This window comes from Dreissena polymorpha, chromosome 11 (genome assembly GCF_020536995.1).
Source record: "Dreissena polymorpha isolate Duluth1 chromosome 11, UMN_Dpol_1.0, whole genome shotgun sequence".
In the NCBI taxonomy this organism is placed as follows: domain Eukaryota; kingdom Metazoa; phylum Mollusca; class Bivalvia; order Myida; family Dreissenidae; genus Dreissena; species Dreissena polymorpha.
The window spans coordinates 34,379,890-34,451,978 of NC_068365.1; the positions used below are offsets into that span (position 1 = coordinate 34,379,890).

The following is a 72,089-nucleotide window of genomic DNA, read 5'->3' on the forward strand; positions in this document are numbered from 1 at the left end:
ACAATCCAAATTTTACTAGAACAATGGCAAATAAATACACAGGACTCATTTGAACAAAGCATTCTGATAATACAATTATACTAACTTTATAAATGAACCCACAACATTCAATAAACTGTCAGTGACAAAGCCGACATCTTTTCATGAAGAAATCCTGCTGCCCAACTGAATAAGGCGGCAAACTTAATCCAAGAGCAGATAACGAAACATTAAACTCAAACCGTACAAGAAAAAAAACAAATAAGCATGTAGCGTTACCATTCAAAACATCTACCTCAACCGTTTATACTTGTTTGAACATCGCCTATTTATTCTGGAAGTTTCATCATTACTCATGACAACAGGGAACCTAGCCCTCGGGTGGATGTCCGATGCCGTAGAACACTGCTGTGACCATGACGTAACTTTCAGATTCGGTTAATTATTTTTATATTTTTCTTTTTTCTGTACTGTATTTGGTTATGTTTAACATTTTTTAACTGGTTTTATTCACTTTATTATTTTAACTTAAAGATGTATTGCTATCTTTACGTGTTTTAATGTTTATGCAATTATGTTATATGAAATATTATGTGGCATTACCTCGTTTAAGCAAAGTTACAATAAACATTTATGTGTATATATGTGTTAAGTGTTTGGAATCGTGAAGAGTCAATTCGTTTAATTTAACATATAGTTGGTTTGTTCTTATTGAATGTGTATAATTGTAGATTGTTCCAACTTCGCTTCACAATAATAATACTAATACATAAAAAATCATGATTATACAATACTTTTATTGTTTACGGATGAATGTTCAGCAAAGGGACCACAAATTGAGTGTTGTTTCTGTTCGTTTGGCTCCATATTCACGAATCCGGACGACGGAGCAAAGAAACATACAAGACATAGCATTGAACATATGTGCATTTTTGTTTTCTGCTTGAATGGCTTAAACGAGTACCAGAAATTATGCGCACGCGAAAGACAGATCTGTGCGGTAAGTATTTGTCAGGATAATTTGCATATGTTTCACATGTTAGAAAATATGGATTACGTAGTAGCTCGTAGCAAATGTTCAAAAACTAAACATGTAATGTGGTATGTTATACTACTTTGATCTTATTTTAATATTATTATGTCCCCATTCGAAGAAGAGGGGGTGTATTGTTTTGCACATGTCGGTCGGTCCGTCGGTCGGTCGGTCCGTCCAGCAGATGGTTTCCGGATGATAACTCAAGAACGCTTAGGCCTAGGATCAAGAAACTTCATAGGTACATTTGTCATGACTGTCAGATGATCCCTATTGATTTTCATGTCACTAGGTCAAAGGTCAAGGTAACAGTGACTCGAAATAGTAAAATGGTTTCCAGATGATAACTCAAGAATGCTTAGGCCTAGGATCATGAAACTTCATAGGTACATTGGTCATGACTGGCAAATGACCCCTATTGATTTTCAGGTCACTAGGTCAAAGGTCAAGGTCACAGTGACTGAAATAGTTAAATGGTTTCCGGATGATAACTCAAGAATGCTTACGCCTAGGATCATGAAACTTCATGGGTACATTGATCATGTTTGAAAATAGTGTGTTAGGCTAGTTTACTACATGTTTCGATCGATATCAAAGTATTATACCTTTTGTTTGCATTTCCTATTTCTTTTTCAGATCAAGGAAATCAACGTAATATTTATCGAGAAATTTCTGAGTATGGCAAACAGTATAAGAGACTATTGTCTCAGTTTGAGACTAAATATCACCTACCCTTCAGTCTACCTCTGACGGCTGAAATGGGGAGTGAGAGCGCTCGATTAAGATCGCTTTTGAAGATCAACCACGTGTATCTACAAACGCTCAACATTCCTGCTCTTTATCAAGCTGGATTCTACTATGCATGTACAAAGAAAGTAAGTATAACATATAATAACTAATACTATAACTATAACTATAATATAATATAATAATAATAATTCGTTATTATCAGTTACATGCATGTATGTTTAATTATTTTTAATATCGTTGTATTCAAATTGGACAAGTTCAGTCAAATTATAGTGTGACCTGAGTTAGATAGAACGAGTCAACTCCATCAACGGTGAATAAGGATAATGGTATTGCAATATAATCATTCTATTTTATTAAATGTCATAACAAAATGGTTTTGTTGTAGATGAAAGTATATCTTACTTGAGTTAATACTATACTTTACATTTAAAAGCATTGTATTAGTAGAATGATTGACTCGAATATATACGTTTCAATTTTGTTAATTGTGTATGTCGTTTTACATTTACATGACATGTCATGCTTTTACAAGCCTTCATTATAAATGAGTGACCTGGATTTACACAATAAGTCGTCAAATGTATGTGTCTTCCTCTAACATGTAATAAGGGATCATATTGACTTGTTTAAACTTACATGTTTCGGGTTAATAAAACACTGCCGTGAGATTTAATTTGGTACCGAACTAGTATCTGTTTCCACATCTTGTATACTATTTTAGGAATGTATGTCCATCCCATCATTTGAACTTACGACGATTCCGCTTTTTGACAGAGCACCTAGACAGCATTTGGTGCTACTACTGTTACACAACGGTTCGTAATTGGAAGTAACAGTATCGCAATGACGACATGTTCATAGAACATGCTCTTGAGAACCCCCCTGTCTTCACCTCGTGTAAACCAAAGGTCTGCCATTTGTTAAAGCGGTTAGTGTGGATGACAGGATATGTGTCAAGTTGATAGTTTGTGCAGTTCCATACATTGTTATATGAGTGTTATCATTATTTATGTTTACCTGATATTGTTCATTACTTTTCCTCAAATCTCTATGTATTGATATCATTAATGATTTTAGAAACAACAAATACATGTTGCTTTATACTACGAATTCGGTGAGGTGTTATTTGTGATCAAATACACGTAAGAACATGTAACAAAAGGTTTGATATGTTCGATGTTAAAATAACGTTTAACACTGTTTATTAGGTTTCATAAATCTGTGCAACTTTTGTTTAGATTAGACAGGAGCGAAGTAGGAGCAAACATCTCAGTCAACTGCTTTATTCATGTATGATGATATCAATTTCAAATGCTTTTGCTTTATGTTTTAAAAGCACTTTGTGTGTGGTTTAAAATACTTTCTCGCAGCTTACAGGCTTATGGAAGGGAATGTCCGGCAGTTCATTCATATTACGTCATGACGATTTCATAATTCTTAATAAAAATTTGTATTGCTTATGGCAACTAAATTTCAATTGCATTTTGTTATATGACAAATGTTTTTTGAATATTCTATGTGTTACCAACATACTGCAACTTCCGTGCGCCTTTGTGCTTCTTTGCATCATTTGGTTGCATATATTAGAAACACCATTGCATATGTAGTTTCTTTAGAATTGTAAATCAAAATATTCTCTTCCGTGTTAATGAAAATGCATCATTTACTACCATCTTTATTGAAGTTTATATCGCTTAATCGTAAGTAGATTACAACTTCAATAGTAATAAAATTAGCATGGCACTCGTAATTACACTAGCTAGCTAATTAACAAGACGCAAGCGATGAGCACTAAGCATGTTGAAAGGCATGAAACAACTTGAAGTTAATCAAATGGGACATGACAATTTGTAATATGCAATTCAAACATTACGGAGAACAAGACAAACTCGGGATTATTAAACTCCAAACTATTTCTTGACAATAAAACCACTGACTATTTTTGTCGAAAAAGCCCTACCTCTGCGTGCCAGTTAAACGCCAGAAGCAGGCTTGCTTTGTGTGCACAATCCAATGGATGCACATTTGTATGTCAGTACTTTCGTCCATCCGTCTGTGCTTGTCAGTCACAAAATTTAAACATAGATGAGCGATTTGGAATCACTAATTGATATTGTGTTGACTTTACGTAGTAAAATGGTTTCTGAGATTGTTTTAGACATGAACATGAAGTGTTAACTGCATCATGACGGTGTGCGCACTGATTGTAGAAACTAACTGGAAACTAACCTTCAATCACCGCAGATCAAGCGCACGTTTGAAACTTTCAAGCAAACCGCAGTGGCAATGATTCATGCGATGGTCGTTATTCTATCATTCATGCCTTACTTTTTATTAAACACAATTTCTTGACCAACACTTACATATGGAAACATAAACGCCAGTGTTACCGAAACAAAGTCAGCCAAGAACCTTAATTGCTACCAACAATGATATGAACATGTGTTTATGCTCCTCAATGAAACATGTATAGTATGCAGTGGTTTTTACACACTATTCTTTCCACGGTAACCCAGGTTTAATGTTATGATTCAAATTATATTAAGAGTACAGTCAAGACAGGATCATTGCAAGCAACGGGAAACAACTGTAAAGAGTTGCATAGGTACTAAGCTACTTCACTTTTCCTTTTCCATAATATAAAGTTTAGACCAAAATGATTCCAATGGCTAAAGAAATCAATTTGTACCAACAAGACATTAAAATATCACGGTACTTTTTTTCTCGGCATTGGAAAGCTAAATACGCGTCAATTCGTTATAATCTAAATATAGTTCTATAAAATCATACAAATATGCTTTACACATGTGTTGGAGGCGCCCGCGTGTTTAATATTCAATATTTGCTCTTCACATTAAGCGTTTACGTGCAACTTAGTGGGCTCAGTGTTTTGCTGAATATTAATGAATATTTTATTATAGAGCACACATTTCAATAATGTTATAATTTTAACTCTAACACTGTCGGTTGGAAGAACCATTCATCAAACATTAATAAGGTGATATATACCGTATCATAAATATAATTTAACTGCCTAGTTATATAAACAAATATTGCCGTTACATTGATATGGTGATACACAAATGTACATAAATATTAATGTAACTACCTAGTTATATAAACAAGAGGCCCTCAACGGCCCCAAAACGCTCATCTGAGATAACAAGATATTATTGGGACAAATCTTATGACCAAGTTTCATGAAGATCGGAAAATAAATTTGGCTTCTAGAGTGTTAACAAGGTTTTACTAAAGCCATATAAGGAAAAATGCCCCGCCCCCTGGCAGCCATGTTTTTCAACCAACCGGCATCATTTTTGAACTCTTCCAAGATATTATCGGGACGAATCTTCTGACAGAGTTTCATGAAGATCGGACAGTAAATGTGGCCTCTAGAGTTTTAACAAGATTTTACTAAAGCCATATAAAAACAAGGGACAAAATTGTCACAAAACCAGGTTTTCATTGTGGATAAAAAATCTGATAAAGGGAGAAAACTCAAACTGAACTTTTGAAATGAACAAAACAAAATTACCCCCCTTTGTAAGTTTGTTTTAAAAAAATCTATTTTTAGTCGTGGTGACCTTGACATTGGAGATATTGACGTGATTCTTTCGTGCGACACACCGTCCCATGATGGTGAACAAATGTGCCAAATGATTTTTAAATCTCACAATGAATGACATAGTTATGGCCAGGACAAGCTCATTTATGGCCATTTTTGACCTTTGAACTCAAAGTTTGACCTTGACCTTGGAGATATCGACGTAATTATTTCGCGCGACACACCGTCCAATGATGGTGAACAAATGTGCCAAATGATTTTAAAATCTGACAATGAACAACATAGTTATGGCCCGGACAATCTAATAACCAGTTTTTTCCTTCGGAAAACCTGGTTAAAAATGCCCCGCCTCTTGGAAGCCATGTTTTTCAAGCAAACATAATTATTTTCGAACTCATCCAAGATATCATTGAGACCAATCTTCTGACCAAATTTAATGAAGAGTGGACACTAAATGTGGCCTCTAGAGTGTTAACAAATTTTACTATAGTCATATATATTCATATACGGAAAAGTGCCCCACCCCTTTTACGCAATGTTTTTCAAGCAAAGGTTACCCTTTTCAAACTCATCCAAGATATCATTGGGACAAATCTTATGGCCAAGTTTCATGAAGATCGGAAAATAAATGTGGCCTCTAGAGTGTTAACAAGGTTTTACTATAGCCATATAAGGAAAAATGCCCCGCCCCCTGGCGGCCATGTTTTTCAACCAACCGGCATCATTTTCGAACTAGTCCAAGTTATTAATTATTATTATGAATCTTCTGACCAAGTTTCATGAAGATTGGACAATAACTGTGGCCTCTAGAGTGTTAACAAGATTTTACTATAGCCATATATAGCCATATACGGAAAAATGCCCCGCCCCTTGGCAGCCATAATTTTTCAAGCAAAGGTTACCATTTTTGAACTCATCCAATATATCATTAAAACAAATCTTCTGAGCAAGTTTCATGAAGATCGGAAAATAAATGTGGCCTCTAGAGTGTTAACAAGGTTTTACTTTAGCCATATAAGGAAAAATGCCCCGCCCCTGACGGCCATGTTTTTCAACCAACTGGCATCATTTTCGAACTCTGCCAAGATATTATCGGGACGAATCTTATGACCGAGTTTCATGAAGATCGGACAGTAAATGTGGCCTCTAGAGTTTAAACAAGATTTTACTAAAGCCATAAAAAAATGCCCCGCCTCTTGGAAGCCATGTTTTTCAAGCAAACATAATTATTTTCGAACTCATCCAAGATATCATTCAGACCAATCTTCTGAACAAATTTAATGAAGATTGGACACTAAATGTGGCCTCTAGAGTGTTAACAAATTTTACTATAGCCATTTATAGCCATATACGGAAAAATGCCCCACCCCTTTGCAGCAATGTTTTTCAAGCAAAGGTTACCCTTTTCAAACTCATCCAAGATATCATTGGGACAAATCTTATGACCAAGTTTCATGAAGATCGGAAAATAAATGTGGCCTCTAGAGTATTAACAAGGTTTTACCATAGCCATATAAGGAAAAATTCCCCGCCCCCTGGCGGCCATGTTTTTCAACCAACCGGCATCATTTTCGAACTAGTCCAAGATATTTTTGGGATGAATCTTCTAACCAAGTTTCATGAAGATTGGACAATAAATGTGGCCTTAAGAGTGTTAACAAGATTTTACTATAGCCATATATAGCCATATACGGAAAAATGCCCCGCCCCTTGGCAGCCATAATTTTTCAAGCAAAGGTTACCATTTTTGAACGCATCCAAGAGAGCATTAAAACAAATCTTCTGAGCAAGTTTCATGAAGATCGGAAAATAAATGTGGCCTCTAGAGTGTTAACAAGGTTTTACAATAGCCATATAAGGAAAAATGCCCCGCCCCCTGGCGGCCATGTTTTTCAACTAACCGGTATCATTTTCGAAAAAGTCCAAGATATTTTTGGGATGAATCTTCTGACCAAGTTTCATGAAGATTGGACAATAAATGTGGCCTCTAGAGCGTTAACAAGATTTTACTATAGCCATATATAGCCATATACGGAAAAATGCCCCGCCCCTTGGCAGCCATAATTTTTCAAGCAAAGGTTACCATTTTTGAACTCATCCAAGAGATCATTAAAACAAATCTTCTGAGCAAGTTTCATGAAGATCGAAAAATAAATGTGGCCTCTAGAGTGTTAACAAGGTTTTACTACAGCCATATAAGGAAAAATGCCCCGCCCCCTGGCGGCCATGTTTTTTCATCTATCATGACCATTTTCGAACTCGTCCGAGATATCCATAAAATCGTAATATGGAGTAAATTTTATGAAGATAAGGCAAAAAATGTGAGTGTTCACAAGCTTTTTTTACTATATAAATATAAGGAAAATGACCCCCCCCCTGGCGGCCAGGTTTTTTTACCGATCCGAACCATTTTCGAACACAACCGTCATATCCAGAAAACACATATTCTGACTGAATTTCATGATGATTGGACCAAAAATGTGACTTCTAGAGTGTTCTCATGTTTTCACTATATGCATATAGAAAAAAAGCCCCGCGCCCTGGCGGCCATGTTTTTTCACCGATCTGGACCATTTTCGAACTCGTCCGAGATATCAATGAAAGCAATGTTTTGACCAAGTTTCATGATGATTGGGCAAAAATTGTTACTACTAGAGTGTTTTAAAGGTTTCTCTATAGCCATATAAGGACTACTGCCCCGCCCCCTGGCGGCCATGTTTTTCAACGGACCGGAACCATTTTTTAACTCAACCAACATATCATTTAGACAAACATTTTGACAAACATACATGAAAATTGGGCATCAAATGTGACTTCTAGTGTGTTCAAAAGGTTTTCCTTTGTTTGACCTAGTGAACTAGTTTTTTACCCAGCATGACCCAGTTTCGAACTCAGTCTAGGTATCAATGGGACAAATGTTCTGACCAAGTTTCATGAAGATCAGGCAATAAATGTGGCCTCTAGAGTGTTCACAAGGCAAAATGTTGACAACGCACGACGGACGACGGACGACGAACAAAAGGCGATCACAAAAGCTCACCATAAGCACGTTGTGCTCAGGTGAGCTAAAAATATTGCCGTTAAAGTATAAACCCAATCGTTTTATATTTATGACGCAATAGAACAACACAGTATTTCCCTTTATTTGACCCGACAGACGACATCTGAAGTGTTTTAATAAAAATGTTGGATTCCCAAGTAATGATCTCGTATGACTCAAAATTGTGTCATAATATTGGAATCCCAGTTAGCTTTGAACGAATTTAACGAATAAACACATAGTGTTTGCAATGTAAAACAATGCGGATAACGTTGTCAATGGCATCACAATACGGGTAATTCTGCACACAAAGTGCATTCACGTGCAAATATATTTTTAGGAGGAGTTGATAGTGCTGATATTTTTCTGTACTGAATAACTTATCCTGAACAAATTATATTGACCAACGTAAGACAAATGACACAACAGACACACCAAAAATAGAGAAATCTTTAGCTACATGCCCTGGTCTGTCCCAACATGACCAACGACTTTTGATCTAATGTCAAAGGGAAAGAAACTGCACTCAGATAGTGAACAGTTTAGTTAATTGAAATTTATTCATATGAAACAAAAAGTAAACGCATCACATAACACGAACATGTGTTTTATTTAGAGTTTATCCTGTGAAATATATAGTGTTTTCAATTAAATAAAACAGACATAATAAAAAATGTACGTAACATCATAATTATGATAATTTCTGCGCGTAAACGTACGAATTATAGCGATAATTAGATTTTGCAAATTTTGTTTCTATTTTCAATATTGTATCCCTAATATACAAAGCGAAGCTCGAGTATGGTATTAAATTACTGATGGTGTATATCCCATATTTAAAGTTATCTCATTTACGTAATAGGCGTCACACTAGGGCAATTGTGGTTAAACCACAAATCGTTTCGCCAGGTAAGGTCGTTTCATCTAGTTGTGCAGCGCAGTTGAAGTTGCAAGTGCATTTTGCACCTTTTTTCATATCGATTTGTAACCCTCGGCGAATGCGTTTTTAAACATTCTATTGCAAGTCCAACAATGTTAAACGCCACTCTCTTTGGTTTTGACAATTTTGCAGACTTAAACAACAACAGGATTAAATTCAAAAAGGAACAAACACAATCCTGCTGATATATTAAAAATATTAATTTTTAGCAGTTTAAAAGTAACCTATTAAACGTACTGATGTATAAAATGTGTAAAAAGTCAACTGTATTTAACTAAGTATAACACACAGCTTGCATTTAACAGGAACTAAGGACAATTAATTTTAACAAAATGTACATAATTAGTATAAAAATGCACTTTTCACCCACAATCTAATCTCAAGTACCTATTTGGAACAATATAAAGCCAAAAAGGGCAGGGCTAACTCTGCAATTCACCAAATTAAGCCAACGACTGCAAGTTGAAACATTTTGTTTAAGAAATTCATATTTGGCTGCATCATTTTCTTCAATAAAACCCATTTATCATAAAATAGCAAAAGTTACAAGATTGTATAATATATATTGATGCAAATTTGGCTAAAGAAAGGAAAGCCTTGACGGGCATTGTTCACAGATTGTCAAAATGACACTATATGGCGAAGACTGATGATGGAAATACAGTTTAGTTTATGAATAGTGAAATTTGATAAAACAAATTGAAATTGATAAAACTATAATATGTTTCACACTCGAAACTAGTGTTACAAATTCGAAACGATTGAATATGTTGGAATAGCTTGTTTCTGTTAATTCCGTTAAAATTTGTAGAGTAGCTAGTCTCTGATAATTCCTTTAAATTGTGTAACAACAGTACACGTACATCACTTATATAAATAAACTATCAAAAGCAGACTTTGAATAGCAGTCCGGATTGCCGAGTGGTAACAGCAATAACTGTTTAATCAATATAATGACATACAATGGTTCGAGTCCCGATAACGGCAAACGTCGTTCTTTATACTTAACTATTTTAAATTCTATTCATGTTATTATATTAACTTAACGCCTTAATATTTAAGAATATACATATAATGAAACAAAGGCAGTCTTATTTTGAGGATGACACAATAAAAGTCATAATTTAAAGTGTATAAGGTAAGCTTAAAATTGTAAACCTTATGAGTTGTAACTATTAACACAATTAGCAGTCATATAGTAAGTTAGCTAATCATCATAATGTTCTTTGGCCATGGCTGATGTCATCGTCGAAGGCTTGGTGCACCCTCCCTCATGGCAGCCACTGGCTTTCGAAGCAATGCTTTTATGAAAAACTCCATGTAACTGTTTGTGTTCAGAAAGACTTGCTTGACGGCTTCTGAAAAAGTACAAGTTTAGTTTTATTATTATATGATCATTTAAATGCATGTGCTTAAATATCGCAAGATTTTTAATTTATAAAAACATGATATTCGCTTACTTTTTCATGGACAAGTATACTTGATAACTTTTCAAATATACAGTGCTATTTAATTTTGATGATCTGTTTTAAAACCTCAAATATCATGGCAGTTTAATTCTTATAGTCACCGGAATAACACATTTTTTAAATTATCTGCATAAAGTATTGCACTACTGCTAACTAGTACTTTATGCTGTTATGAAAGTGTACTTTTTACGCAATACAAATAGCATGCTAACAACCAAAGATAACACTTCAGAAATAGTATGTAACCTGGAACTATCCTGTGTGGTCTGTCAGAAGACAACCTTGCCGATTCCCCACGGCACTAGAAATGTGGGTTGGCTGTTGAGGGCTGGGTCTTGTCAACAATAGTGGTGAATCTTTCAATGAAACAAGGAAACACAAGTATTCTTAATTCGTACAAATAAATTTAAACTGTATACACATCCAATGTAAGTTAGTGTACAAGTAACAAAACAGCAAAGTATGAACGCGCGGTTAAAACTACCTCGCGAATATATATTACGAATCGATACTTCAAATTCTTCATGTACCATCACGTTATTTACGAACAAATCTACATGTGCGTAAAAAATTAAAGTTAATTATATATTATAATCAAGAAATACTAACTTGAACTTTAATGAAGATCTCCGTAACAAAACGCAAGACGGAATGTTCGTGTTCGAACGCCTCATTTAACTTGTTTAATTTATGTTTTATGGTACGAATGTATGTATTTTGTAATATTTAATTAAACACGTTGCCTGTAAAATGACTTTTTTTGTTAGTTACATATATCGGGCGGCGAACCGGATTAACATCGGATAGACATCGTGCCGATTTGCCGATATACCGTTTTGCTACCGATATCTATCCGATAGTGGTGTGCTGGCTGGGAAGTTTGCCTCCGGCACGGGGGACGCGGGCTCAATACCCGACAGAGTCGCGCAATTCATTTCAAGTTTTGTAATGGCTCGGGAGATTAAAGGGAGGTAAAGGCTATTCAAACGTAAGCATTACAAAATATTGCTCAGTAACTCCATATAGGAAACTACAAATTAACAAAACATATAGTAAAGTGTTCAAACAATTTTACATATCTATGTGTGTATAATGCAAATCGCCAATAAAGCATTTCATTTTGTCATTTTTTTTAATCGGCAAGATGTTACTTTTACATATTAAATTATTAACCCATACAATTATTTCAGCTATTCGTGTACTTTTACATCTTATGAAATATAATTTCTTCACGCGTTGACTTTAAAAGTGCTTTTTTGTATTGAAAAAACAAACAAACACGCAATTCATTTTTAACGTCAGCATCTCAAACGTCAAAACTGCAAGCATCACACGGTGGCTAGACATTTTCGGCGGTCAACTATCAACAAATACTTAATTAATTACCTTATATATCATATATAGATAGTTCCATTGAAAAAAGAACTGTTCACCACTGCTTATTAATTTTGAAGCATTCATTATTTTAAAAAGGATATATATGCTTGAATTTTGTACCCGGAAAAAAGTCTTTCATTTTTGAACTTCCATTACATGACGGCTAGACATTTTCAAAGAAATAATAACATAATTTAAGTACGTTCAATTTACAAAGGAACCATCGGTTTCAGCTGTTCAAGAACTTTTAAAACATTTGATATGATTAATCAGCAAATAACTTATCCGATTGAACATACTTCTAATATACCAATTAAATATAAAACAAAAAATCTTACCTTTTTTCTTACATGCGCCTTCCTCAACAAATTTAATCTCCGTTACCGTTGTTTTGCATATCACGTCAACGGGAAATGACGTTACGTCAGTAACGTCTATTTTTCCGAGTAAAAAGTGTTAACAAACGGACGCTGTTTCGATGTAGATATTTGTTACGCCTTACACGCATTTTTTTCTGCGTCATTTCTAAAAAACATCTCTTTATTAACCCGACAGTTTCTTTTTCGCATTTTATAATAACATTTTCAATTAGGTTTGTTTAAACTCTTTCCATCGTTTAAAAAATCATGGATTTGTCTTAAAAAATTTGCATACTGTGGGAGATTTTATAATAACCCTCCCCGCTTTTATACATATGTATATATATATATATATATATATATATATATATAAATAGATAGATATATATATATATATATAGATATATATATATATATATATATAGATATATATATATATATATATATATATATATATATATATATATATATATATATATATATATATATATATATATATATATATATATGGTATATAACTGTGAATGAACCTTTTTTATGGGGGGGATGGGGATTTCACAGTACGTCTGCTTCATTCTGCATCGTAGCTAGGCGCCCACGCCGAAGTCTCCAATAGGAATATGTATGTCTGTTTGAATGTATGTGTATCTGTTTGTTCTTTCACATATCTTTCTCCGTATATATATATATATATATATATATATATATATATATATATATATATATATATATATGGAGAAATATGCTGTCCAAACAGTACTAATTACATATATATGTAATTCTGATATATATCTCTCTCTCTGTCTCTCTGTCTCTCTGTCTCTCTGTCTCTGTCTCTCTCTCTATCTGCCTGTCTGTCTCTCTCTCTCTGTCTCTCTGTCTCTCTGTCTCTGTCTCTCTTTCTCTCTCTCTCCCTCTCTCTCTCTCTCTCTCTCTCTCTCTCTCATCTCTCTCTCTCTCTCTCTCTCTCTCTCTCTCTCTCTCTCTCTCTCTCCTCTCTCTCTCTCTCTCTCTCTCTCTCTCTCTCTCTCTCACTCTCTCTCTCTTTCTCTCTCTCTTGTCTCTAATATAAGTCTTTTCATATTAAATAATAACATTTGCTTGGTCAGCCAGAATTGTTAAAATCCAGATGCTTTTATACTAGTACACTGTAGATTTTCACTGAAGAGGTCTTGTCCTGAGTAAGAGCCACACAAATTATCATTGGGGAGATTACTTGATGCTCATCAGTGTATCAAACTTTAGTAAACCTTAAAAAAGCGAACCTTGCAACAAATAATTATCACTCATGCATGTATCAGAATACGCAATTAAAAATGTGTACATTTATACTTATCTAGTACTTCATATCAATCATTTCCCACATCGTCAATTTAGAAGCACATTATGGCATATAATGCTGATATACCAATCCCCTTATAAAACCAATTTATTTTGAATCAAGATTAAGAGACAATCTTTAGAATAATGAATACAATGTATATAAATCTAGTTCAAGCAAATCGTAATGGTTATTTTAGTATAAATAATAATGATAATTATAAATTCTAGTTATATAAAATAATGATAAAAAATTAAATCAAACTATTAATTTATGAAAAAAACAACAACACCAATTTACTTATTTAACAACATCATGGTATTTACCAATAAATACAACCAATTATAACAGACACATAAACACATCATCAATCCAGTTAAACTGGACAAATATAGCGTTTCGATGGCGAAACGTAATGAATCTAGTTTCATTTTCTGTTTGGATAGTTTTGTAAACACCGTTATTTCATTTTCAAAAGAGGACAATACCGTGGTAATAAATAATATGGCTTAAGGTCAAAATACATCAAATTAACGTTGACAGTGCTCTTTATATCACAGTTTTGGTAGAAAGTATGGAGCTAGTTCAACGCGCGTCGTATACAGCCTTATAGCAATAGACTGATAACCTTTTGGGTAGTAAAATGGTTATACATGGCAAGATGGCGACCATTATGCACGAGGCCTATCTTGCGGAGGAGTCTGGAGATCTATCACGATTGGGCGGTATTCATTCTGTAAAATCAATTGTATCCGAATCTGTATCACAGCCACCTTGTCGTTTTAGTCCGACATTGTTTGGTTTGTGCTATGCGAACATCGGTAAAGTTAGCCTACTGGGAACAAGACTAGTGATATCGTTTTTCAATCGATAGTGGTTTTACGTTATTGGTTATTGAGGACTATTTTGCAGAGAAGTCCGGAGATAACAGATCTATCACGACTATAAAATTATAGCATCTAAATTGCGAAGGGTTGTATGCTTTGTCAGTTCTTACAATAACAACATTTTAAGCACATATTTCGAAAAGGAAACATTCATGGCTTACAATGCACGACTTGATGCTTTAGAGGACGTTCCAGCTGACGGAGAAGAAATTACTCAATTACGGTAAATATTTTCAGTTAATATCTGCTCTTAGTGGCAATTACGCGAATGTGTTCATTTTTATAATTTGGTTGCATGATTGCAGCATTATTTGATTGATTATTAATACCTTATAAGTATATTATATTATTACCTTATATTATTACATTATTCACCGGAAAAACTAGCCATATACGCAGTATTCTTATTTTGCTCAGACCGGCCTACTAGTTGGAAAACCACTGGACTTCAAATCCGCGAAAAGCGGGTTCGATCCTCGGCCTTGCTGCATAACCTTTTTGGGGATTTAAATCTTTTTACGGTCATTTTCCAAATTATTCTCTTTGGGTTCTTTTCCTTTTTACGTTATATTTGCATGTCCCTGTACGTTGTAAACATATGTTGTTTTTGTGACATTAAAAACAACAACTAAATACACTATTTTAAATGTTGAAGTTATATTTGTCTGGTTTTGGTAATCTTATATAATTGTATACTAAGGTTATCCATTGATGATTTGGTTGATGGTTGAATACACTTTTGATTTATACGAGTGCATGAAAAATTGGAGAAACTATAACAATCACGTCATGCATTATTGAGTTATTAATTGTTGCAGGCGTTTACAAGTTGGGGATCACATTGCAACACCTGGCAAAATTGAAGGCGTAAAGTACTTTCATCACGGCATATATCTTGGTTTTTCAAAAGGAGTTGCTGATTTTGGTGGGGAAAACATATTAGACGCCAAGACGAGAGTAGTTGACGTTATGGAGTTTATGAATGGTCGTTTGTTCCGAATAAATTATCCATCTGCTCACTGTTTGCCACCTGAGGAAACTGTAAGCAAAGCTTTGGATTTAGTCGATAACCCTTCCAATTGGAACGGTTATGATGTGGTGAGGAATAACTGCGAGCATTTTGCAACATTTTGCAAAACAGGAAAGGCCGCATCGAGGCAAGTGATTGAAGTAATAAGACAAGCTTTGACTACACTTGGTCAATCAATAAAGAAGGCTGCAAAAGCATCAAGTGGATCCTTGTCATAATTTTTACCCAAATAAGATGATCATACAAACCAGTGTGCTTTAAATGACATAAATGTGTGTGAAGTCGCAAAAGACAAAACTATTTCAAAGCATTTTGCTTTTGACGTTGCTTGATTTTTTTTTCTATGGCCATAATTATCTTCGGCTTGAAATTAAGAAATTTCAATACTTAAATGCCTTGCTTATTTTTATTTCTGTCTTAAAGAATTACTCTATATATCATCAGTTGCATAGTTTTGTTTTGTTTGGTTGCAAATAAAAGCTTTGTATGAATAAGAACTTGTTCGCGACTCATACAGAATATGTGTATGTCCATCAGGAAAGGTGTTTAAAGATAACGGGATGATATACATTTAAAATGTCAGTTTTTCCTTAAAAATGATTGATGACCTAATTATCGGTCACGTTATTTTCGTACTTCAAATAGTGGATACCATTTTAAGAATCAAAGTACTGACAGTACTGGTGTGACGATGCTTTTGAAGAGGATAGATATAAAAGCATCAATTTAAGTTTTTCTACATCACCACAAGTATGTAAGCGGGTACGAAAATGCTGGCTAGAAAAAATTTGGTACGAAAATTTTTGTTACGAAAAAATTATGCCAAAAAAATGTGGGTACGAACACAAATGTGGGTACAAAATAAAATTGGGTACGAACAAAAAATTTGGGTACGAATAAAAAATTGTGTACTAAAAAATTAGGTATGAAAAAAAAAAATTGGGTACGAACAGAAATTGGGTACGAATAAAAAATTGGGTACGACAAAAAAAGGGTACGAAAAATTGTGTGTACGAAAAAACTTGGGGGTACGGGGAAGTAGTACCCGTGGGAAACTTCACCCATTCAGCGAAACTGGGAGGCGGGTTACATTCTCGATCAAATCTTAAAATAACTACATTTGGGGTTTTCCCAGCGTCACAGCGTTTGAAATGCCACCTGGCAGTTTTCGTGTCTTGTTCCTGTCCAGAACCTCTCAATATATTTGAAAGAGGACGGGAACCAAGCTGCCTTTACCTTTATCAATGATAATCAGCGAGGTATGCCGGTTGAGAAAATTTAGCTAACTCAATCGGACTGACTCGGTCTTTTACAAAGGTCGCCATTGTAAAGATTGTTTTCATGGTATGATAACTGAGACGAGCTGCTTCGCTGAACCAGCATAGTAAAAAATGTAGAAATAATAAAACAACATACATTTACAAGTGAATACATAGGCAAAAGAGAAATATTTGGCTTTTATGGCTCAGGAAGTAATATTTGAATGATTTTGTAAACAGTATTGATAAGTTGTTAACAATAAACTCGACGCAAATCCTGATCAAACAGCGGTCAATTCACAAAATAATTTAAAATCGTTGACACAAATGAACGTAAAACAAAAGCAATATTCAGTGAAGACAAATGGAATAATTTTACAAATAAAACTAAAAGAAAGGACATTTGTATTTACTTTAGTTAAGTAGTAAAGATGTACATAATACTTTTGTAATTTGTTGTGTTTTGTATTTAAAACAAAACCGTCTACCAGTTATGTGTCTTCAAAACATGTTGTTATGGTATGAATAAGCCAATTCATACATGCTGTCTGAGATAATTGAGTTAACACATTATAATGAATAAATTCATGCAATAATCATTATGGCATGAATACTTTTATTATACCTGACTAATTAAGCAAACGATATAAATCAAACAAACGCTATTTAATTTCGTTAATTGAAATATCTCAGACACGCGTACATTATTAAAGTATTGTTCGATAAAACGACAGCTACGGTGTACATTATGGATACTTATCTAAATATTTGCAATTGGGAGATCAATAAGAATTGCACAAGAACTGGAAATATATGTGTACGCATTTAACGTATTCAATAAGAGACATTGTTGTGCATTTAATGCAACTTGTATTACAGTGTTAAATCCGATAGTTCATCGTGGGTCTTTAAATAATTTGACAGGTTTTATTTTGACCGGCATATGGGTGTAACGTATATCGACTTAATGTACCGTTGTGATACAATTGGTATAACGAAGTAGCATATGCGATTTAAATTACATCTATTTCAAACCTGCACATACATTGTAATGAAACTAAAGTAAACGCGTTATGTAAACGGGTCAAACCGATCTGGTCTGAATTTGGTAACCCACAAAACTTGACCTTGTGAATTGCTGGAATCCCACGTTATGACATCTACATAATCCTAGTTAAACGGAAAATTCATGCTTGTTCGATGTGACCACTTGGGGGAAAGGTTAGTGCGTTGTATTTTTTAAAACTGCATTCCAAAGATTTGTGTCAGCAGTGTAATGTCTGTGGTACGATTTAGTTAATCGCATTTTGTGATAACGACGAATGTGAAAAATATGCTTACGATTTGTAAAAAACTCAGCAACTAATAGCACAGTTCCAGAATCTTAAACAAAAAGTACTACACGCATGCTCCGATGTAAAAATATGGCATAAATCGTTATAGATAAAGGAAACGTATTCATAACACAAGTACAACATTATACAGAGAGAATTACTTGTTACCGCTCAATACTTGTTGTATTAAGCGCAAGTGACCACATGTCCATAAAATACAGGAGCCGTATTCACCAATATCCGTAAGTCTATTTTTTTAGACTTACGCTAAGTTTCAGACTCAGACTCAGTTTAAAAAAAGTTGATTCACGAAACTGAAATCACCCCAGTTTTAGACTCAGACTCATAAGCCTGAGTCTAAAATTCTGAGTCTACTATTTGTAGACTTACGTACGTGTAGTCGCGACGTAACGTTCTAAGCACGTAGCTAAACCAACAAGGCCGCTGCCCATAGGAATCTACGTCGGTGTAGAAATAATCGGCGCTTGCGAGTAGAGAGAGTGTTTTTAGATCGTACAAATCCGCTGGAAATATACAGAGATGTCGAACTTTACAAGCGGTTTCGATTTACGAGAGACACTCTCCAATTCATATGCGAAATTTGCTTTGACGTAGAGAGACACACAAATCGAAGTTTGCCGATCCCAGTGGCACTATCGGTGTGCACCTACCTGCGGTACGTTGCTAGCGGGGACCTGCAGTTCACCGTGGCCTACCTGCGGTACGTTGCTAGCGGGGACCTGCAGCTCACCGTGGCTGACAGCACTGGTCTGTCACAGGCTACAGTTTGTAGGGTCTGTGCACAGGTCAGTGCTATATTGGCCGCAAAAGTGTCGGACTTCGTCAAGTTCCCGACTGGAATAGACGCCGCCCGTGTGAAGCAAGGGCTTGGAGCCATAGCCGGTATGTGAAGGAAAAAAACATTTTAGTGGTCATCCATTCAGTTAGCTAGCGTCCTGTTTTTGTTTACAAACATTGATATATATAGCCTCCAAACGCTATTGATATTTTAAAAAGTTTCAATTCTTTCAAATAAACTAGATTTATGCATGTTTTAATCCCATTTTACTGTATCCTCTACATTTTCAATTAATTGACATAACACAACATGCGAATTTTGTTATAATTTGAAATATTACACAATTTACAGTTTGATTTGAAAGACTACTTACAATCTATTTTAAGATTGTGTGTATTCAATTCACTTAACTTTCGAATACTAAACGTTAATAATTTCCAATAATTATTGGAAATGTTATAGCGCAGTTGGTACAGCGTCAGATTTACATTTGTTCACAAGTTCCCCGCGGCGGTTTATATTTTTTTATATGATTGTTCGTATATATTTATAATATTAAATGATTGAGCAATGGTTTTTAATGCAAACGCTAATTATGGTTAGAGGTTCTTGGAAATTAAGTAAAAATCGTGTATTCAACGATTGATTGCATGTTTTCAAAACTCATGTTGTTTGTCAGTGTTAAAATGCCCACACATATAAGTATGATATAGCCAAATATAACTGGGAGATTGTGGCAAGCAAGGACAGCGTTTTGTTGAACAATGTCCAAATTTAATCTTAACCCCCCACATGTTGTAAGTTTTGGGTTTTATTTGTTGTTAAACTTAATTATGATTATAATTTATATTATTTTGGACCATTTTGTCACGAGTCAGTCGGTTCGTAAATAAGTCAGTCGTAAGTGGTTTCAGTTAGACTGTATTTTCTGCGAAAGTTTTGACTGTGCTTTAATGGATCGAAATGACAATAATTTCATTAAATAAATAAATAGTAATTTTATAAATACATTTTTATTTTCTGTTTAAGCGTTTTACCTCGAAATTTCTGAATAAATAAATATTGAAACCGGAACTTTAGTTAATGATGCTCGCTTGGTCATTGTCGGCTCGGGTACTACTTACATGTACCCCGAGTATACTTACATTACCGTACCAGGGAAATTTAACGCTAAATCGGTCGTTGTCGGCTATTTTTTAAAATTGATTTCATTTACATTTATGTCAAAGTTCATTTTTTAACATTAATTTTAATAAAAACAAATTTCAGGTTTCCCTAATGCGCTTGGATGCATAGACTGCACGCACATAAACATAAAGAAACCAAATGAAAATGTAGAAGATTTCATTGGACGGAAAGGGATCCCGACCATTAACGTACAGGTGCAGTACACATCAAGATAATGCATTAAAGTCGTTAAACTTCGATATTCAAAGTTGAACTTCACGGTCATGGTATTTGTTAACTTGATTTAGGTATTTTCTGTTTGGTTATGTATAATATAGTTATTTTTGTGATTTAAAATTGTCAATTAAATAATTTCATGAGATAAAAAGTACTTGTTTCTATTGAAAATAATGTAAGGTCCGGTCTTCTGGATGCGATAGTCGAATTCGTATGCATTTATTTTGTTTCAGGCGATCTGTGATGCAGACTACAAGATAACAAGTTTCACAGCGAACTGGCCGGGAAGAACACACGACGCAAGGATATGGAGGAATTGTGAACTCCGGAACCAGTTTGAAAACGGTCAGCTTTTAAACATTCGCCCCGTTTCTTTTCGTATATATGTTTTATGAAATCATATTACATAGAAAGTTAGTCTGGTAGTGTACATCTTGTGCAAATAAGGACAACGAACGAGGCTTGTCGAGTGCTAAGCATGTCTATTATTTTCTATATTAAAGAATTTTCGTTCAGGCGTTGAAGCCAATGGACTAGCTAAAAGATGTGCCGTATATGCGTACTGTATTATAGTGTGATGTTCCGTGTCGTAGTCAAGTATATCGATTTAACTTTTATGATAGTAATTAATCCGTCTTAATCTATTTAATACAGGACAACATGCTGGCCTACTCATCGGAGACAGCGGGTATGGTTGTTCTCGCTATTTGCTGACACCCTATTTACGACCAGTAAACCAGTCCGAAGACAGATTCAACAGGTCACTCTGTAGAACAAGAGTGATGATTGAACAGACATTCGGGATGTTAAAGAACCGATTCGGAATATTGGGACGCAAGATCCGCGCAACACCAACAAGGGCTGTACAGCACATTAGTGCATGTATCGTTCTGCACAATATTGGAATTGCGCGCAACGACTCAGTCGAGATCCCTGAAATTGATGCCTATGAAGCAGCACAACCTGTAGCCAATCCGCCTGACAATGTGGATGGACGCGCTATGCGGCATTTCATTACTGAAACATATTTCAGTAGAATGTAAGAAAGGAAAGAAACTGAAGATGAACTAAATATGCTTATTGCATAATTAGCTATGCATTTTCCTTGTATTACCTGTAAATGTATTTTATGCAGACATACTGTTTAAGAAACACTATACATGTAAAATGTATAACATTCTCCTTTTCAAAGTACCTTCATACATTATATGAAAACTGTTCAAGGGGTATATCGAAGGTGTTTCATGATAAACAGATAATTATTTAACCAAAACAAGTTTGCAATATTTTTAATCAAACAGCTTCGAAGAGGGGCATAATAAATAAATGACGTGAGTCAAGCAATCATTTAATAATAAAATAAATCCTTACACTTTTTTTTAACTTTTTAACTTTACAAACAACTTTTTACGCCTTAAAGGGATCTTTTCACGCTTTGGTAAATTGACAAAATTGAAAAAAGTTGTTTCAGATTCGCAAATTTTCGTTTTAGTTATGATATTTGTGAGGAAACAGTAATACTGAACATTTACCATGGTCTAATATAGCCATTATATGCATCTTTTGACGATTTTAAAACCTAAAAATTATAAAGCGTTGCAACGCGAAACGATTGAATAATTTGGAGAGTTCTGTTTTTGTCGTTAAATTTTGTGAAACTACGAAGATTCCTTATATAAGGTATAAAATACATCACATATGTGTAATCGGCGGAATAGCTCAGTAGGCTAAAGCGTTTTTACTTCAGGACTCTGGCAGGACTCCAGGGGTCACTGGTTCGAAACCTGGTCCGGGCAATGTTCTTTTCCTTTTTTTAATTTTATTCTTGATTTTTTTACTGGAGCTTTTACGATCCAATGTTAACATTTATCGATATAAAGCATTTAATGAATAAGCTAAAAAATGCCAAAATCTGTGAAAAGGCCCCTTTAAGTCAAATCGAATTCTATAAGTTACCTAACACCTTTGCATTGTAATACATGGTCTTAGACTGTAGATAAATGGCATTATTTTCCTCGTTTTTGATTTTTAACTTCACAAGTTGCTTTTCCAGTATAATTTTCTCAATTTCATGATTTAGTTTCTCAATTTCTATGTTAATTTTCTTAATGTCTACTCGCAGATCTTCAGACGTTAGGCAGTCGATGCTGCTCTCAGTTATGGTGCGCCTCTTGTCCGACTTCTTTGAGAATGCTAAAAATGATATAGGATTACAAACATGATGTTACATTGTCATGCATTTTCACAGTTCATAAGATATTGTTCAATGTCTTTTTTTAAATTTTGACTTGTAGACTGCAATGTTTTCATAAGTTGAAAGTTATTGATATTTAAACTTACTAAAGTTTGAACATCATTTAATCAATCTCTTAAAACTATATTTATATAAAATCTTACACTCCTTTCTTTTCAGTCCACGTTCGACTGGTTCAGTGCGTCCTGTGTAAATGATAAAAATATGTGTATGTCGAATGATGAAATTAAATACAACTGTGTAATCGTTACAATTAGAGTTATTGTGGTATGAAGTTTTTTTACTGAAAATAAACCCCACCTCTCCGCCACCAACCAAACTAACATGCGACGGCAGCGAAGTTCGAACCAGGGTCGCCTAGGTGAGAAGCGAGTGTGCCAACCACTGCGCTAGCCGGACAGCCTAGAATGAAGTTACGTTTTGAAAAGGAATAACGCTCGTAACATTAATTTTTATATATGGCTAGGACAATGGTTATAAGGTGACCACACAGACGAACAGACAGATTGATTAACATAGGACGCTTTCTTTGCGGAATGAGGAAGTTGTATTTTTTTACAGGTTATTGCAAAATATTTGACTGAGCAATTGCATGTACACTGTAACACACCTTCCTTTTCTCCATCATGTTCTTTACCGTCGTTTTCCACTGAAACACAACATGAACAATTTTATTCAAATCACAAGAGGGCTACAATGGTTCTATATCGCTCACTTGACTCATGTTTTTTTCTACAGACTGATACTCTTTTCCTCACCGTTTCAGAGATTGTTTTTCTTTTCAATATTAACGTGTTAGCACACATTTGCCCCTGAATGGGATATAATTAAAACATGAACGGGCGACTGACGGACGGACGAATTTGGCGAGCTATCACGAACATGAAAATCTCATATTTTCAGTCATGAAGACAAATTAAAAATAAAGTTATGATTATTCATTTTTTTAAATAAATGTATTTAAATTGTTGTGTAATTTAATAATGAAATAATGCAATGCATTAAAAAGAAAATGTAATAACTTACAATCGTTTTTGTTCGCCAGGTGTGTATCCACGGTCATTTGTTCTGAAATTATACATAATACAAATGATTAATCCTAGTTCATGACTACATTCATTAAAAATTACAATACATAAATAACAGATGGCTGTTCCTATAATTATCGTTTTTTACGAAACTAAGAAAGCAGGCAATTGCAAGTTTTAACAAGCAAATTTGTTGAATTGATATTCCCCGCCAATATGCTTCTGGACACAAAAGTGTTATATTTGACACTCAGGTAAAAAAGCATTTTGTTAAGAAACAAAGGGCCATAACTCCGTTATTAACAGATGGTGTACTATGCCATTTGGCGTGCATTATCCTCTTATCGTTATATATATATATATATATATATATACTCATACCAAGTTTCAATGAAATCCGCCAAAGCACTTCCAAGATATGGCTCCGGACACCAAAGTGCCGGACGGACGGACGGAAAGACGGACGGACGGACAACGCCAACACAATAACCGTCCGCCTATGGCGGTGGATAATTATTAAAGATATTACAATGGAAGAAATATAGCATGAAGAACGCAGTAAGAATACCTTCGGTTCGACGACTTTCTGCGTTAATGCGTGTTAATGAAGTTGCCAACTGTAATGGCACAACTTGAACTGAAGTCAACATAACATGTTATTTAATTAAAACATACGTGTACAAACGGATATTAACACAAATGAATATGACGCAATTCACTGTATTATTTGTATGTGTGTTCACTATTATGCCATAATAAACATAATGAAACAAATAAGTTTAAAGATTACAACAAGTACAGATCACTTATTCCACACAATTAACAAAAATTGTAATTCAAAACTGACCATCTGAATCAATCCCGCCAACAATACCTTCAACCACAGGATGGCCTTCCATGGTGGCGGCAATAATCTCCTCGGCCGAGGTTAGGGTAGGGGCAGATCCGCCACCGGTCGGAGGGTGCCGTAGTTGACCCACTTTATGCACACCTGCATTAAATTGGACCATCAGTGTTATATACATCACCATTTTGAAAACATTAACCCATTTTCGTTATTTCAATCTTTTTGTGTGGAGGGAAAGGAGCTTTGTTTGAAAATATATAGATCTCTAAATCAAACACACATTACTGGGCCAGTGCTAATGTGTATGCCTGACCATACATGATACTTAATTTAATGTAGAAACTATTTGGCTATCGTAGAATAAAGAAGTTTCTAACTTCATCTTGTGTTTGCTTTGAATTTCGTATGCATGAGTCTTGATGGGATCCGAACACGTTATAGTTTCTGACATTTAAATGACACTATTTCACCCGTTGTGTACACCCCGTTCTTACTGATAATTACGTAGTGACGTCACCATCCATGTTTAGAATGCTATTTCACCTATTGTTACAATGAACTATTCCAAAAAGACCAAAAAGGACGAGTCCAAACGTTTTTTCGACCCTCCATCAAAACTCATTACATAAAATATAACACGTTTGAAATTAATGACAACAAATAATAAGTGTGTGCTCCAAAAAATGTAGTAGGTGAATTTAAATTTAATATTCATAATGCATTTGCTAGATTTATCATTACATACACGATGACGTATGACGTGTCATAAACTAGACGAACCAATCAAATTTAAATGCACTACTCGAGCGAATATGCTTGCATAGTCCATGTGCAAGTGTTACTGAGCAGTCGTGTTAATGGATACAATCTGGATTAAAAATGCATATTATACCCAAATTAAATATTTTCAGACGACGTGGAATAAAAAAGATTATGGAGATACCTTTCAGTTTGAACATGCTGTGCATTTGTGTAAATGACAATTCTATCGATTGAAATTATCATTAAATACAAATTTATGGATGCTTTTTAAATGTGTGTAAGTAAATCTAACTTGTTTCCAAAGTCCAAGGCATTGATGAGAGTACATTAACTAACATAGCATGTACTTACTCATTGATCGGACTATGGGAGATAAGTTAATTTCCAAAATGGTGGATTTATGATAGAGGATAATAGAGGATAATTTATGGATAACTTGCAGTCAAGGTAACAGAAAATTTTGTACTTGAACATTGCTCCATATTTCTATCGAATAAATCTTTAGTATTTAAGATCTATTTACATCTAGTTTTGGCATTCTGATACTTCTTTCTGCACTGCTCCCACGTTCTATGTACTCCAAATTCGCTGTAAAAAAGCTACTTTCACCATTGGAGCTAACATTCTTTATTTCTTATAGTTTACAATAAGAGATAAGCGAAAAATTAATTGGTTAAGAATATTCTCCATTTTGATGGATTTTTCATAACATCAGATCAATACCGTAAACAAACTATCATTGAAGAAAAACATGGAAAGTTTAAAGAAGGCTACTTACACCGATATTCTTTGTGCAATGGTGTCCCAGATTCGACGCCGCACCACAGAAACTTTGTCGGCCCCCGTGCCTTTATACTCGCCAAAAAGCAAATCCCAGCTGTCCCGAACCAGTGCATTTAACGTAATGACGGCTGGTTCGGGCCAGTCTGGAGACTTTTGCTTCTTCGCGGTTTCGTCGGCCATATCTGCAAGTTAACAAATAAAATGAGCACTTACACTGAACTTTTCAAGTCAAAACGAATGTAAATCAATTTTTGAGTAGATTTTTGCTTTTGATACCAAGCAATGAAAAAAGCCATATTTGACTTACTGGTATTTTACATGTAGCGATAAAATTGTCGGATCGAAGTGAGACTCGGACGATGCGCTGTTTTAATAAAAATACGCTTCACACCGTCATGTACGCTGTAAAATGTGATCAAAATGGTTTATTCATCTTTAATACATTTGTGCTGCTTTGCAGCCTGCAGAGTTGCGAAAAATATCCCGCAATAACATTTGACGAACGAGGAACAGTCTCTTTCCGCCATCGTATTACAATAATATCGCCTGCTGTATGTGACGTTTTTTTGGATGATTTTCTCGAATTTGAAGTTATTTTTTATTACGTCATAGGTGTAAGTGTACTTACATAAGTCAAGTTTATTTTCGTTTCGTGAATACAAATTATGAGTCTGTCTTTGTTAAGTCTGAGTCCAAGTTTAAGTCTGAGTCTAAGCCTAAGATTATTTCTATTATTGGTGAATACGGCTCCAGGACCAAGCATAATGCGCGCCAAATGCTTATTTCATGATTCTTTTTTAGCAATAGTAAAAAATACTTTACCCAAAGCAAAACCACGCAGGGGACCTTAACATTAAACACATGAGCATAACACATGCAATAAAATTAAAATTGTATTGCTGTTTAATTTGAAATGCGATGGTTAAGAGGCTACTGTTTACTGAAACGCTTGTCTAGTGTGATACATAACGGGCTTTGTGTGAGGTTCTTTTCAACCGATTATCGCTTTCACAGACAGAACACAATGTTAACATTAGCCGTTCCAATCCGATGACACAAGAATGAATCTTTTTCAGACGGTCGCTTCGGTTTGTATTTGTGTTCTCATCTCAGTATTGTCAATCGTAAATTTCACCATTCCTATATCATATACATACTCGTATATGAGAATAATGTCACATTCAAGTTTTACTCAGACTAGTTCTAATTCGATTAATTCGATTCAATTATTCGATTGCAAACGCGATACAATCTAATTTTGGGGATTTGATTTTGGAAGGTACTGTGGCATAGAGGTGACATTCTATCCTCTTTTTGTAAATTGCACTCATATTTTTTCTATCTCGTGGCCTCGACTTAGTATCTCGAGGCCACAACTTACTAACTCGTGGCCACGAGTGAGCTTTGTCGTGGCCTCGAGTTACTAAGTCGAGGCCACGAGATAGAAAAAAAGAGGAATTTAAAATTAATTAAAAGAGGTTTGCAATTAAAAAAAGAGCGATGCAGTAAATTAAGGAGGGTGCATTAAACAAAAGAGGAGCGTAGGAAGGCGTGACAACACGTTATCTTCCTTAATATGGAACCTTATCTTGAAGAGTGCGATCATTAATCGTCGATTACTGCTTTTTGCGTTATTTGTTTCGACTTCAAAACATCGTTTATTCCGGGGTTGCTGAGCATTTGTAGGCTTTCTTCTGATTCGAATTTCAAGTTTCGTATGCACCGCTATTTCATTTGACAGTGCGATTTAGCATTTTTGTGATAATCGAGAGCTTCTTAAAATACTTCTTAATATGTTTCAATCGCAACAACCTTTAACATAAATGAACACATGTTCATTACCAACAGGTTTTACAATAGTGTTATCACTCATTTTACAATACATTATGTTCGAGAGAAGTTGAACTGTATTTAATAAGCTGTAGGAATAAAATTTGACATAAAAGTCCTTATTTATTCCGAGTTACATGCTAACCGAGGATTCCTAAATAATTTTTAGAAAGGCTTACCGCAAAATGTGTTATGTTTAATATAAGGCTGTTTTCTTGCTATGATTATATTCAGTAAAGCTTATGCACTGCATAAAATCAATGATGTATACCAAAGATTGCAAACAATTATTGGACCTCATTTTCTTTCACCTTATGTTACGTAGCAGATATAAACCAATGGTCCGTCTGGCAAAGTTATATACAAGGTCGAACATAAGTAAGCACATTCTCAGCTCTGGTTTTTATATAAGTTATTTGGAATCTGTAAAGATATTTGACGCGTTTTGCCAACTGACAATGCTTTTAACCGATAACAATATATATTCTTGACCAAGACAAAAACAGACAAAGACAAAAAAGTGACCAAAGTAAATATTTTCTGGTATGTGTCTTATGGCACAATACAAATTCTTGTGTAAGTTAATTTAGACTCAGAAATTGTTTTAAAATGACGTTATGTTATACTTTTAACAGAAATTAAAAACATCGACTATTATACATAAAGGCATATTAATCTTAGGTAAGTGCATTAAACCCGTGATTCAGTACCAGCATGACGATTACAATCAAAAGCCCAATAATATACCATTCCTAAAATGAGTCCTTCCTGTTTTTGTCTATTATCGTATTTCTTGATACACCTTGTTCCGGTGACAATTTACGTGCGTTAACAAAGGACCCTGTTTGAAATTAAATCTGTAGAGCGTGGTAGTTAAGCTGCACATATTCCGCTTAATAATTCGAAAGCAATTTGAGTGCATGGATTTTAAGCTATACGCAAATCAAGCATAAACATTATACATCAAACACTCAAGTAATTAAATCTGAGATGGATGGGCCCAATTTCAGATACACTTTTTTATAAAGATAGATTTAAACATGTCCTGCTAAAACATTAATTGTGATGGAATTACTTAAGGAAATTCCTCATATACTTATGGTATAAATACGGTTTAAATGCGTAACATGTTGTTGTAGTGATAAGCGGTTTATTGCGTCTATCATTCCCGGTCGCTTCGCAAGATTGAGGCCATTTGATTACAAAAGCATATACAAAGATTTGTGTTTAGACTTGATTCAATAACGAAAAAAATAAACTAAAACATATAAAATGTGTTTAAGCATAACCCAATCGTCCATCGATTTTCATAGATCTCGTTTTACTCAAAAGCGATATTATCTTTCTTGTAGGGATACAGTGTTCAATGAAACAGCAGTTCCTATTTGTATATAATCTCTGCTTATTTAGTAAGAAGTTTGAAATATCACTTTTGGGAAACCAAGTGGAAAATAATGTTTGGGATTACTTAAAAGTAAGTTGTTGAGTACATTAACCGCATTTCTCAAAAGTCGGTTAAACTGCCCGGATTACAAGGATCAGGGTTAGTGTTCAGCTTGTTCTGTCTTGCAAGCAAGTAATATCTATTTAAGTTGCTCTCCTTTTTTAAGGATGTGACATTATTTATTGCATTATTATACTGCTTATACTGGTTTAACAGGCAATGTGTTATTGCATAGTTGTTGTGTAAACATAACGTGTCGTAATCGTTTTCAAGTAATCGGAAAATATATCTACCTAAAAAGCGCAAGAAAATATTATTCACACATGTTAGAAAATTGTTTGTTTCACCAACATGAAGGCAGATTAGTGTGACCACAAAATGTCTCTAAAATACTTTAATGAAATGAGAAAATGCATTCATCTGTCAATTCGTTTTGTCTGTAAACCAGTTGGGCTTGCAAACAAAACGTTATGTAATGGGTAGTATTCCGTTGTGTGTAAAGTAAAAAAAGTCCTATGTTAATCAGACGTTTATCTTTGCACGCGAGATGCCATTCGAATAAAAAAACGAATTATAAAGAGCAAGATGTGGTTAGTTTAACAAACCGTTTTCAGGCCAAACTCCGTCTTAATAGAGATAAGATACAATATTTATACATTTTAAGAGATGTGAAGATAAACCGGACAAACTTAAATACAAGTTGTCATGATCTCCTTAACATATCGTTTTGCATATCCTTCGGTTTTAAAAGCATGTGCATGTTTACCTGATTCAACCTATGTTGTTGTAGCTTTGATAGTTATTCCATATCTTATAATTTTAATTCATACCATGATACCCATATAAAAGCCGTTGTCAATGTCGTGAAACGGTCAATTATAAGCATGTTGGCTTAAATCGGTTAAAAAGCACGTGAAACCTATATTCTGGTACCCTGCCTCTTTTACTGCGGAAAAAGACGTAGTGAAAGGGGATGGAACTCCAGACTAGTCAAACCTACCGATACATAACATTTGATAACATAATAAATTAGAAATTTTGCATTATTTGTGTATGTCAATTTACAAGTCGTCCCTAATGACAAAAAGGACGAATTGTAGAAAGAACGATTGAACATTGCGGAAACAATAAAAAGGGAGAAGATATTTAGGGTGAACAGGATGGATCGATTTAGTTTGAGGGTGTTTATATGTCAGTAAAATTCAGTTGACAAACTCTGCAAACGAAATTCCTTGATTTTAGGTATTAACTACATGTAAATTTCTTTTGTCTGAAGGATTAAGTTACCCTATTTGTTGTACTATTGTGCCTAACTTCCTTGACCTAAATTTCGAAAACAGTTGTGTGGGATCCCTCTTAAATGTATTCAATAGTTAAAGCTTCGAGTTCTTACGAGTTCTAACGTTTCATGTTAATGCTGCAAGATTATCTCTTTAAAGATCCCTTTTTCAAATATATGAGTACAGAGCCTGTACAGGTAAAGTTGCAGGTAAATATTTCGTAAATGCATAATTTCAACATGTGTTTATATCAACTGAAATATGTTAATATCTTCATATTGATAAATGGAAATCAAATATTTACATTTTTAGGATAAACACATGCACGGACATCTTGGACGTAGATAATATGTGCATCGACTACTATTTTTTATAACGCACAATGGTATGTGATGCATATTGTAATATATGAAAATGCATATGTCCATCGACCTTTCTGAGCATTGCATTTAACGTATAGAAACATTTTTGCCCCATTATGTACGGGAATTAGGGCATCCAGAGCTGTGGATTTTCTGCGATTGTTTCATTATCAAGGGCAAAACAAGCGACAAAAAGATCTATTGCATACACTTAACAATAAGTGTATTCTATATATACATATTCTGTGGCGTGTTTATTTTAGCTTCAGTAAATGGTATTTCCATTGGATATCCTGATATAGAAATAGTGAAATCCCAATTTCGAATTGTAATCAGCTTTTAATAGCTAAATCACGCGCTGACGCTGATACGATGGTTATAAGAAGCCAGCCACGTGTTCACATTACATGCCTAAACGAGCACGTTTCTTCTGTCCAGCCAATTTTGTTACATCCCTAATTTATTGGTGTGAAACTTTTATTGAAAATTAAACATTGTATTGATTTTAATAATTTCTATTACAGTGTCAAGCTCGCGGAAATTACTTACGTTTTCAGAAAGAAGCATACAACTTTACATTAGTTTGGAAAAAATATGCGATTGTATATTCACATAAATTAGTGATGTAACACTGGAAGACACTGATAACAGGGTTGTTTACAAAATAATGTTCCTTTTAAATTTTCAATTTTTATGTTTGGCACAAACCTTGTTTTATTGTTATAAAAACCAAGACAACAAATATGTATTATCACACAATTAAGGTGTATACTGTACTGTAAACTTTAGTGACGTAACTGGACAATAAACTACTCAAATCAATACCTAGTTTTTCAACGTTTGATTAAATGATTTATTAATGATTGTGCTATTCTGATGGTGCTAGCAACATAGTGCTAGAGTAGATGGTTTAAGCAAAACACAAATACATACATCACCGAGCAATACGCAATTAAAAATTTGCAGCTTTAAGGATAGTGTTTTATTTTCATTGTCACTTTATGTTGATCATGTTGTTGTTAAGAGTAAAAAAGCAGAGTGTTAGAAGATTATAAATATATAAGATATTTTGATAAATATGATCAATGTAAAACTTGTATTTTTCGATTTCTGAAGTTTTCTTGTTTCCATTGTCTTTCAACTTTATGGGATCTATCCACTCCTCTAATGTTTGGTATGCTTCTGTCCTCACATCACTTATTTATGTATGACAGGTTCTTTCTTGGTACTGTCCCCAAAACTCCACTGCCTGATCAGGATCCAGCGTCCTCGTTTGGTACTGCTTGGTAGGGTACGGCAGGTTAGGTTCTATTGGGACTGAAATTGTCGAAGTGGGTGCCAGGTCAGTTGCGGGAGCAGTAAAGAATCGCACAGTTGATGCTGGCGAAATGAACACCGGAACTTCTGGCTTGCACACGTCTGGTGCAAGGATTGTTCTTTGCACATTCATGTGCTCGCCCTTCATGCTGTTCTGGATCGATTTCTCGTTTGGGTGAGGGGTTCTTAGATCAACTGTCCTTTTTAGTGACTCGGGTGCTAGCAGTGGAGCTAACTGAAGGGTTACTTCCTGTTTAAGTACGTTCCTCTCACAGCGCTTTCCAAGAGCGATATACTTGAAATCAGGCAAATATTCATTACAAACAAAACACGCGTCTTTGTATGGAAACAATGAAATGCCTTTCTTATGTTAATTTATTAATTTCATCAAAGAAATAAAGTGATATATAAATTGACGATAAATGGTAATTTAATATTACAATACGATGAAAATAGCTATGTATAAAGAAGCTCGTGAATAAATACCAAGCAGTTCGGGTGTGTCGAGTTATATCCAGCAGCTGAATGCGCATGTTTCGCATCCCACGCTTTTTGTTGAACACTATATCCCTTATCAAGTTGTTCTTGTCCAGGGCTGTGCACTACAGTACCTGGGGAACGCCATATGTTTTTTTGTGAAATCCGGGAAGGCAGCGCACAACGTCGATCGCAGAGCTTCCGGATACCTGTAACAATCGACAGGACAAAGGTGTGGGACCAGTGCACATCTGTAATTGTTGAAGATAACAAATTATGTAATGTGAATAGTAGAGACGCATCAATACAAAACAAAATACAATCTTAAATGTGTTTATGGTTGCATATTTTCCATTATACCTCGATGACGTTGTTAGCCCAAACATTTATAAATGAAAACTTAACTAATTTCACGTAATGATCCGTTGTTTTCTTGCCTTGTTTTACTCTTGACTCCAGGAATCATCTGTATGCAAAATCCTATATTTGGCGCATTGAAATGTCCTTTGTTAAGCTGAGTCTGAAGTCATTCCTAATCTTGGATTACGACTGGTTGTTAGCAGATATCTTAAACCACAGCTGAAAGATGTATTCAACTTTGGCATTGGCCGTAGTTTGCTTGTGTATCAAATGAAACTAGTACACTGCAAGGTCCAACCCATGATAATTACCTTGAACCCTGATGGTCCAACAGGGTTCTGAAAGAATAAAACATCAGTTTAGATATATATTAATAGAAAATAAGCAGAGCATGCACAAATAAAATAATATCATTATTAGTTTAGCAAAACAATAACGATTCGCTTAAGTATAATAAGTGCAACATGAAAGCAACACTCTGGATCTAATTTACATCATATCAATTATATAAAATGAATAAAACCTGTTCTAAACACAATTATTAAATTTCTGATGCAAATTCTTCTTCAAGATATAATACCATGGGGCTTTAAATATTAATTATTATTTTTTCAACTGGATTTTATTTGAAAGGTGAAAAGAAACAAATGCTCAACAATTTCATCTCAATGCTTTCAAGAGTTTCTGCAACAAACTTGTATAATCCTGTAATTGTTTGGTAAAGGGCTAAGCTGTTAGAATGGACAATAGAACTTTACAAGTTGTGATAACATGGACAACAAAAATGAAAATTTCAATGTCACAACAGAAAATAACTATAAGTCTGCGCAGTGCATTATAGTCAACAATATTTTACATTATAGTGTGCTTACAATTTACCCATCAACTGCATTATTACTTTTTTAATAATAATGTACTAGATGTATTTTGGGTGCAATGGAGTTACATGGACAATACAATTTGGAGTCAAGTTACATCTCATAACATTCGTCACATACATTTTGTTCGAAACACATTTGATTCTATTGCTGGTATACTCCATTCTATACATAGATGGTGACGTCACTACGTTATTGTCACCTCTATACTTAGACGCATCACACACCTCCATTTGGAGGCATTTATGACTACGACACAAAGAAGTCAGCGGATGAATGAAGTCTTTGCTTTATAAGTAAACATTCATGTTATGATTCAAAAGTTAAGTATTATTTTGTTCAGTCTTACGGTCTTATGTTAGTATCAATTAAAATTTTCGTTAGTTTTCAACAATTTCGCTCTTTATTCATTTTTTTAGAACTGTACTTTCATTTTCGGTTGTATAACAACATGTATCCTTCATTGACGAAAGTTTGCAATGAAATAGCGTTTTCAAAACAGCTTAAAAAGTTTCAGAAGGTGTGTCTGATGCATGTTTTGAATAGACACAATGTCATAGCTATATTGCCGACTAGTATGGGAACAATTTGATATTTCAAGTGGCTCCATTTGTATTGCAAGAGAAGTTCAAATTGACTTGTTCAGTTTGTTAAATTTTGACACCCTAATTATATATTTTTTATAAGTGCCTGATAGATTTTTTTCTTTAAAAAATTGAGATCAATGAAAAATTTAGATAAAGCACAGCATTGATGTTCTATGATGGTCATTTTTAGTGGAATAGTATGTTACAATAAAAAAATAATAACTATTGTATTAATGAATTTAGATTAGGTGTCATCTTTAAATGGGGTAGTAATTCATTATATGAGATTAGCACATTATATAGTTGAAAAATAAATAACACTTTAATGACTTACCATAGTAAAATAAAGTAGCATAGAATATGTTGCAGGACATAAAATGTAAAACTGAAATTGAAGAAGCTTTACAAATATTTTACACTGACAACACTGTTGGTTTTCCAAAAAAAATGCTTCTTATCTACCTGCCCTAGTTTTTTGGGGCAAATTTAAATATTATTAATATCATTGAGTTAAATTATTAAAATATCAATATGTTTTGATTACATTAGCTTATTATATTATTAATAATGAAATACTTTGCAAGGAAAGTTCAATGCTGTTTTAATTAGTCTTAATTAGCTACTAGTAAAATTGAAAATATCAGTGACATCCAATACTTGGATTATATGCGTATGAATGCATATTTTCTTTGACAGTTACATAGTACCCTATTTAATTGGATTAAAAACAACAAATAACTATAGTTCCACAACCCAGCCCAAGTTAACTCAAACTGAATTAATTCATCAATTGATCCTATTTAATAATATTAAAAACAACATGTGTAAGATTTTGAGAATATCCCATGTATTCCTCTAGTATTCCTCTAGTACACCAACATGCACGTCTTACTAATGATTTACATGCACTCCTTAAACAGTTTAACAAAAATAATGAATGATTAATCCAAAGAAAACAACAAACAAGCTGCTTCATATAAAAAGTTAATTACATAAGCTTACATAAGCAAAATTATCATTTTGATAATAAATCAAGATTATACTTCAACCAAACCATTATAAATGTATTGGTGGGGGGGGGGGGTAATGTAAGCTCTCAGACTAAAATGGGGGAAATGTCTGGGGAGGGAACATTTTAGGGGGGGGGGGGGGGGCGTCCGGAATTCCTGCTAAGGGCAAAAGTGTTGTTAATGTTTCTTTAGAAGTAATAACTGAAGGAAAGTACTCATGGGTGTATGCTCATTCATAAACATTTCTGAGCATATCAATTGGAACAGCAATATTTAGTGCATTTGAAAGAGATATAACTGTGTCATGCATTGGTTTAGATGAAGCCCACATGGTCCTTTAATGGTAGCTTTCCTATTAGGGAATTTTATACTGTACTTAGTTTTTACTCTACAATCTAGGTCTTTTGTCATAAAATGAGAAGTTTTATTATCAAACAGGTTTTGTGTTTGAACCTCACAAATTTTATAATACCGAAGTCCCATCATATAATCATCATCACAATCAGCAGCAGCATAATCATATTCATCATCATCATCGTTAGCTGCAGCATCATTTTGTTGTATTATCAGAATTCAATACAAATACAAACACAACCATTACAACTCTTACTACTACTACTACTAATTAATTAATTATCTACTACTACTATTAGTCTACTACTACTACTACTACTACTACTACTACTACTACTACTACTACTACTACTACTACTACTACCACTACTACTACTACTACTACTACTACTACTACTACTACTACTACTACGTCTACTACTACTACTACTTCTACTACTACTACTTCTACTACTACTTCTACTACTACTACTACTACTTCTACTACTACTACTACTACTACTACTTCTACTACTACTACTACTACTACTACTACTAACTTCTACTACTACTACTATTACTACTACTACTACTACTACTTCTACTACTACTACTACTACTACTACTACTACTACTACTACTACTACTACTACTACTATTACTACTACTACTACTACTACTATTACTACTACTACTACTACTACTACTACTACTTCTACTACTACTACTACCACCACCACCACCACAACCACCACCACTACTACTACTACTACTACTACTTGGTACACCAGTACTTGTTGTCCATGGAGACGATCATGAGAACTCTCCCAGAGTATTAATCGAACCCATGCCCAGCGGACAACATTCTCTACACCATAGGGACCATGAATTAATATTTGACGCCATGTGCAACATAATTCACCTTATTACAAAAAACATGGAATTCACAAAATGACTGAAAATGCTTTAAAATAAATGCAAATTTGAAACAAAACAACCTAAGCAATACATAATAAGAAACACTACATTATTGAAACACTGATACCATGAACATTTTAGAGTGTAACACCTTATGTACATGTACCAGACCTTTATGTACTACCAGTACTTTGAAACTTTACGTACCACCTACATAAAATAAAGGTGTTATTGTCCATTCATTCATAGCAGTCCTAATGAATTAAGGTCATTCTCTAAACATGATTAAAGTCTAAAGAAGGAAATAATTTGATTTTTTTACAGTTTGAACATTAAGGTCATTCTCTCTTCTCTTCAAAGTATCACATTTCAATTATAGAATATAATACAAACAATTTAGGCTTTATAATCCTTAGTCAGGATAAGATAAGAGACAAATGAATTTTTATAATTTACTTCAATTTCAGGTAAGACTAATAAATCATTTATTAAGTACTACATGTACTTGGGCTAATGAATTAAACTAAGACACTCAGTGACACTTAGACAATCTGACAAAAAATAAAATCTATGGCCAATATATAAGTCTAAATTCATAAATACTATTACACAAAATACATTTCATCAATAACACACATTCATATTAAATAAGTTATTTCTATATATTATAAATATGGTACATAAAGTGTCAGATAGTGGTACATAAAGTGTCTGTACGTAAACGGACTGGTAAGTAAGGTGTGACATTCAACATTAAAAATCAGTTAACAATATATGGACTTCATTGTTTTGCATATACGCAATCAAAGCATATTTATTAAAAATTAAAACACACTGTTCATGGCTGTATCTTTTTATTTATACATGCATCAACTATTCTGGTTATTAATACATTTTTAAAATTATATATAAACAAGAGCATCACATAATGGGTGCCAAGCTAGGCTGCGGTGCAGTTTTGAAAAAATGAATTTGTTTTTTTAGAGGTTAGTGACCTTGACCTTGGACCGAGTGACCCCAAAATGGGTGTGGTGTGTAGAAATCATCAAGGTGCATATACATGTGAGGTTTCAATGTTATAGGTGAAAGCACTTTGATTTTAGGGCCGATGTAAAGGTTTTAGCACGACCCGGACGTCTGACGACTAATTGTCTATGACAATACCTAGGGTTTTCACTGAAAACAGACGAGCTAAAATTGAGCGCCATATAAATTAAATGGAAAACATACAATATTATGCCAAGCAAAAATAAAGCTGTAAAAATCTCACCTGCTCGTCTTTGTTGTTGCAATTAGCACATTCAGCATTTTCAGTATCTACTAAATAAATATATGAAAGTGCCAAATGTCCAAGATACCATTACGTCCTCCTCAAAATGTTTGATCCTTCGAAATTCATTTATTTTATCCCTGATAAATCCTCTCACACATTAGGCCTACATGTAAGATTCCTTGTAATGTTCACAGCGTTTATTTTAAATCGTTTACGTTCTCAAATTTCAGCAGGTATTTAATTATGAATATTTATTTATGATTTAGATTTATTTACTATTTCGAAGATACAGTCTTGCACACAGGTGGAAGTAACGTACCCTGGATAGTATATTCAAAAAAATATATAAAATCATGTTAAATGAGAGAAAAAATGAAAACAAAGCGGAAAAAAATCCCCACCCTCTGATATTAAAATCATAACAAGGTCATTAACTAGAATTTTCATAGGCCTTTCTTCGCCGGCCGCAAAAATGTCACAAATAATAATAATTCAAAGCATCCCTTGGTCCTCTTATGGGCAATTGTACAACCTTTCAAAAAAAGTTTACTTCAAAGAAATCCTTCCAGGCGTTTACTCACAGTCGGTCGATAACCACGCAATATTTCGAGCCAAACGGTCTACAAGAATAAATGTGGGACAGACGTTCACACAATATTTTTGAGTTTTAATCGATAGCTCGCGTCCTATTCCTTTAAAACAACGAATCGTGATAAATAATGCATGCATATGCAACCACTTACCCATAAAAACTAATTCCAATACAATCAGAATGATAAGTATTTTTCATTTATTTACATTTATTAAAACGTCGTTGTTGTTGTTGATTGGATATTTCTGTGCCTGGCTCTGTCAGTGTAATTCACTGGTAAGCCGGGTTCAAGAGCGATGGCTACTTTCGTTTTCAAGTAAATCAAAATTAGACTTAAAACAGTTGTTGCAAAGAAAATATAAACTTTTGGAATTAGTTTTTACACCCTGACAGGGCGACACATATACCCACCAGAACGAACGACATTTAGTTTGCCGATACGGCAATTATAACATGTATCGCCCCCTTTTTGTCGTTCTGTGTAATTTATTTATAATTCGGGCTTTTTGTCGTGTTGGCAACAATCTTCATATCCGCAAACACGCCATAATGTTTAAGAAGAAATCAGCCATCATATGTAACTGATCTACCACCATTGTGGTGAAGAGACTTCAGAAATTACGCACAAACAACACAACTTATTATCCGACCCATTTTATATCAGCTTCTTGATGAAAAATCTTAAGCTTTAAAGAGGTGACTGTTTAATCATTTCGCAAATCATTAATTTAGACAATACTAATTACGTAATGGGTAATTTGTTTATTTGCAAAGCTATTGGGTTTCTTTTTGGTGCGTTCTGTGAATATTGTGAGTCGTCACTTGTCCCGTGCCTCTGGGCGACGAACATAATAACTTAGCCTTTCTTTTAAGCATTTTGTTGGTTGATAGCACTATTACCAGTTTTGTCTCAGATATCTATGTCAGCTCAAATTTATGTTTATAAGTTTTAACTATATTTTTGCTAACGTATTGACATGTGTATGTATAAAAATAATAGCATTAATAATACCCTCTTCAACATAACTTATTCGTTATTATAAAGCAATTTTTAATATGTGATTTATCATAACAATAACTAAATCAAAACAGTCTAACATGTTTAATTGTATAATCCTTTCATTCAGATACTCATTTACAGCGTAACATTTTGTGTTCAAACGGATACATGTACTTATTTTAATTTTATCAAAAGAGGTTCCATACATAAATTACAGTGCTAATTGTAGGGTTGCACAGGGAACAATGGCATCGACGGCAAACGGATGGCGCTTTCGGTGGCATATGTAAAAAATCATTTTTCACCACATGTTGGCTACGGATGGGGCTTTTCTCCGAGTCTTGATCGGGTTTTAGTTTCCTCGGCTTTCAATCGAAGGAAATGGATGATTCGCATGCCCTAGATTGGATGAAATGCCACGAAAAGGAGGTGGAACTTTGTACAAATAATGGTTTCTACTTTTGTTTTGGTGAGTATGAATGTAAAGTTCACATTTATGTTATTATTTAAGTATGGAAAATATGTAATATCAACAGGATGTTTAGTATAAATCTTCTTATTGGTTTAGATTATAAATATTTTTTGCTAAGTAATGGGAACATACATATGTTTTGACTAAATATTTCGGGAATAGCCCTGCATTATTAAAATTTGGTGTGAAACTAACAACGCGTTATATTGCCTGCCTAATGCAAAAACAACAGTTGTTCACGTCTACTTGTGAATAAAAAATGACTTTGATGTTATAACAGAGGGGGTAATCACGTGACAGACAAGATGGCGACGTCCATGCCGAGGCAGGTATTTTTCGTCGTTTTATACGCTTTATAACTTGTATTATTATTTTTTTATTCCGCTCACTTTCCAGCCCTATTAGGAAGAAAGTTACTGGCTTTTATTTCATAGTAATATTCTCTCTATATCTCGACTTTACTCGGTGCGATATTTCTTAGCGGGATGAGGGCTCCACCAAAAAAAATTGCGGGGAGTAAAGTGGAGATATAAAGCGAATTTAAATACGAAATAAAAGCTTATCACCTTTTTACTGATATGGCTAGAAAGTGAGCGTCATTTAAACAATAAACAGAGGTAATAAAGGTTTTAAAACGGCGAAAAATAACTGTCTCGGTATGGACGTCGCCATATTGACTATCATGCACGTGATTACCCCCTCTGAACAGTGCATTAAGAAATTTTACTTTATTTCGAAATATAACGCATATGTTTTTGCCCATTATATTTTCATTTTTATATATTTAAAATCATAAACAATACGTAAAATTATACAAAATATGAACGTGTTTACAAAAACATTCAAGTCCAAAAACATTGTTTCAGCAAACATACGATGTACTTTTTTGTTCAAGAATTTGTTTAAAATAGTGTTTATAGATTATTCCAAATTGTTCTTAAATAGAATTGTACGAAGTTAGTTAAAAGAGTAGAGCATTGAAATTGTAACAAAATGATTGCTTCTCAATCTAGATTTATCATTTATTTGCTTCTTTCAGTAAATACAACAAATATCTACCTCGTTAATTTTCGCTGACGATCGTTTACGACTTTTCAAATAGAACGCCTGATATATGAAAGGTGACTTCATATATAGATATATATTAGTGATAAATAATGGGCATTAATCAACGTGCAACTTTAGCTCAGAGATTTTCAAAGATTATAACGTACCAATGCGTTTGAATTCATACATTAATATCGCTAGCCTCCACAAAAATTGTAACTATCCATGACAGTCGGCCCGAACGCAATGATAATCATGTTTCATTGGTACACGTTCGCGAGAAACCGATTGTTGGATGATTTAATCATCATTTTGTATGGGGATTTTTTAACACACCCAGCGGTCCTAAAAGCACGATTTAGTTTGCTTACAATTCAAATGTCATTCTTGGTTTCCCAGTCGATAGAGCATGCGTACTATTAACGACACGTAGATGGTTGTTTATTGCGCTAAGTCATAACCGAATGGGTATTTACTGTGTGAAAAAATATTGCGACACCCTATGACGAATAAAAACATTGCAGAACAGAACTGAACACGATTGAACAATGTGGTATTTGTATTTGTTCATGATATTACGTAATGACTGATACTGCTTTACAAGATAAGCGTAACAAATCAAATGTACACTTTCTCATTATAAAAGTTACGTGTATTTATTAAAGCTTTCGATTTCGTGTACTTGATATCGCATGTATTGTTTGAAGTTGGGTTATCTGTCAAGGATGTTGTTGATCGTGAAGTCACTACAAGCAACCCACAAAAATGTAAAGGATTGATTCCTTGTAAAGTGAAGCTACATGCCATAAGCATATTATGAGGTCACCCAGTCCACATTTGCATGCAATTTAAATAGTACACGTCGGTAAAAGAATGACGCCGAACATTGTCTGTAGTATCCGACAGAGTTATCGATCGCATGGTAAACGACCGCCGCGACAGCATTGGTTGTAGTGATGATGGTGTCGGTGTTGTCGGTATGATCATCATTCTGAAGTGGTGGCTTAAATATTTTTTTATCGAAGCTTCTAGACAATTATATAGAATGGTGTAAACATGTTTGCACAACGTTATAAATCATACTTAAGCGATAATATCTCGACAACATTTCCTCTGAGACATTAATAAATAGCACTGAGGTCTTATATATATATATATAACGTTAAACGTCCTGAGAACACTGTCATTATTTGACTATTTCTGACGATCTCATAGTAAATGTTGCAATAAAAAGACAGTGTGGGCAAATATAAACTTCACATTTGTTTCCGATAATGTTTTCAGGTAGTTTATATAAAAATGGTATGGTGTTACAGGCTGCCGATGGTGACACGACACGCATATACGTAATGTGTATTATTTACTAAGTCGAAGCATGTACGGCTTTGGTTGTTAGATATAGGAAATCCCATACTTGTTTGAATTATTCAACTATGATAGGATAACAAAATGAGATTAAAGTCCACGCGTCGTAAAAGCCCTCAACAAAATGATTATGTTTGATCCACACGAAAAGTATGAATTGGCATTATGCAAACCTTTTACGTCAGAGTTTTCTAATTAAACTAATTTTATTAGACCGTCAATCTCTTCCGTCTGTAAAATAACAATATTAGTAGTTATCAAGCAGAAAAAATTAAATTTATAAACAATATAGGTTCAATTTAAACTAGTCTATATGTTATTGATGAATCATATTTATATGACCGCATCCTTTTTTAAATGTCCGTTACGCGGAAATAATAAAATGGACATGCTCATGTTCCCCATGACGTATACGACATTTAAACGACGAAACCAAATGCTTCAGTTTTTTTTATTATACCTACACTGTTTTACTTTTGTATTATACAATAACTTTGATTTATAATAGTTTAAATGTGATTAGAAATAAAGACTATGTCACTTCATTATGTGTAAGTTGCGCATTTACTCTGGTTATTTTTTTTTCACACTCATTATTAAATAAAATACGCAGAATCAATTAGTAATTTCCGTTTATTGTTTTCTTTGAGTAGCTGATCTTTCATGTAAAATAGTGATCACATCACTGGTTTGTGGTTTCCCAACATTCACACGTAGTCACGTTATTCATTGGGAACCCATCTTTGAACTTCAATAGGAGAACAAGGTATATAAAGAAAAATACAAATCTACAGACTGTTACTTCGGTAAAATCAAGTAAAGTATTTGTGTTCATTCTGCCTCAACTAGGTTTTCTATACTGAAAGGTACGTCTCTTTTCTAAAACGGTTAGCCCGCATGCGTGAAACACATGGGTACGAGCATTCCAATGTGAATCATTGATATGTCAAAATATCGCTTACAGTTTCTATAAATATGATGAAATGGTGAACGTCATACGTCATTGTTCTTCGTGATGTCTTACCACACTGTATAATATGATGCAGTGTTGTTGATAATGCTAGCCGACATAATATCACACATTATGACAAAATGGCATACGGTATGATACTTGGTGATGTGTTATGTTATAACATCACACATCAACATAATGACATACTGTATGATACTTGGTGATGTGTTATGTTATTACATCACACATCAACATAATGACATACGGTATGATACTTGGTGATGTGTTATGTTATAACATCACACATCAATATGATGACATACGGTATGATACTTGGTGATGTGTTATGTTATAACATCACACATCAACATGATGACATACGGTATGATACTTGGTGATGTTTTATGTTATTACATCACACATCAACATGATGACATACGTAATGATAATTTGTGATGTGTTATGTTATAGCATCAAAACATCAACATGATTACAAACGGTATAAACTTGGTGATGTGTTATGTTATAACATCACACATTATGAAATGGTGGCATACGATTGGGTACTTGGTGATTTGTTATGTTTTAACATAACACATTATGCCGTGATGACTTACGGTTTGGTACGTGGTGGTGTGTGATGTTATAACATCACACATTTAGACATGATGACACACGGTATGATAATTGTTGATGTGTTATGTTATAACATCACACAAAAACATAATGGCATGCGGTATGGTACTTGGTGATGTGTAATGTTATAACATCACACATTATGACACGATGGCTTACGGTTTGATACTTTGTGATGTATTATGGTATAACATCATTTATTGTGGCATGATGGATTACGGTTTGATACTTGGTAGTGTGTTATGTTATAAAATCACACATTATGACATAATGGTATACGGTATGATACGTTGTGATGTGTTATGTAATATCATCACACATTATGACATGATGGCAAACGGTATGTTACTTTGTGATGTGTTATGTTATATCATCACACATAATGACATGATGGCATACGGTATGTTACTTTGTGATGTGTTATGTTATAACATCATACATTATGACATGATAGCATACGGTATGATACTTGGTGGTGTGGAATTTTATTATATTACACATATTTACATGATGGTTACACAGCAAGATACTTGGGCGAGCAGAACATTATTCAATATGAAATGATGTTTTAAATTCTTTGCGGTATATATTTTGTCAGGATCGGCATAACAGGATATAACATTTTATGAATGTAATTTAGTATATATTTGTTTATATGTCATGATCTGAACTGACTGCTTTATTTAATGTTGCTTGATTGTTTGGTGCAACGTTGCTTATTCCGTTTTCGATGTACGGGTAAAATTGAATGAAGAATCTGTTATGAGATGAAAAACCATGCTTAATAAGAAATTAATGTTTTATTCTGTTAAGGATAGACATAAAACAACATCATGCCATTAACATTAACATGTTTTATCAAGAAAATGCAAACAGCGAAATACGAAACAGAAAGCGATAAATAACAAACTTACTTAAAGTTTAATAAAACATGAGTAAAAACGTGGATTTTCGATTTTTTGCTAAATTCACTATCATAACGATTACGTTTCTTTTAATTTCTATTACATTATCATATGATCTTATTCGCTTAATTTGTTTTAAATTATTTAAGATTTAATCGATATTGCGAAATGAATGTAACATTGAGATTAGGAAGATGCAACAAAACGACCGACAAACCTTTTTTATAAGCGTTTTTTAAAAGTATTGCTACTGTGAACCTAACTATGTGTACAAAATACATATGTTGATATTCTGTGTAGCCGTTTACATTTATGAACTGCGACATAATTTTCTTAAAAAAAAAATCCGTTCAATATATAGAGAATAACAGGTTACTGTCTGATCTTTATGTTATACATCGGGCAAGGCTTAGAATAATATAACGGCGAGGCTTGCCGAGCCGTTATTTTATTCGTGCCGAGCTTGATATATTACAAAAAGATCAGGCAGTAACCTGTTTTTCTGTTTATCATACCTCTACGTCCCAGATTTTAAAGAAATAATGAAAAAATCGCAAAAAGCTGCAGTCTTAGCGGGAAAGAATATGACTTTTGTCGTTTGACGTGTTAATAATGACGTCATGAGCATGCGCGCTTAATATTTGTAAAAAAATGTTTTTGCTGATAGTGTTGCATTTTGTGTTTAAAATATATTACATCTTGGTATCAAATTGTTTGTTTTGTTAAATCTGATCGATTTTAATAAAAATGATTACTTTATAGTTGATTCCGAGTAATATGACCATCCTCCACACATGACTGATATAAGAACTTCCTGTTGACCATGATATAAATTTTTTTATATCAGGCAACGTTATATCAGGCAGATATCAATGCGGTGGTATGATAAATTTTATTTCCTCGTCGATATGTGTGTTTGGGGGGGGGGGAGGGGGGGGGGGGGGGGGTCGAGGGCATCAAACTCCACACCGTACTTAGTATACAAACAATATATGCAAATTATAACACATTTCATACGTAATACAATCAACGGCTTTTACATTACAATATGAACAAATAATGTTATAAATTTACAATTTAAGTCCCTTATCACAGCTACACTGGAAAAGGGGTAACAACAGTTACAGATCATTAAATTAAATTGCAAATCATTAAAGTGATTTATTTTGCTTAGTACATGACAATGTAAGGACTGTTGTAAGAGTGTGTCTAGTTTTGTTCATTTTGCAATTATAAATAAACATTTTTATAAAAACAAAAAATAAATTTAAAGGTCCACTGTATTTGCATGTCCCAATATAAAGGAATGCATATTAAGAAAGTTCGAAAAGTGATAACACCCGGAAAAATATTCTTTGATTAAATTATTGACTTTTTCTAAATATTAGGCTGTAAGAGATGATGGTCAAAATCGACGAAAAAGTGGTTTCATTTTAATAATTCCTCGGCATTTATTCTTAGTTAGCGTTTTAAATTTTCCAAATGCTTTTATGCAAAAATTTGAACATAAATGTACGCATGTTTGATTGTGGGTTTTATTTAACTTTTCTCTCCCGATTATCTTATTGGAAACCAGCAAATGTTATTAATTATCGTAATTCTCTTTTAAATACAACTGATTATGTTAATCGAAAGTACTTCTCCAAATTAAGGAACTCAACTCTTTTTGAAAATCTTTTAGATTTTCATTCAGTCAACTGTTCTTTTAAAAATTTGCTTCAGCAGAAAAAAAACCCCTGTATTTTGCAAAAAGACTTATGTAGCCTTATCGGCGCTCTCGTTTAAAGAACGTTCACATCGTGTCAGTTAATATCAGTGATCTGTAACCTGTCACCGTTGCTATTTTTACAACTCTAAATAATTGTAGGACTCTATTTTGATATTCTGGAAATTCCAAAACAATCGACAGTGATACCAAAAATAGTTTGACCTTGGTTTTTCCCAATCTTAATATAGCACAATTAAGCGGGATACCGATATAAAAATAAATTATTATGCGTTGTCTATGAAACTAACGATACAAACAATAAATAATCTGATGTGTATTCCAAATTAGATTTTCAGGAAACCGGGAACACCTTACCAACTTGCAAACAATATAATTTCCGTTGCAGGACAAAACGGCTCCACAATCTGATGGCGCATAACTCGGCAGATGTAGTTGCAAATAAACAACGACAGGAAACTCCGACTCCAAGCACGCTCGGGATCAGCACAATAAAGCCGAAGTTTCCGCACTATGCGCAGATTTCCAAGAGGTTTGAGTCTTTCGAAGAGGCAGCGAACCCCTGGCCGAAGCATTCCCCTGTAAAGATCGAGGACCTAGTTGAGGCAGGATTGGTGTACACAGGTACGTGTCAACTGACAGATGGGATTCCCATATCATTGAATTTGAATGATTGTTTTGCTTTTCAGAAAATTCCATGGCTACTGTTGGATGAGTCAACAGTGACACATTCAAGTACTTAAACAATTATAATGCTGTTCATAGGATGGTCATTTTGAAAGAACGCAACTCCTAAATGTCATTTTAAGAAAACGAATGTTGGGCTTATCATAAGGAATAACTGAAAGATGAGTCATGAAATCTTAAAAAAACATGCATCTACAAGTACTTAGTAATAATGCTGTTTGTGGGGACAAAGAGGTGTTGCTATATTCTTTATGACAAGTTCGTGAGTTTCAATTGTTAAATCAGCAATCATTTGTTATGCTTCAATGACAGCTGGCATGCACTTGAGTCATGTGCTGTATTAACTTTTAAGACTTCCTGCATTACATCATTACATGACTTTTATGACTTACATGTTTCATAATATATAAATAGAACAAAACAATTTTAAATTGAGTGTTAGACTTTTTTACTTGCCATCATAATTTGTATTTAGATCTTAATAAGAGGATTTCAGTTTAATAATCTGTTACCTTTTTTACAACTTGGAAATTTGTGTATAGTTGTGTGACATTTTTGATGCTTTACAAATGATTGCTTAACTTAAGGTTGACCAGTCCTATCCTTGTATAATTATTTAATGTTTGTTTTTAAAGTTTTACATCAAAACTAATTGCATCACTTATTTAAGATAAATGTGTGCTTTTCACTTAATTTGAGAATAAGAAATAAAGGATTTTTTCTTCTTCTGATACAGCACTCCTTTTAAATAGAAGTTTTTGTGCCGGTGCATATTGGTTAAGAGGTGAAAACTGGACAAAAGGTGCTCAGTTGGGTGTTAGTTTAAAATTATTTATATTGTAAGTGTTTACAGGTGGATAAAGGGGAAATAAATGAAATAAATTGTATATAAACCAAAAAGTTGATAAAGCAACATGCAATATAATTTGCCTAAGTTAAAGCTAGTATTTAAATTGCTATAATTGTTTAAAAAAAAATCAGAACACATTGAAATTCATTTAAAAGTTAACAATTGTCACATGTCATGCGATCCCAATTTATGTTCCATATAAAGTCATGTTTGTTTAGTTGCTGTATTTAAAGATGATACTTCCAAAATTTATATGATAATGAATATTTAAACCTTGCAAACCGGTAACTTACAACTGCAGTCAAAAGCTTCAGAACAAATGTTGTATATTTGCAGGCGTTGGTGATAGTGTTCGATGCTACCACTGTGGTGGTGGGTTGCGTAACTGGGAGGATGGAGATAGCCCTATGGAAGAGCATGCGAAATGGTACCCAAACTGCCAGCACGTCCTCATAGCCAAAGGGAAGCAATTCATTCAACAGATTGGATCTGGACAACGACCGGAGACTGATGGACAAATCCAGAATGTAAGCAGCAATAAATAAAAAAGGAAATTATGCCATATTGATAAATTATTAATTCTATTACACATTCTATGTGAATGTATTTGAAATAAGTCATATTATTGACAGTTTTAACGTATCCGTTAAGTCTGTCAATTTAATAGATTGAAGAAAGCACTTAAAGTCATATATTAAGTTAAACAACAAATTTCATTACGATAACAATGTAAAACAAGTATGGATACATACTGTTCTGTGAAGTAAAAATGATGTTTCTTAGGTAAGAGATGATACAGATAATAACATTAGTACGTGAAGTTTTAAATGTTCCTTATACTCCTATAAACTATATGTAATAGTTATGTACAATGGAATAATTTAGCTCAAAGTAAAGAAGACAGATCCTTAATTATGTTCAATACTGATATTCAAGTGTCTGTTCATATGAACATGCCCAGATCTGTATATTTATTTTAGCAGCGGCCAGCGGTTCACAAGAAAGATCCATTTGAAAAGGACAAAATCATTATTCAAACATTAAAGGAGTTTGACTTTTCTGAAGACCAATCAAAACAAGCCATACAATTGTATATGCTAAAAAATGGAGGTAAAATAAACATTTTTTACAATTTTATAAGTAAAAAAAAAAAAAGATAATTAAATATAAACCTACCTGTTAAAAAATATTTTGCTGTCATTCAAAGGTGATCTTGAAGGATTCATTTTTATGAGCATGTGTACTTTATTTTCATTTATTAAGTACTGTATATTTTAGTACTAATATTTGTTGACATTTTTGTTTATTATGAACATGTTGAAATATATCCGTTTATTAAGCATAGATAAGCTGATCTTTTCTAAGACAGATAACTTATAATAAAAATAACATAAGATTTTATTAGAGTTTTCTCCCTTGCATTATACAGAAAATTAACTTTTATATAGCTGACACAAATTTTTTACTTGCAGAAAATGCTTACATAACAATACAAGTTCTGCTTTTGTTTGAAAATTAATAAAATGAAATTATTCAATATAAATCTTGGCGTTTGATTAATAAAAATAGTGTTTCAATGTTTAGGAAAGAAAAATTACGAGGCAAAAGATTTGATGGTTATTCTTTGGGAGGTCGCTGAAAACCCTGATATTTTGAACATTTTGAATAATCACAACGACCGAACAGCAGAATGCAGTGAAGGAATGGAACGCATGACTGTGGATGATGAGCCTGAAGATGAAGGTATGTTTCAGATGCATTGTAAATTGTAATTGATGGTAACTAATTCAGATCAAGTTCTGTTTGACATGTTTTAGCTTAGAACTTTCTGGTTTGAATCGATTCGTAGGTGTTGTGGAGGACAAGTGTCACTGTGTAATATGAGTGAATGCATTATTATTAATTTCATTAATTCTGAAGCTCCCTGGTCCAACATTAAAAGCGGTTCAAGCCGAATTTAAGTCTTGATTGGAAATAAAAGCCATTGACAAACAAAGCAGTTATTTTACAATTTAGAAATGCCAAGACTCAATTTTATTATATGCTATAAATAGAACATCTCACTGTCTTTAATTTTTCCAATATATTTTCATGTGGATAAGAAAATGTGAATTCTCAATATTATTAACAGCTGATGCCATGTCATCTGCCGATATCGCCACATTAGAAGAGGAAAACCAATCATTGAAGCAGAAAACCCTCTGCAAGATCTGCTTGGACAAGCGTGCAGACATCATATTCTTGCCCTGCGGTCACATGGTCAGTTGTCCAATGTGTGCTCCGGCCTTGGCCTGTTGTCCGATCTGTCGCAAAGGAATCATGGGTCTTGTTAAGGCTTATTTCGCAACTCGATCTGAACTAGTTGACTGTGAAGATTCTTAAAATAAATCCACATCGCACCTAGGTTACCGATCCAACATTAACACTCTAATATTAACAATGAATATATCTATCTCTCAAGACATCGTCTATTTTGTTTTATGCTTATGCTTAATTTTAATTCAAGTGATCCACACCAAATATCTACTGGCCTTAGCTTCTAACTTCACTTTAAATTCAATCTCTATATTTGAATTGCCAATAGCCAACCATTGACCAATATCTTAATCATAAATGGGTATTGACTTCTGTTTCTTAAATCTGTATATTTCATCCAGGATAATAAAGATAATAGAGATATCTGAAAGATGATATGAATGAAATAAAAACAGAATTGGATATATAATGAGGGATACAATAGTCATATTGTCACATTACTCTGATATTGTCACCCATTTATATTGTATTAGATGACATTTGCGTTAATCTGCTTTCAAAGACTGAACAACATATAATAACTCCAATTATACAAGTGCATGCAGTATTGTGTATGATGATGTATATCTTTAGTCCTTAAAATATGTTTAAAACTTAAAAGAGTGTAGAGAACAGCTTTCATTTGCTTCAAGTTGCGATTGGTTTAAGCTAGGTGAAATGTGAATTTATTCTTAGTGTTTTCTGTAGTAATGTGAATAAGAGAAAATACCACAGTCTTTCAGTTATTATAAGGCAGAAGTATTAAATGTTAGATATGTGTGCTAAGACTGCTGGTATCCGCATATGCGCACTATCAACAAACTCTTTTATTTCTAACACGTCAAATAAGCACTGTATTGATTATGCCTATAATTATGATCTCAATATTTTCAGTATTACAAAAAGCGAATTTCTAACTGTAATTGCATATGCGGATATCAAACTCCGCATAGTTAAATGTTACAAATACCATGAAAGCCCTGCAATAAAGACAATTGTTTTATCATTAACGTTAAAACCAGAAAACAGCATTTAAGATGCGTTTAACTGATGTAAACACATTTTTAAAAAATCCGCCATCCAATAAACTGTGGTATCTTCACAGTCATCTAGTTCAGATGGTAATGGCGAGAAACAATGTCATCAAATTCAGTTTATTGATAGGAAAACGCATTACGAAGATTGGACATGGGGCGTAAAATTCGGTTTATCTAAACCGCAAGATATATGAACATTACACACACACACATACTATTAATGGAAAAATTATGACAACATTGAGGATTAGATTCCGTGTTTCGTGCCAAGAATGCTGTATAAAGACATTACACCTCGAAGAGGACTGTTTGAGGGCATTCGTTGTGTTATAATGTGTAAATTATATTTCGAAAATAAGAGAAATTACTCTTGTACTGTGTTCATAAACTGGTCCTATTTTAGATAAGTGTTTTCGCTGAGTTATGCATTTTCGCTGAGAAGTGTTTTTCCTTAGTGTCCACAAATACTTAACAATTGTATCAAGCTTTTGTAAATGTTACATTTAATTTTGTAAAAAAGTACATCTCGGTAAGAATGTGCACTGTTTAATTGAATTATCAACTACTCATGTAAATAACCCGCATTTATGTCTGGTTGATGTTTCTTACAAAATGTAAAAATGTATATGTGTTATTGTAATCTTATTATTTGGAATTATTTTGAATCCGTTGTTTACTAAAAGATAGTGATCAATGTAAATAATGTCTTTGCTATTTGCTTTGTTTAATTTGTTATGCAGTTTAAATTGATATTGAGCTTTGTAATAATCTGTGATAAGTTATGTTAATGGTGTTATAATCCTTGCCTTCTTAATATTAAAAAACAATTATCAAATAGTTTTTATACGCCCGTCTATGACGGGACGTATTATGGTATACCCCGCGTCCGTCTGTCCGTCCGTCCGTCTGTCCGTCCGTATGTCTGTTAATGTCGTACGCTACGTCAAATATCCTTTGACAGATTTTCTTCAAATTTTAACACAATCTTAATATTGATAAACCCTGATCCCCTTTCGTTTTTGACGGAATTCTGAATTGTCGTTCCAGAGTTATGGGACTTTGTTCGTCAAAATTTCGTGATTTCATTGAATGTCCTACTGTAGCTATATAAAAATGTTAAAGTTGTTATAACTTTGGTATGCTTGGACCTAGAGTCTTGAAACTTGACGTGAAGGTTGGCCAGAACTAGTAAGTAACCACTGGACATTTCAAGGTCATTCATTTGAAGGTCAAGGTCACTGGGACCTTGAATGTAAAAATGTTAAAGTTGTTATAACTTTGGTATGCTTGGACCTAGAGTCTTGAAACTTGACATGAAGGTTGGCCAGAACTAGTAAGTAACCCCTGGACATTTCAAGGTCATTCATTTGAAGGTCAAGGTCACTGTGACCTTGAATGTAAAAATGTTAAAGTTCTTATTTCATGTTATAACTTTGGTATGCTTGTACCTAGAGTCTTCAAACTTGAAATAAAGATTGGCCAGTACTAGAAGATGACCACTGGTCATTTCAATGTCATTCATTTGAAGGTCAAGGTCACTGTGACCTTAAATTTTAAAATTTTAAAATTGTTATAACTTTGGTATGCTTGGACATAGAGTCTTCAAACTTGACATGAAGGTTTGCAAGCACACTTAGATGACCACTGGTCATTTCAAGGTCATTAATTCTAAGGTCAAGGTCACACAAGGTCACTGTGACCTTAAATGTTAAAATGTTAAAATTGTTATAACTTTGGTATGCTTGGACATAGAGTCTTCAAACTTGACATGAAGGTTTGCAAGCACACTTAGATGACCACTGGTCATTTCAAGGTCATTCATTCTAAGGTCAAGGTCACTGTGACCTTAAATGTTATTGTTGTTCATGTATCCTACCGTAGCTCAAATATCCCCCGATGGATTTTTTATACGCCCGTCTATGACGGGACGTATTATGGTATACCCCGCGTCCGTCTGTCCGTCCGTCCGTCCGTCCGTCCGTCCGTCTGTTAATGTCGTACGCTACGTCAAATATCCTTTGACAGATTTTCTTCAAATTTTAACACAATCTTAATATTGATAAACCCTGATCCCCTTTCGTTTTTGACGGAATTCTGAATTGTCGTTCCAGAGTTATGGGACTTTGTTCGTCAAAATTTCGTGATTTCATTGAATGTCCTACTGTAGCTCAAATATCCTTCGATGGATTTTTTTCAAATTTCAACACAATCTTAATATTGATAAACCCTGATCCCCTTTCGTTTTTGACGGAATTCTGAATTGTCGTTCCAGAGTTATGGGACTTTGTTCGTCAAAATTTCGTGATTTCCATGATCATGTACTTATAAAATAAACCATGTATTCAAATACAAATAAACTGAAGTAAAAAAATGATTCAAAGGGTTATTTATTACCTTACTACTTCATTGGCGAACGACGGGCGTATCATGCGCTCATGGCGCAGCTTTTATTATTCTTTATATGTGCTCTCGTTCAATTCTTTGCGTCATGGTCATTTTTTTACCGGGAATATAAAATACTAATCATAATAGATCTAAAACTAATGATAGATTTTTGTAAGTCATATTGAAATATCGCTATGATAGCATTTTCAAACCTCCTTCAGTGTTTGGATGGTGTTAAACATGGATGTGAAATAGATTGTTCGTATATGTTATACAGGACAACAGGCACAATTGACCAATTACAAGGCAGCGAAACTACCCTATCGTTTAAATACATTGTTTTCGGCATAGCCGTTTTGCCCAGCGTTTCACCTTAAATGTCTCGCATAACGACGGCAGACCCAAATGAATACATTCGCAATATTTCATTGGCTGATTTGAGCATAATCCCCCGGAACACTGGCAACATCACCGCGTCGTTTTAGTATAGGACGTAACAGTGAACGGGAATTGTGAACTACTCTCTGCATGTTCATACGAAACATTGACACACTTTTTGGCCCAGTTAAAATTACGCATTACCGGTAAATTCCATACCCAAGACTTGCAGAGTCAGAGCTGGGTCAGTAAATCGTAAGGGGGGATAAGAACGTACTATCAATAAACGCCTTTTGTTGATTACTCAGAATTGCTTTCAAGATATCAAATAACAATTTAATGGAAAGACATGAATGAAAACTTATCGGTTAATGCCATTTGTCTTGTATTGTGAGACAAAATACCGAAATAGTTAAGTGTACATGATAGAAGGGACATCGTTTAATTATCTAGAATCGTTTCCGCAATCCAGAAAAGACGACCGACATTTGCCAGTTTGCTTTTCATAACGCAGTTCAATTTTCTATCGGAAAGTATCGTGGTGTGATATTCAATTTGCAAGACGCAATTATATTTACTTGCGTCATGCAAAAATGCTGCCAGCATAGCATCAGCCAAGCCTGCGCATCCTTTCAGTCTTGTCCGGATATGCATACTGAGGAGGATACTCAGGACATACCACGAAACCTTGCGTGTTTTTGAAGCGGAAAGCGTAGCCCCTGTCCAGATTGTGCAATTGCACAGACTGGGCTTGAGCTACGCTCACCGCATATGCCATAATACCAATTTGTGCATGACGCAGATGTAACAGTGTTATCTTAATGTGTGGAAAGAAAACTGCGTCTTAATCAAATGGCAACCACATGTTTCGATGACGATACGTTCGCGCGTGTGATCAAATCACAAAATAGTGTTCGTAAATACAAATTATACGTGCCCTCACATGGCTTATTATGAACTTATTTCTCCGTCATCGAAACATGTGCGAAACATGTGGTTGCTATTTGATTAAGACGCACACATTTTACTACGTGAGCTTAAATCATGTGAGGACACATGGCTTATTATGAACGTATTATGAACGTATCGTGATCACACGCGGTGGATATGAGACTATTAAGTGAAAAATAAGAGAACACAAAGAACACAATAATACTTTAGTATGTTTCTAATTTAATAGCTTCGAAACGTTATTTCTACCTTTGTATTCAAAATCATAATATATACGTCGAATATCTTTTTTAAAGGTATTTCTTGGTTTTCCTTTCTGTAAGCGTGCACAGATCGCCTTATCAAGATCAACAGTAAAGCAATTTTATGAAAATCTTCTATTTTGCCTCAATACTTTCGAAATTGCTTATTTCCGTATGAGGAAAATAATTTGAAATTGCATAATACGGAAACGACGTCCCCAATTGAAGTAGTATTTGATTAGTTACAAAAAAGCTGTCAAAATTTTTAACCACAAGGCTAATTTTTGTTATGATTGTACTGGTCACCATAATGTGAGTTTTAACGATACAGATGATTGAAATAAGTATAAGAGTCAGAATATTGGACACGCGTAACTTTGTTAATTTACTGTTAAACATTACACGCTTTAGATTGTAAGTATAGATGAAATAAATACTATTTAACTGTATGAAATTACACATTTAAGTTCTAAGTTCGACATAAGGAAATCGGTAAAACGTGTTACCATCCATTAGCATTATACGTATACTGTTAACGAGATATACCGCGAGATATACCGGTACTATTTCAGTTTCATTATTCAACATTATTTGAAACAACTTATGCAGTGATCATGATCATTGTAAAAAATAAACTCCACAATGCTTCGTCAATAATATTAAGAAGTATTTGTTGATGCATCGTTTTTATTGAAAGATTAAACGGCGATTTTCTGGTTCGTTCGTAAAGCCAACTTTCGTAAATACCCGAAAATTAATAATTGGCGCAGTCTATGTACCGATAGCAACAATAATGAGAAAGCTTGTTTGATATTAGCGTTTATAGAGACAGTATACAAGTTGTTAAACGCGTTATTGTTAGTGGGTGTAACAATATTGATACAGTGTTGGATCTTTGTGGATGTCGGTTCTAAAGCGTGAGTCGGTTAAAACAACGGATAGATCATCCGGGTCGCTGTGACAACCAACGGGGTTACAGGTTAATGTGTGACTAAGTTTCTTTCTACCAACATTTACCAACTGCACTACCTTTGACTGGTTCATTTTAATAATGTATAGATCTTGTATTGTTTTCTAACAACAGCATATTGTGTTGCAAGTTGGGATAACTAAAACACAGATGCAGACGGAGAAAACTGTTCAAACTTAAGTATAATCTGGTAAGTATATATGTATCTCGTATTCCCAATGCCCGCCCAATGCCCGTGGACAGGCTTGACATCTCGTATGTAATAATTATTAATAATATTTAAATATTAAGTGTGTATACATTTAAGTTGGTAAGTACTAGTTTTTCTGTAAGGTCAATGTGTCGAATAAGAAACGTGTATGCAACAAATAATTAAACTTCTTTTATATTGTAATCAAAATATTGTTTAGTGTTGGTCTTGCTTGATTTCGTCCTAAAGTCATGTCGTTCGACGAAAGCTGCATACCTTGAGACGGAGACATCAGCCCAGTGACATGACGTGCCTTCTGGAATCTATTGGGAATTTTATACAAGTGAGACACTTTTAAAGGTAAATACATGTACTAATTATATTAACCGCCGTTTACGGGATATTGATTTGGCTTTGATTGTCGGTCTGTTCTTCCCTACGTCCGGAAAAACCTTTGTGTCCGGAGCCAGATCTCGGACCTGTTTTGTCTTATTTCATAGAAACTTGGTGTGATTGTATATATGTATACGAGAATGATGCTCATTAAAGAACGTCGCAATTAATTTGCAAATACATGTAGATTAGCTATGACCCTTTTGACTTTAAAAATAAGCACACTTTTGTGTCTTGAGCCACATTTTGAACTTTATCTCAATAACATATAAGCCACAGCCATTAAACTTATCGCAGGTATTCTCAATTTTAGAGTGGAGGATGATTCTCATGAAAGACCAATAAACCTAGAGGCAAGGTCATGGTCACACATAGAAGTCCAAGATCATAAATCGGGTGAATTATTCATAATTAAGCAATTACATAAAAAATCATCGATAGATTTTGTAATTATATTCTATAGTTGATCTCCTTAATGTGGTTGTGTGTAACTGGCAAGGCTTAGGTCCCTAGGACCAAGATGAAGGTCAAACACTTTGGTCCAATATAAGAGATGTTGATTAAATATTCCTTATTTTGTTATGATTCTACCTTACATCAAGTGATTTTCCAATGTCCTGATGTAATTGATCATCGTTTTCATGCAGCAGTGAGGCGCATGCAAAACCAATGTTGCTATGGTCGATTTCAAGGTTACCTCGATTGCACACCGCCGTTTAATAGCATAGTTATCACCACTTGTTCCTTAAGATATCTGTATATAAGCTGTTCTAAGATTTTTTTAGACTATTTTCTTTTATAGTTCTGCACACATCCATAAACACAAATTATTTTTCGGAGGATATAATTTAAACTAATTTGCTTGTTTTGCCTTTACATGTATGACATAAAACTCAAAAGGCAGCCGCGTTACTATTGGTACCTGTTTAAATCATCGATTTGTTATACTCGTTTGGGGATTTTCAGTTCCTTTGTTTGGTAAGGAAGTCTTCTGCAATATCAAACACGTTTTGTTTTTAAAACACGATAAACCTTCAATAGAAAAATAACCTCTCTTCTTGTTAAATATAATTATGAACGTATGGTATATGTATACATAGGAGAAAATATAGCTGCTTTCTGGGTAAGTAAATGGACGGGCTAAATCGCTTCATCCGATAAAAACATTTTGCATCGATCCTTTAAAAACGTTACCATGTTACCACCATGACGTTTTCAGCGTTTCTGCTTACCATAGAGCATGCATGGTTTCTAAGATCCGGAACTCGGGCATGTCTGTAATAAGTGACCTTCGTACGTAATGATCCGATGGGATTCAGTGGTGATCTCAAGTAGGTTACGAAAGAGAAAGTAATTTCATTTTGTAAACTTCATTTTAACATAAAAAGCTCTCCTTTTCATTCTATGTCAACAAGGAATATTGAGGCAATTTGTCATCACTGATCATTTTCTTGAGCCGTTGGTAATTTCCTTTCATGTTTCGCGTTGAACCTGTGTTATATCTTTTATTGTGTTCCGCTGTCGCGTGTCGCTCTTAAAAACGCATTTGAACGTGACATACGACCAGGATCTGCGATGCGTATGTATTAGGCTTCAATACGTAGCACGTTTGATTTGTAAACATGCATCTATTCATTATCGTGGTATATTTGTACATTAATGCATTGGAGGAATTTACTCCATTTTGATATAAAAGAAAGAACCAACAAGGTGAAATGATTTTTGCTGAAGTAAAGACATGCTGGCAGTTACAAATTAAATTGAAGATAAATAATGTGTATTGTGTACGTCGGCTTGCGCGCCTATTCAAAAGCAATTTATAAAAAAAAAACACAAGAATTCTCATGTTTAACATTCAATCTCTAAGAACAAAACTGTCTATTTCCTTATTAGTATATAGCAACAGAAAGTCGCGTGTTGTGTAAGTTTCTCTCTTCTAATTATTATATCGTTGCGTTTTTCTTCAACATCTTTATCATTTAAAGGGCTATTTTTGAATATAATGCTATTTTTACTCATTTACAATTATTTTCATAATATTTTCTATTTTAGTAGGGAATAATGTGTTAAGCATTACAACTCGCTATGCTTCCATGGTGTAAGGGCCAACATGTCCGTTCTTGCAATGGAAGATCCGGGTTCAAGTCCCGGTGGAAGCTGTGCGATTGAAATTGCTTTTTCCAATGCATATATATGCATTGTCAGAATTTGCGTTAGTGTTTTCAAACTTTTAAGAAGTACATTCAGCTAGTCTCTTTTTAGCTCAGCTGGGCACAACGTGGTGCTCATGGTGAGCTTCTGTGATCGCCTTTTGTCCGTCGTCCGTCGTAGGTCGTGCGTCGTCAACATTTGCTTTGATAACACCCTAGAGGCCACATTTATTGTCTAACTTTTATGAAACTAATCAGATACCCCAATGTTATCTTGGAAAAGTTAAAAAATTGTTCCGTTTGACTGAAAAACATGACCGCCAGGGCGATTTTTTTGTATTATATGGCTTTAGGAAAATCTTGTAAACACTCTAGGTCGTATTGGTGGGCTTTCATATAAATTGTATTTTCTCCAAATACGCGAAGACCAGTACATATAATCAGACAATAGTTAACAAGAGTTAACAAAAAATGTGAATAATGTTTATGCATAGTACCATATCTTACACGTCGTCAGCGATTTAACAGTTAACATTGTCATTATAAACAAAGTAAACATTTATACACGTATGTTTTAACTATTATTTAAAGGTATGACATTAAATAAATTGATATTGTTAAGGAAAATAAATTTCCTAGAGGTCAACGAAACACAAACAGTATGCATGTGGTATAAACATTAAACATTTAATATCATAGCGCACTTGTATAAAAGTGACTGAGTCCATACGCTTTACGCATATCCACATGTGTTACTCAAACCAAGGCTGATCAAAACAGTCAGACATTCTAGGCACGAAATTTCTCATATTAATATCTCTTAATGTTGGATATTCTATTTTTTATTAGGACACTTGCTTCATACGAGTAACTTGGTATCCGTATTCTATAGACTGACTTAAATCATGAACAATATATTAATCAATTGAACACAGATTCTGCAAGACAACTTGGCACTTTTTGTTTACACCTGCGAATCGATCATTGTCGCTGATTACTCACTGGACCTTGCCTGAGCACAGATCACGAACCCATGTCTGCAATTAAATTTAGTGATTCCAAAAGCTGGTATTGCGTGATTACTGTGTTCAGCTAGCAATCTTGAATGATGAATAATACTTACAAGCAAGCATCGTTCGTTTTCTTTTCAGTTCCGTATTTTTATTTAATCAATTATTGATCGCATATTATTTGCTAGTGTTGGAAGACAGACAGACAGACAGACAGACAGACAGACAGACAGACAGACAGACAGACAGACAGACAGACAGACACAGACAGACAGACAGACAGACAGACAGACAGACAGACAGACAGACAGACAGACAGACAGACAGACAGACGGACGGACGGACGGACAGACGGACGGACGGACGGACGAAGGACGGACGGACAGACGGACGGACGGACAGACAAACAGAAAGACAGACAGACAGTCTTTCATGGTGTCATTTATGGTGTAAAGTAATAATACCGCGTTTATAACTTACACAAATATGATTTTACTAGACTGAATTTTCATGTACACGCAATCATATGTGATTTACATTTATAAAGTCACGATTGATCCAAGTAAGCAGCTAGTATGTGATGTAAAGAATCACACATTAGCATGCAAGTTGAAGTAGGTTTGTAACAAAAAGCATATTGCAATAAGGATATATTTACATATAACTTTAATATATTAACATGGAGTTATCAATAGGCAATTCACATTTGCCATTTAGAAATATGCAATTGTACTTTCTCAACAAAAATTGACTGGCGGACATTTCCTTTTTTCAGTGACAAACATATAGAGAATACTAGGTTAGCGTTGAATACAGAGAAGTTTATGTTGCGAGGCTTAGAACGCCGGGAGCGCGAGCCTTGGCGAGCGCTTTCGGTGTTCGAGCCGAGCAACATAAACTTCTCTGTATTCAACGCTAATCATAGTATTCTATTTATCCCATCGAAGTTTTACTAAACAAGATAAATAATTAACAAACGTGGCATGTTTGGAAACTTCAAAAACAATGAAACACAGCGAACGATTGTTTGTTTTTGTTTGTTATGAACTGCTAACACCTATAAAATTCAAAACAATAGTTCGAGAATTATGTAAAGAAATAAACGATAATAGAAATATCAACAATATTTATTGTTTACGAATATTTCAAATAATTTAATACCTTTAACAAAAAACACTTGCTTTAACAAAACACTTCAAAATTAACAAAAATGAAATATACTAGTTATACATATGCGTAGTGATATTGAATATTTCTAATTATAGAGCAATGCGCAACACGCGTGTAACATATGCGGTCATGACCTTTACTGGTCACATTTTCAAAAAAGTGGAGGAATCAAGATGAATAAAAATGTGATGCTTGGCACTGTTTCGTTCATTGTGGATTTATTTATGTGTATTGTCGTGTTCGTTGCGAGTAAAGTAGTTGTGAACATGGAAGTTGGCAATGTGAAATGTTGCTCCGGAAAATTGTGATTGAAGCGAGCTAGCAAATTGCTGTTGGAAGCTGATCGGGTTGTGGGGTGTATTGACATTTTGCATCTCGGGGCAGTTGGACGTTTGAGGGATGGAATCACAACTGTCTGTGGTAGAGGTAGCAGTATGGGCTATACGAGATGTAGAGGCGGTAGAGCTGCTGATGTTATTTGCACGTGGAGTGTGACAGGCATTTTTTTTGTTGCTCTTCACTGACACAAGAATAATTAATAATCGACTGCACATTTTTATGCCCAGTTATTGCCATAATATCCGTTGGTGGGACATTGTGCTCCCTCAGTTTTTGAACAAGATGTTTCCGGGTAGAGTGGTTTGTTAATCGTTTGTTTCCTTGTAATCCAGCATCATTTGCCATTGTTTTCAACATTTTTCCCATTTTGTTCATCCCAACCCTTTGTCTGATAAACCAAGTAACCTCTCCCTCACCACTAGTCCCGGAAGCATCTTTTCCAAAAACTGTGTTCGGTGCCAAAAAGAAAGGGTCTTCGGGTCCCGAAAAACCAGTGGGCCGCTTCTGCGAATACAGTTTATAAATTTCAACAGGGTTTCTCAAATCATTTTTTCCAGTTGAAAACATCTTAGGTGTCACTCTTCGCACATCTGCCACATTTTCACCCGTTCTGGTTTTTGTCTGCCGTTCGTTATAGTCCAAATATTCTGTTCCATCAACAGCAGCTTTCAATGTAATGTCACCCCATCTGTATAATTTGCAATTAATTGTGTTAAAAATTAACATCAGTTTGCAATTTTGAAAAAAAAGACCCTAACATCTCAATATGGTAGGTTTGGTGTCAATGGGGAAAAACTAGAATAGTTTAAGTACTAAAATTTGATTTTAGTTGTGAAAAAAAATTTATTTTGGCCATTATTGCGTTTATAAATAGTAAATTCATTTTTTTAAACATATTTCTTGTATATAAATGGCGGGTAAATTAAGGAAAATGTAAGTGTTGCAAACTAAATGCATGGCATATTTGTGCTTGAAACGTTATCAAAACAAATCAACACCTGGTTTATAATGTTAATAACTATTTTATTTATGGCTATTTAAATGATTTTTCCATTTTTCAGATTGTGGACAACTTCAACTTTATTACCTCAGATTGTACTGCTCTTTAGTGCCTCTTAGGCCAAAGTGCAGACAGTTGTTGAGCCAAAGAGTGTTCACCAGCGCTGTTGGGCTGTGAGATCCAAGGACACCTTTCTGCCACATGACTTCAAGCTCTCCATCGGTTAGTGGTGCTGCTTCACATGGCCTGTTCCCTTTACCCTTATGTAAAAAGTTTTATTGTTTGTTTGTTTCTTCTTTTTTTAAAGGTCAACAACAGTAAAACAGCTCTTTGTTTATTTTGAAAAAATATTTGTATTTTTTCATACCCGCACGCTAATCTTAATTTTTGGGAATTTTTCATCTGGGAATTGGGAAAATTAATCTTTTTTTTTTTCGAAGGTACCTTTTATGGGTGCCTAATTAAAGAAGAAAAAACATAGGTAAAATACAATGAATGTTAACACATCTTAAGGGGGCTTTGTTTAAATAAATTGACACATGAATACAGAAAAATAACATACACATTTTGTTTTGATTTATTTAATTGTACATTATGTGCTACATGTAATGTACCCATCATCAACTGCTGCATTTTTATTATAACATAAACAATGATCATAATTGTCACAGTTGTTTATTATTAGTTATTTAATATTTTCTCGCTCAAGGCTTAAAACAAACAATACAATCAGATGGGTCAGGGTATATTACTTTTTTACTTGGACTACAGTACTGTAATGCTTATTGGAAAAAATCCTGGAAGTTTGAGTGTGGGTACCCACAATTTTTTGTCTGAACATTTATGGCATTATGGATTACCTGTTTCTTTAAGCTTTTTTTCTTGGCATTATAGGTCTGTCTAGTCAGAGAAAATTGGGGCCCACTGCCAGCCATTATCGAGTATGAAAAACGATGCCTCTTCAGTTTTCTGTCAAGACTGCCAAGGATGCCTCGAATACTAGTGGGCTCATACTCGGTGCAATTGGATTTTTGAAGTGATACTATGAAGGTGGAAATGTAGTCGTCAAGAACATCAACTTCAATATGGTGCATTTCTCTGTATTCGCCACGCGATGCAAGGAAACGTTTGAACTTGTTGGTGTCGTTCAAAGTTTTTTTGGCCGTGTTTTTATTTTCTTCATTTTTGATGAATTGTTGAACATCAGAAACATTTATGTCTTTAAATTCATTTTGAACCAAGGGACTTTCAAGACTGGAATTTGGAGGAATTCAAAACTTTGATCATTAATTAAAGGTTGGTCACCTGCTAAGTTATTGAGCATGGGATCTGCACAAGGTGTAAACTCATCAACAATTTCAGCTGCATCAAAACCAAATTCGTTTTTAAACTGTTCATAAGTCATTTCAACTGGTTTAACTTGTTCTTCACTTAAATCATCCCAAACAATATTGAAACCATATGTGTTTTCAGACATTTTACTTACAAATCCTGTTTATTTCAATGTGTATCCTTATTTATTTATTTTTCAATAAATTTTGTAGCAGACAACTTTTTACTACAAACTGAGCAGGGCCGTACAAAATGTATTTTTTTATATAAATAAAAAATAACATAACAAAATTCGTGTAATTTTATATTTTATTTCAACATTTCTTTTGATGAATATGTCATATATATTTTTTCTGCAAAATATGCACATTTTCTTCGAATGGATGACCTTAAAAGTCGATCGATGAATCAAACAATATCGACCTAATTTTAGCGCATATCGCATGACGTCATTTGAAAAGTAGTCCGTGCACGCGACAGGTATATTCCACAGTGTTGAAGACAGACAAGTATATCCCACAACGTGTTATACCGTCAATGTCGCGGTGAAAATGGGATAAATATGTGTTATAAACAAGTGTGCGTTAAGTATGTTTATAGCTTTACTAAGGAAGCTAATGTTTTTATGATATTTTAGGGACAAAATTAAGTGAGCTTTAACCAAATTAAATCATTTGCAGTGTAAATTCTGAAAGACGTTCGAATGATAATATAGTTATGTCCCGCTTAAATAATAAAAGCTTAATGTGTCTTTAATGTATTTATACAGATTTTCGGTTAACGCTCTCACTGAAATAATTTGCAGACTTTACATGCTGACCAAGGTTTTTAAGAGTGAATTTTAACTGTGGCTTCTCGTGTGGCTTCTCGTCTGAATACTCGTTTTAAAGAAGATTTGACGATGAGATCTTCTACTGGAACTCTTTACATGTGTATCTAACTTCTCAAGATAAAGTTCAACATAAGGCATCGTGAGTGATAACATGGTCTTCTCAAATTCAACACCGATTGACTAGGGTAAATGCCGTATTTAAATTGTTACAGTAAAAGAAATAATGTACATTAAAATGTTTATAAGTTTATAAACATTTATAATTGTCACGTCAATTTATGTCTCTTTTCTCATGTATTTCTAGACAGTTGTACTGACATAAGGAATTTTAATCCGTATATTTACAAAATGTACACAAACGCCATCAATACAATGTTAAAGGACTTGTATTGTAAATGCTGATCCTCGTTTGCAGGCAATTGCGGCGACAGTGTTCGATGTGGTGGTGGGTTGCGTAACTGGGCGAATAAAGACAGACCTATGGTAGGGCACATTAAGTGGTATCCAAACTGCCAGCACGTCCTCATATCCAAGGAGAAGCAATGCATTAAGCAGATTGGATCTAGACAACGACCTGAAACTGATAGACAAATCAAGAATGTAAGCATAAACTTATAATTTAGCAAATTATGCCACATCGATCAGTATGATCAAGTGTACTATTACAAATTCTATGTAAATGTATTTGAATTTAGTCAATTCATTGAGAGTTTTAACTTACCCATTAAGCCTTCAATTAATTAGACTGAAAAGTTAACCAACTGGCTTTAAGTTACTATTTTACACATGTAACACAAATATGAAAACATATTTTAGTAAAGTAATACTTGTCTGGCTTTGGTAAGAGATAACACAGATAAAAACCTGTAGAAGCATTTATAATTGTTCCTCGTAATGTAATCAATAATACATTAAATAATATAACAGAAGGTTTTAAAAATAGACAGATCCTTTATTACCTTAAAAACTTAAATTCAAGTATCTTTGTTTCTATAATAGCGGCCAGTCGTTCGTAAGAAAGGTCTATTTAGAAAGGAAAAAATCATTTTCAAAGATTATCGGAATTTTAATATTCTGAACACCAAACGAAACAAGCCATAAAATTGTCTAAGCTCAAACATTTAGGTAAACATATAATTTTAACTAGTGCATACTAAGATATCAAGAATACTTACCTGCCTGCTAAAACTTTATTTTATTTCAAGTCGACCCTGATGGTTCATTTAATTAAGTTTTAAAACATATTTTGATTGTTTTCCCAAGTATATTTCAGTTATATTATATGTTAAGAAAATGTTTCAATTAAATTTGTTAACTATTTCAATAATAAGTGTAGGTAAGCTGATCTTTTTAAAGACGAATAACGAGCAAAAAATATTCAAAAGATTCTATTAGAGTGTTCCCCATGGCATGCAACACTAAGTAATATTCTCTTTCAAGCTCACAACAATTGTTCATGTGAAGAAAATACCTAATATAACGATGTGTATTCTGTTTTTACATCAGTAATACAATAGTATCATTGCCTACGGAATATCTTGACTTTTAATTAATAAAGAGTATTTTGATGTTTATGCAAAAATAATTAAGAGGCAACATCTTTGATGGATATTGTTTTGGACATCACTGAAAACCCTGCAATTTTGAACATTTTGAATAATCACAATGACCGACAAACAGCAGAATGCAGTGACGGAATGGAACACATTACGGTAGTTGATGACCCGGAAGATGAAGGAATGTTTTAGCTGCATAGTAGTTTGTAAAAAATAAACTTAAGTGATTGAAAGTGAAGAAAAACCTGTTATGTAAACCATTATTCAATATTCATAAATGCAAAGACAGAATTTTACTTGGTATTATAGCTAGAACCTACTTAACTTAAATTGTGTCATTATACTTTCATATTTTATAGGATATGTGAATTCTCAATATTATCAGCAACTGGTGCCATATCGCCTACCGATATCGCCACATTAGAAGAGGAAAACCAATCATTGAAACAGAAAACCCTTTGCAAGATATGCTTGGACAAGCGTGCATACATACTCCTCTTGCCTTGTGGTTACATGGTCAGTTGTCCGATGTTTGCCCCGGCCTTGGCCTGTTGTCCGTTCTGTCGCAAAGGCACCATGGGTCTTGTGAAAGCCTATTTTGCAACTTAATCTGAACTTGTTGACTGAGAAGATTCTTAAAATGAATCCACATCTTATCTAGCTTAGGTATCGTTTATCTTGCTACTCTTAACAAGACTTTGCCTATTTAGTTTTGTAAGTATTTGCCTCATGAGGACTCAAGTAATTCAGGGTAATATTGCAAATAGATACCGTGGTCAGCTGTACATGTCATTTTATAATTAATACAACCTTCTGTTGATTGGCACTTTGTTAATATTTGATAAGATGAGAATGCCATAACGACTGACCTGTCATTTGTTGTGAAAGACTGGTATTGAAACAGAATGCATACGGAAATGCATGTCTATAAAGTAGTTGATTGGAACTACTATAACTATACAGTGTGTGAACAGTGGTCATTTGCAGGGCCGAGTCCAGTTCTAAACCCATGAATGTGATAACCTGACAAGCAGGAACTGTTTTATTCTGGTTTAATGGGAATACCCATATCTTTGCAGAAAGACAAAAATGTGTCTTAAAAAATTTGAAAATATAAATAGTTTGGTGGGCCAATAGTCAAGAAATCATCCAGGATATGAATTATGGTGGGGATCCTGAGATAAGTTTTGGCTATCTACTCCAGAGCCGAACTGAACTTTTCCAAAATAGCGCAGGAGGAACTTGTGCACATGGGTAAACATGTATCATAGTAGTATTGCCTTTCAAAGTAGATGATCAAAAGTTCATAGTTCTCCGATGGATGGGGATGAGCCGAATGGCGCTATCAAGATCAGTTTTAGCCATCTAGGAGTTATTCCTTGACTGAACGAGTAGCTGAACTGCGTCATCGAAGGATGTGTACCTTACAGTGACCAAGTCTGGATCAATGAAATCATTGACGGAAGAGCCCTCTGGTTGACTCAGGTGTTGAATACGACGAAATTGATTTGGGGTTTGTTTTGGTACAATGCCTATTGGTGAGACCTGTAAGTTAACAGAAGGAGGGACTTGAAAAGGGCCTTTTATTCGCCTGAGTAACAATTCTTTTTGGAGTTTATCGCGTACAGCTGAGGGATTTGTCATGCATGCTTTCAGGTTTGAAGCGAATGAAGGTTTTTTAGGACCTATAAAACCCAAGTGGAAACCAGTTGTGAAACCTTGTATTATGAATTCTGCCTCTGCATACCCAGATAAGTAAGACTTGAGGTCCTTATGTTTACTGGTGTTGTCAAATCAGCACTAACGGACAAGCTTGTATGTGGTGTTAACCTTGGGTGGCTGAGATCTGTTTGTTGCTCGGACCTGTTCTTTACTACTGAAAGAACATCTGGTTGCAGGGTGATCACCTTTGCAGTAGCCACATATGTGTTTGTGAAGAAAGGCAGTGTTCGTGCATTCGGACCGCATGTTGAAGGTCCAGCAAGTGGACATGTGAAATTTGTTGGGCTTGTAGGATTGGTTGGATGAGTAGTTGGTGGCGTGAAAAGGCTGTCGGGGGAACGAAAATTGTTTCCCCCCGACTGGGCGGAGGGGAAGGGGGATGTGGTAGGAGCCTGGGTTGACACCAACAACCAATAATCTAGATAGAGGCTGTCCCATGGATGGAAGCCTTTTTCTCTGGCCATTCTGAATTGCTGGTTGTACACATATAATGCTTGACCAGGATGTTTTTGTGCCAGATCCCTAACATTAGTTACATATGTCATGAGGGCTGGGGCCTAGAAAGGGAATTTGTGCGTGTACACAGCTACATACCGCACAAAAGCAGTGGTCCACAACTCAATAAATGTGATTTGTTTTTGTTTAGTTTTAGGAACCAGGCTTATGTTAAAAAACTTATCAATTTGGAACATTAGATTAGATCGTTTGTTGGCGGGCCAAAGGGTAAATGGGCAGAAGCTGTGAAAGGTCTACAATTTTTTTTGCCCATATTTTTTTTAGAGGGATTTGGAAATTTGCTCCAGAATGGATGTCATGTTGTTACAAGGAAGAGCTTGTTTACCATTTTGTACAAGTGACGTGCTATGTTGATTAGCAACATCGCTTCCTGATTCACTATCCTCATCCGAGGAGTATGTCATTTCCTAATCGAATTCCTCTACTTGGTTACAGTTTATGTGATGAGGTAGTAAATTCGCCGGCACCTCCACCTTCTTTTGTATCTGTATTTTCTGTTCTTTGGTCCCGGTTACTGATGAATGTTTAGCCTCCGTCTGTCATCCTGTTATCATTAACACTGTTGATGGCCCAGACAATTGTTCGTGAATTTGTTTAGTCATTAATTGTCTTTTTCGGTTTTTCACGACCCCGGAGAGCGCCCTGCCCCACCCGTGTTCTTGTTTCGGCATTTGGACGAGACCTGCGTCGTCGGCGGGACACCTGCACGTATTGTTGTGGGTCAGCCGGGTCGGCTATGTCTGACTGTTCACCTGTTGTCTGTCCCCTGCTACGACGGCGTCCCCGTTCTGTTTGTGGGCAGCACTCAAAATCGCCGCAACCTTTTTTGGCGGCATTGGACCTTGAGCGATCTCTTCGCTCCATCTGCAACATAATATAAGCAACATGGTACACGACATGTGGAGTTTTAAAACATTTGATGGCTGGAACCTCGCCCTCCCCATTTGTAGACCCAACTATATGGGCAGTTATCCAGTTGCAACACTACAAATAGAACAGTTTATCAAAGGCTAGATTCACAGCACTCTGCATTACTACAGTCGAACTTTTATCCCCTGAAAAACCATCCGCCTTTGGCTCTATGAGTAGTACAATTTGTTGATTGGAACATATTATCCTTTAAAATAGAACAATTCACCAGAAGGTTGTACCATTCTGCTGCTACAAAAAATTACAGTAAAAATATGCCCAAGGGCAACAATACCAGTAAAACGCTGTTAAAAAGCATGTTGTCACTGCCGAGTAGAACAATTTGCCTGGTCCAATCATCCAGCACGGCACTACACAGTGGAACACTTTACCGGCTGGTAAGAGTGGTACGGCACTACTCAGAAGAACACTTTACCAAAAAATGTTTGAGTCAAATCATGTTCAATGACAAACAACTAGACAACATAATAAGATAATGTTTAGAAATCTGCCAGTACTACCTTGTAGAACAGTTTATTGGCATAAATGCAGACATGTTTTGACAACAAATGCCCTTGTACGATGTATCTAGCGCCATACTTGATTGAAATATTAAATTTTGATTGTATTAGTTTGTAAAAAGCAAGAGCAAAGAAAACTTGTGAGAAAATAATACCATATATATGTTATATTGGTTTAAAAAGTTTGACAATTTCACATTAACAAGACCCTTGTGTTGGTCCTCAAATAAACGTGTATGTTGATAATAGAAAAGTTACTTATTTCACAATGGGAGAGACACAGTACCAAGAACATATAAATAAATTAGCAATTATTTTCCTTCCGGTAAGACACTATGGCCGCCTTTATTGTTGAATAGAATTTCTTCTGTCCGATTGTAGACAAATGAACCCCGTCCTCGGAAAAGGCGCTTGCTTGTGTCTCCGGAGCCCAGAAACCTTTACAGTTCCAGAAACTTGTCTTGCTGTGATGATTTGTATGTAGCTTCTCATGTAGAATGATAATTGTCTGATTCACTCTGAAGTTTAACTACAAAATGTCCACTGGTTACTTGACAAGTTTAGAAGCTGGAATCCTGTGGAAAATTTGGCATAACACAACTGACTTCACAACACAGAAGTATAACAATGTATCCACTAAGTCCAATATAGAATGTGCGACAGTTTCTGGTGTGTTATCTGGGTTCGAAAGATCATTTGTGCCGATCACTAAAATATTAAATGTGGATCAAAGTCTGTGACTGCTTCAAGATCTTCTCTAATACGATATACCGTTGCCCCCGGGAAACCGCTATATTGGATCAACGCCGGTTCTTGTAATCCTAAATTGAACGAGTGTTCTGGCGATCTCGAAATAAAGTTGTTTAAATGTTTCACAAAGCTATGACCCAGAATCTGCGCTCTGAGCGCCATGAATTTCTTTGTTTACCCCAGCGCGTGGGTTGATGACGTCGCGTCCTTCTCCGAGAACAAAGGGTTCACACACACACAACAACAAATACACAAATAAACCTACTAGCTGTTTTAGTATACAATAAGCGTGACTGTCCTCCAGAATTTTTCCAAAATTGAGACTGATGCTGTGCTTCGCTTGGTTATAAACCGTCATGTGACAAATATCCTGTCATTGATTGGCTGTGCCTCTCTCGATTACTTTATTAAGTTCAGCGAACACTAAGTTCAACTCGCAAAACATCCACATAATTTTTTTTATGAAATCATAAGATACATAAACCCAAATTAAATTTAATATAAATAATGTACGATTTTGGTTATGCAATTTGCATTTTCTGGAGTATATTTGTTTTCAATTGTTCTAAAATTATTCTTACTCAACAATAAATATGGTCACTGTGTAAATCATGTTTATAATACTTATAGGATCTCAACAAATCCAATAGGTAAAACACCAAAATGTTAAATGTCTGTTTAAATAATTGTTATCAAGTATTCATTGGCTTTAATACCCGGACGCTGTATTTAAAAGCATTAAATTGACACGGATACAGTGTCTGATAATTAATTCTCATTGTTCGCCATTCTATTGGGTGTGGTATCTTCAAGGTCAACTAAATCACATGGTTATATTAAGATGCAATCTCAACATACTGCATGTTAGATTATTTATAATAACAGATGGTATTAATACTTTTGAGAAGATTCGAATA

The 72,089-nt window shown here is 34.4% G+C and overlaps 3 protein-coding genes and 2 long non-coding RNA genes across 6 annotated transcripts; 2 read left to right on the forward strand and 3 right to left on the reverse strand.

Moving 5' to 3' along the window:
- Nucleotides 1-10,521: 10,521 nt before the first annotated feature.
- On the reverse strand, nucleotides 10,522-11,458 carry LOC127851432 (uncharacterized). Its single transcript, XR_008035761.1, has 3 exons — nucleotides 11,389-11,458; nucleotides 11,026-11,135; nucleotides 10,522-10,668 (listed from the first exon to the last, which is right to left on the reverse strand). It is a non-coding gene; the product is annotated as an uncharacterized LOC127851432 (long non-coding RNA).
- A 7,319-nt stretch (nucleotides 11,459-18,777) lies between these two features.
- On the forward strand, nucleotides 18,778-23,855 carry LOC127849754 (putative nuclease HARBI1; the record flags this gene model as incomplete). Its single annotated transcript, XM_052382504.1, has 5 exons — nucleotides 18,778-19,017; nucleotides 19,063-19,249; nucleotides 20,415-20,527; nucleotides 20,783-20,894; nucleotides 21,204-23,855. Coding segments are annotated over 5 exons (1,041 nt in total), but the record flags the coding sequence as incomplete, so codon positions are not given.
- An 8,002-nt stretch (nucleotides 23,856-31,857) lies between these two features.
- On the reverse strand, nucleotides 31,858-41,672 carry LOC127851431 (uncharacterized). Its single transcript, XR_008035760.1, has 3 exons — nucleotides 41,571-41,672; nucleotides 32,943-33,631; nucleotides 31,858-32,751 (listed from the first exon to the last, which is right to left on the reverse strand). It is a non-coding gene; the product is annotated as an uncharacterized LOC127851431 (long non-coding RNA).
- Nucleotides 41,673-43,507: 1,835 nt separating this feature from the next.
- LOC127851404 (baculoviral IAP repeat-containing protein 7-like) lies at nucleotides 43,508-52,691 on the forward strand. Of its 2 annotated transcripts, none has more exons than XM_052385172.1 (6): nucleotides 43,508-43,634; nucleotides 47,376-47,611; nucleotides 48,861-49,051; nucleotides 49,505-49,634; nucleotides 50,109-50,267; nucleotides 50,656-52,691. In XM_052385172.1, the coding sequence occupies exons 2-6, from the start codon at nucleotides 47,398-47,400 to the stop codon at nucleotides 50,904-50,906; spliced, it is 945 nt and encodes a 314-aa protein (XP_052241132.1). In that variant the 5' UTR covers nucleotides 43,508-43,634; nucleotides 47,376-47,397; the 3' UTR covers nucleotides 50,907-52,691. The 2 variants fall into 2 exon arrangements, with proteins under 2 accessions (XP_052241132.1, XP_052241134.1); XM_052385174.1 differs by having other exon boundaries at nucleotides 49,508-49,634.
- Nucleotides 52,692-62,169: 9,478 nt separating this feature from the next.
- LOC127849755 (zinc finger MYM-type protein 2-like) lies at nucleotides 62,170-63,689 on the reverse strand. Its single transcript, XM_052382505.1, has 2 exons — nucleotides 63,122-63,689; nucleotides 62,170-62,722 (listed from the first exon to the last, which is right to left on the reverse strand). Exons 1-2 carry the CDS (start codon nucleotides 63,235-63,237, stop codon nucleotides 62,170-62,172), a joined length of 669 nt encoding a protein of 222 aa, XP_052238465.1. The 5' UTR covers nucleotides 63,238-63,689.
- Nucleotides 63,690-72,089: the final 8,400 nt, after the last annotated feature.

Coding starts and splice junctions, on each gene's coding strand:
- LOC127851404 (XM_052385172.1), top strand. CDS start 47,398: ATGGCGCATAACTCGGCAGATGTAGTTGCAAATAAACAACGACAGGAA. Junction 49,635..50,108: donor GTATATGCTAAAAAATGGAG/GTAAAATAAACA, acceptor TTCAATGTTTAG/GAAAGAAAAATTACGAGGCA. Junction 50,268..50,655: donor TGATGAGCCTGAAGATGAAG/GTATGTTTCAGA, acceptor TATTATTAACAG/CTGATGCCATGTCATCTGCC.
- LOC127849755 (XM_052382505.1), bottom strand. CDS start 63,237: ATGTGGCAGAAAGGTGTCCTTGGATCTCACAGCCCAACAGCGCTGGTG. Junction 62,723..63,121: donor AAAGAGCAGTACAATCTGAG/GTAATAAAGTTG, acceptor CAAATTATACAG/ATGGGGTGACATTACATTGA.